We start from the raw sequence: 68,456 nt of genomic DNA, 5'->3' as shown, positions 1-68,456 counted from the left end.
ATCGTAACAGCCCCCCTCCCCTCCCCCCCCCCCCCCCCCCCAATCGGGTTCCCCCTTCGTTCTTGGCATCTCCCCCCGCCGGGTTCCCCCTTTGTTATCGGTGGCCCTCCTCGCTCTCCAATGGCCCCCATCGCTCTCCGCCGGTCCCCTTCTTATCAGACGTCCACATCGATCTCTGACGGCCCACCACGCCCACCTTGCTCTTGGCAGATGCTCGCGGGTCCCTCCTCGTTCTCGCGACGTGGGTCCCGTCGGTGTCCGTGGTGGGCGAGCCGGGCCTACGGGACCAATGGGTGGCTTGGCCCCGCTCTCCCCGCACACTGATCGACCTGGCTCACCACTCTGCACCAAGGTTTAACTCATGTGGGATAAGACTGGAGCACAGACTGTTCAGTCAGGAGTTTGCTCAAAGTTCTGCATTCACTCCCTTGGCTTCTCCTCCCAACAAGCCCTCTTTGAATGAAGGAAATGACAGCACGTATCACGCGTGGGGCAAGTAGTGGAAAGTGTGAGAGCTCTCTGTCACCTTTACCACAAGAAGAGATGCCAGGTATTTTCTGACAAGTACAGCTCATTTCATTGACGTGGTGATTTACTGATGATTAGCATGTGGTGGGGCCGGGCAGCCGATGGGAACACAAAGCCAAGTTGACATTTCCCTTCCTGCCTCTGCTGCACCCCTGTCTCGGCCTCCCTTCCTGCCTCTGCTGCACCCCTGTCTCGGCCTCCCTTCCCCAGCCTTTGAAGAACAGCTTCTCGTGATGGCAGGGCTGGGGCTTTGCAGCTGGACACACGCGTCCTTCCACTTGTCGTGGGCAGGCCTTGGAAGCCAAATAACAAATCAAAAGGAATTATCTTTGATTAGGGAGATACATTGATGGACTGTTCCTGGCAAATGGCCCACACTGAGTACAATGACATGCGCCTTCAAAAAAAGTAAGTTGCACGTCAAATAAAGCATTTAATGTGATTAAACCATAAAGATATAAATGTAGGATGACTTGCAGCTGGAGCTGGGACTTGGACAGGGCCTCGCCTTTCTTGTTGTGAATTGATCATAAGTAGGTCCAAATGCTTGATCACAGCATGAGGAGCAACACAATCCCACCCTACACAGCTTGCTTAGTTCATTAAACTTTTTAAATATATTGACTGAAATGCATAAATAAGCCTCCCTATTTCTGGCCTCCTTTCATTGCTGAAATGTCTCCATTTTATTCTTTAAACTGCTGTAGGTCTTCATTTGTACAACACCGTGCCACATGCCAACCTTTCCGGACATAATGCCGACTTCAATCATGGTGTTGGGTCAATCTTCACGATATTTTGTCTACGGCAGTTCACATTCTTCCTACATCCCTCTGGGATTTCACAGAACTGGAAAATGTGGATATTTAATTTTAAAACTAGGTTTGGGTGATATTCAACAAAAATATTTTAGACTTTAGAAATATATACAGCGTGGAAATAGGCTCTTTGGCCCACTGAGTCCGCGCCGACCAGTGATCCCCTGACAGTAACACGCACTAGCACGATTTACAATTTTACAGAAGCCAATTAACCTACAAACCTGTACGTCTTTGGAGTGTGGGAGGAAACCGGAGCACCCAGAGAAAACCCACGAGGTCACGGGGAGAACGCACAGACAGACAGACAGCACCTGTAGTCAGGATTGAACCCGGGTCTCTGGCGCTGAAAGGCAGCAACTCTACCATTGTGCCACCAAACATTTTGGTTCTGTTGTGGCCAGCTACCTGTCAGGAACGTGACATGTTTACTTTCTTCACCCAAGCCTGCCATGTGTTGATGAATGATCCCTGCACGATTGATAGCTGTGGAATGATGTGAATGGTACACTTGTCCATGTATTTTGTTACTCCAGCAAATCATGTTCTCACTTTCACAAAAGTCAATGTACTTGTAATAAAAATAACATCAGTGTTAGGTGCAAGAGAGACATGGCATCGATCCACTTGAGTGACTGTAGAACTGACCTTTCAGAATAAGGCTGTCTAAACAGGAGGGAGAATGTTCATGAAATAGGGCCAATTGCTCAGTGATAATAGCCCAAGGAAACAAACAAATCTTCACTCTTCAGTTTATGGTCAACCAAAATAAATTATTTCAATGTTAGATTGAGCAGTAATCCGTATGACTTGCCAACAAATGTTTTTTAGGAAAGTTACGTTCAAGAGTACAAGATTTCATCATATTCTCTCAAAAGTCAAAACACAACTGAGAAGAAGGGTGGTGCTTACCAATTATGTTTTAAACAGATTAAATTGTACTGCATTAAAAATCTTTTGTAAAAAGATGAAACTAACAAGCATGCAGCGTTCGAGGTGCAATGGTAGAGGTGCTGTCTTACAGCGCCAGAGATCCAGATTCGATCCTGACAATGGGTGCTATCAGGATAGTGTGTGTAGGATAGAGTTAGTGTGTAGGGGATCACTGGTCGGCACTGACTCAGTGGGCCGAAGGGCCTGTTTCCACACTGTATCTCTAAACTAAATAAATGTTGACATCCTAATGGAGAAGAGAATGGTTGGGTGATTGGAATCTGGAAGGCACTGCATGGTGGAGCCCAGTGTCACAACAGTTAATAAAAGCAATAATCTGTCGTGGAACAACCACACTGATGTAACAGCCAAGAAGGCACACCTAACTTCCTCAGAAGACCAAGGAGATTCGGCCTGTTTCCTCTAACTTACAAACTTGTGCAGATGTACCATAGAAAACATGCTGGTGGATTGCATCACAGCTGGGTTTGGAAAGAGCTCTGAACAAGACCACAAGAAATTGTAGAGTTGTGGATGTAGCCCAGTCCATCACCCAGACCAGACTTCCCACCATTGACTCCATCTACACTTCCCACTGCCCCGGAAACGCAGCCGACACAATCAATGACTTGTCCCACTGCAGTCGTTCCTTCTTCTCCCTGGTCCCATCCAGCAGAAGGTACAGAAGCTTGAAAGCGCGCACCACCTGACTCAGGAACAGCTTCTTCCCCTCCATTATTAGGCTGCTGAACGGCCCTACTGTAACCTGGGGTACCGTTATTCACCTCCACCTCACTGAGGACATTGGACTTTGGCTAAGGAACTGATGAGCCAAAATGCTGAGAAGTATATTCTGCACTCTGTATCCCTTTGCTCCAATATTGCACGAGTTTGAACTGATTGTATTATGTACGGGATATCTGATCTGTTTGGATAACGTGCAAAGCAAAGCTTTTCACTGTACCTCGGTACATGCAGCAATAATAAACACACAGTGTACCTCGTACATGCGACGATAATAAACCTACAGTGTTTGGATGGGCAGTTGAATCACGAAAGCACAGGTGCAATGGATCAAATGCTGGTACATGGAACTAGGATACATTGGTACCTGTTTCTCGGCAAAGATTTAGTCGGCTGTTGTAATGTAAGGGTTAAACAGACTGTGTCAGATAAATTGGATAACAGGCATATGCATGTCTTTCAGCTAAATGAACAGCCCCATAGGCCGAGCCTAGTGTAGGAAAACAAGTAGTTGTTTTGGAAAAATGCTTGGGCTAACTTAGAAGAACCAGTAAATCATGAAGCCACCGGCAAAGTCACCAAGATAAACGTTGCCTTTGCAGAGCCATCCGAGACTAGCTTATTATGACAAATAACTCGAGTTTTTGGCACAAAGGAGGATGGCCCATTTTAAAAGATAGTCAACAATTGTTCTTGGACGGGGGTAGAAATGCGAGTGTATTGATTGTATAAGAGCACGCCTCGACAGGGAGAGAGAGGGAGAGAGCCATGGGAAAGACCGTCATCTTTGGGGAAAGAGAGAGCTCGTGGACTGTAAAACGTGCCTGGGCTTGTGGGATCTCCAGACCAGTCGTCACTGACAGGAGCCTTTGATGTGCAGAAGGGCGTGAGATTTGTTGCTTTAATGGTCAGTGCGGTCTTGGTGGGCCAAAGGGCTTGTTTCCATGATGTATCTCGAAACCAAACAATAGACAATAGACAAACGAGCAGAGATTCCCCTTCCCAGCATTCCCACTTGTAAGATCCTGAGAGTGGCGAGGATATTTTCTTTTGTGTCACATCTTGAGCTCGAGGGTCTCTGTCTGAAAGTAAGAGGTTGCATGTTTAAGCCAGGGATGGAGCAATTGTTTGTTTTAATTATGGGTTGTTTGTGTTCGGAGTTCTCCTGCTCAAAAGGGCACCAGAAGCTGACTCTGACTATGTTTAAGGCTGAGGTAGACAGATGTTTGACAGTGGGTGGGAGGAATGAATGAGGTCTAAAAGGTTCCAGTAGCTGGATGGGAATGCAGAGCCGTGAACATAAATGCAGCAGGTTTGGGGACAGAGAGGCCTCTCCTGACCTGAACTTTATAGCCTGGATTTTGAAAAACTGCAAAAATTGGAAAGATTTAGGGTTCATTCTGCATTCCAATGGCAGGGTGAGAAGTGTGAGTTACTGCCTTCTCCACAACAGAAATGTGGTGCTTGGTCCAACATAATATAGTGAAATGTAGAACAGTTCCGCACAGGGGCGGCTGTTCAGCCCACAGTGTTTGTGCTGAACATGATGCTGAGTTAGACTGATCTCATCTGCCTGCAGGTGATCCATATCCCTCTGTTCCCCGCACTTCCATGGGCCAATCTAAAAGCCTATCTATAAACACCACTGTAGTATGTACCTCCACCCCCACCCATGGCAATGTGTTCCAAGCCCCACCTACACGATGTGTAACTAAAGCACTTGCCCCTCACACCTCCATTACACTTACCCCTCACCTTATAGCCACGCCATCTACTGTTGGACGATTCCACCCTGGGTAAAGGTTCTGACTGTCTACCCTATCGATGCCTCTCATAGTTTTATATATTCTATCAGGTCTCACCTCAACCTGCAACGTTCCAGAGGAAACATCCCAACAGTGGTCCAGCCTCTGCACCTGCTGTAATCCTCTAATCCAGGCAGCATTCTGGTAAATACAACGTTCTTTACTTCTTCTTGAGACTTTATGTAACTATTGCCCTGTTCTTACTTGCAACCAGTACTGTGTAACTGACTGGAGGCCATCATTTATCAACACAATTCAGGCAAGTATAAAATCTTTGCCCAGAACATTAAAACAGAATGATTGTGCAAATTTATTTTCATTTTTAGTTTTAGAGATACAGTGTGGGAACAGGCCCTTCGGCCCACACTGACCATTGACCACCTGTATACTGGTTCTATCCTACACACTGGGGATAATTTACAGACGCTAATTAACCTACAAACTTGCACATGTTTGTGACATGGGAGGAAACCGGAGCAGCGTACAAACTCCGTACAGACAGCACCCATGGTCAAGATTCAGCCTGGGTCTCTGGTGTTGTAAGGCAGCAACTCTACTGCTGCACCATTCTTTATCAGTGCTGGTAATCCACAAAAAATAACTAAAGTAGGCAAATACAGGCCTTCTAAAACTGTGATTAATATCCTACACTCATGTAATTAATGGAGTCAAGCAGACAGTGTACGTGCCAGTCCGGTTTTGAAGTAGTTCCCTTAGGATGTGAAATATAATACGTTCCCTCAAGCCACTGATGGTATATTTTACTCACTGCAGCAGGTATTGTCCCAGGAGTGGTGTAGATGCTGGAGAAGAGTTATGTTCTGGTATGTTTATTTAAGTCATACAGGAATCATTTACAAAGAACATTATGAATTATAGACCGACATCTTGGTACAAGCAGGGTATTATTTTCCATCCTGGGAAGCAAAATTAAGCAGGCCATCTATAAAATGGCATGACACTTTAAAAAAAAATCTGAAATACTCAACAATATTTAAACCATATTATGTGCTCTAGCTTTCTGCAATTCCATGCTTTGTGATGAGCCCTTACCATTTTTGGTTCCACCTCAAATCTATTATTAGTCAAATACTCTATTTTTAAATGAAGGATTGGTTCATTTATATTTCTGAAGTATCTTGCAGGTACAAAAGTAAGGTTAATAATAAATTTGGTGGAACAGGCCATTGTACTACCAGCTCAACTTATCCCAGAACATTTTTCATAAATCAGAGGCTTTGCAGGTGAAGGCTTTAAACTTTTCCTGCAAGATTCGTCACTACCATCAAGAAACATTAACCCCCGTCCCTTGACAAATTATAATTATGCAATTTACAAATCAATAACTCTTGGAAATGTTAGTCACTGCGAAGACTATTTCATGGAATAAAATTGTGACTTGTGACAAATTCATAACTTTGGCATTCAAAAGGTGACAAAAATGTTTACAGTTCAATATACACATGACAAGTAATGTATAGCCAGTATACATAATAAAAAATACCACAGTAACAGCCAGTACATTCCTCCCACCGTGATGTTTTGTTCTACATTCCACATTTGGTTCAATTTTACAACAGTAAGCTTCGATTTCAAAAGTGTAGCAGTAAATCTGACTTGCTCATGCTTCATCAGTGAGGTGCTTCATCACAATAAATGACGTCAAGCAACAATGGTACATAAAGTTAGACTTTTATGGTGCAATTTATGTCTAAATATGGACGAGTTATTTTGAAAATGCAAGCTTGTGCATGGGTTGGGATTATAAAAGGAACATTCCCTCTTCAGTATTATCTGTAAAAATATTACAGATTATTTTGAACAAGAAGGACCTCCATGTCTTATTCTCCATTTATTTATCTTTGGAGATGCAACTACTGTTACACCTAAACACAATTATTGGCTATTACGCAAACTATTCAAAAACATGTTTATAGACTGTGAAGTTCAGAACTTTCGGCCAAGACCTCCAAAATCAGAATTTCAACAAGTTGGCAAAAGACTTAAACAAAAAAACCGCCACAAGGTGCTGGATCGAGGAGGGACCACTGTTGGCAACGGATACGAGGAGTGGGCCGGTGGGAGAAGGACAGGGTGTTGCCTCCAGCGCCTGCAATGGTGGCCACTGGACATGCCCCACGGGACAGAGGCACTTGGCAGTGGAGAGCGATGTAGGGTCGAGCTCACCCAGACTAACCCAGACTACCCCAGACTGACCCAGACTAACCCAGACTGACCCAGACTAATCCAGACCTACCTAGACTGACCCAGACTGACCCAGACCTACCTAGACTGACCCAGACTAACTCAGACTGACCCAGACTAATCCAGACCTACCTAGACTGACCCAGACTAACCCAGACTGACCCAGACCTACCTAGACTGACCCAGACTAACCCAGACTGAACCAGACTGACCCAGACCTACCTAGACTAACCCAGACTGACCCAGACTAACCCAGACTGACCTAGACCTACCTAGACTGTGGATTTATAGGAGTTCCAACATATGGGCTGGACTTTGCACTTTAGACTATTTGTGTTTCCTGTATTTAAAAAAAAAATTTTTTTTAAATACAGCGCCAAAATTGTGGCGACTGTGCATTTGTGGTAGGGGAAAATAATTTCATTGTGCTGTGCATGTGTGACAATAAAGAACCGCTGACTCAGCGCGTCAGGCAGCATCTCTGGAGAACATGGATAGGTGACGTTTCACAGAGTGCTGGAGTAACTCAGCGGGTCAGGCAGCATCTGTGGAGAACATGGACTGGTGACGTTTCGGGTCGGGACCCTTCTTCAGACTGATTTAAACAACTTGCTACAACATTGCAGGTTTTCCTAGTAATTTAGATTGCAAGACAGTTGTGCAATAAATAATTTTAGAATTCATACTGGATTTCATAATTATGAATGTTTTTTTTTGCAATTGCTCTCAGCCGTAAGTAGATCAGCCAACAAAGCATTAGAGTTAAACCTTTTCTAACCCCATCCACCACCCCCTGTCACTGCAGTAATCCACAGGATGCAGTACATCTAACCCATCCTTGGAGGGTACAATGATATCCAACACACTCTAAGCAACACTCTCTGAGTCTCGTGTGAGAACGTTTTTGCGTAAGTGTTGACTCGAAACTTGCTACGTTCCCCCACCCAGCATTTTATGCACAAAATCTCCTGGCAGCAAGTCCTTGGTAAGTTTCATCGTTACCAACAATTGGAATGAAATGTAAACACTGCCAGGCAGGTAGAGATTCTCCTGCAGTCGGGCAATCCGCTCCATTAGATCATCGCCCAGAAACAAAGCCCACGTTTATTGTAGTCCTCTCCACCCACTTTCTCATCGTCAGTCAACACTTAACTTTCCCACCAAATGAACACATCAACATATTGAGAACGATCAAAACTGGTTATTTGAATGAAAATGTCCATTTTGGGGCTTTTCTCGCATCAGTCTATTTTTGTAAAGCTTTTGGTAAGACTTTCTTAAATAGGAAAAACCTGTTGAAGATTAAATCGCTTAGTGACGTGGGCAAAATGCAGAGGAAGATGTACATAATGATAATCTCCCTTCCAGCATAATATCTTGGCTTTGGGTTTGATGAGAGGATTGCGTCTGTGATGCTGTCGATCACAGGGCTAAAGTCCTCCTTGGCAGTGGTGTTGTACTTGAGGAACAAGTCCTTGGTTTCCAGAATGTACTCTTCCCCATAGTCCTGCAGCAGTTCTGTGGAAAGGTTCTTTATGAGGTGGTGGACCTGGTTTTCCCAGTATTCAGCGTTATAGGACGGAGCTGAAAGAAGGAACAACACAATGAAAGCTGAACCGTGTAACCAACAACAGAAGCAGTGTACACATTAACACTACACCAGATAGCACATGGAACCGTTTACCAGCACAGATAACGGAAGATGGGTCCTTGTCTGTATCACCATTAGTTATGATTTGCACTCACAGCAGAAGCCGGCCGTGTGGTCCACATCAAACATCAAACATCCACTTGCACTAATCCTGTTACTATTGTTCCCACAATTTCCCCTCAGCCCCCCCCCCCCCCCCCAGATGCGACTCATCTGCACAGCGGGGGCAATTAACCCACCAACCCATGCCTTTGGGCTGTGGACCAAACCGGAGCATCTGTACACAGTGAGTAGAGTCACACAGCGTGGACACAGGCCTTGCAGTCCAACTTGCCCACGCCGACCTACACGCCCCATCTACACTAGTCCCACCTGCTCATATCCCTCTAAACCTCTCCAAATGTTTTTTAAATGTTATAATAGTACCTGCCTCGACTATCTCCTCCAGCAGCTTATTCCATATCCGTACCACCCTTTGTGTCATGCATATATAAATGTTATATATCATATCATATCATATATATACAGCCGGAAACAGGCCTTTTCGGCCCACCAAGTCCATGCCGCCCAGCGATCCCCATACATTAACACTATCCTACACCCACTAGGGACAATTTTTACATTTACCCAGCCAATTAACCTACACACCTGTACGTCTTTGGAGTGTGGGAGGAAACCGAAGATCTCGGAGAAAACCCACGCAGGTCACGGGGAGAACGTACAAACTCCTTACAGTGCAGCATCCGTAGTCAGGATCGAACCTGAGTCTCCGGCGCTGCATTCGCTGTAAAGCAGCAACTCTACCGCTGCTATAGTTTTATATATTCTAATAATGCTAATAAATAACTATAGACAGTTATAATGTTACAACTGTCATAACAATGTAACTAATAATTAACTATTATAACAATGGATAATAGTTATCCCTACAGTAACTATTGTTATAATAGGGTTGACACTTCTAGTATTCCTGAATAATCAGGCATATTATTCAGGCTCCAGACACACAGCATCTGAGGTCAGGATTGGACCAGTGAGGCAGTAGTCCCACTAACTGCTCAGTTGCCAAAGTTCTGAGAGTTCTGAGAGAGTGATCTTGCTTGATGCCAGAATTGCCTCAGAATTTCAGTGGGGTCATTCCATTGGCTTGGTCTGTGGTGCCGTGGGGACCTGGCTCATGGTTGTTCTGCAACATTTCCAATAAATATTGTAGACAGGAAATACAAGTGAAATTAGAGATCTGTCATAATAGATGTTGGAGGCCGTGGTCGAGGCTTCGTCCATCCGTTTGTTTGCACCCCCACCACTGGTTTCACAGTCCACCCTCTCTGCTGCCAACGCGTTGTATTTCCAGTACATCATACTTTCAAGATCACTGCATCATCTCACCAAACCTTCACCGAGATCACCTGCCTTCCCTGAACCTCAACTAACAACACACACACACAAGCAGAGGTGAAGATACAAGGCAGTAGATGCTGGAATCTTGAGCAGAAAACAAAGTGCTGGGGGAACTCAGCAGGCCTTAAAGAAATGCCTCAACCTCAAACATCGTCTGTCTATTTCCGTCCACAGTCAAGTAGAAATGTTGTATGGACATTTTCACTGGAAAATTCCAACGATGATAGAATGGCCACAAAGACACTCAGCGGTGGAAACCGGCTCCGTGCCTTTCTTCCAATAACTTAATCAGTGGTCTTAGGTCATAAGTCATAAGGAATAGGAGTAGAATTAGGCCATTTGGCCCATCAAGTCTACTCCGCTATTCAGTCATGGCTGATCTATCTCTTCCTCCTAACCCCATTCTCCTGCCTTCTCCCCATAACCTCTGACACCCGCACTAATCAAGAATCTATCTATCTCTGCCTTAAATATATCTACTGCCTTGGCCTCTACAGCCTTCTGTGGCAAAGAATTCCACAGATTCACCACCCTCTGACTAAAGAAATTTCTCCTCATCTTCCTAAAACAACGTCCTTTAATTCTGAGGCTGTTACCTCTAGTCCTAGACTCTCCCTCTCATCCTCTCCACATCCAATGTCTTTTTTACCGTAAAATGAATCACTGCAGGTGCTCTGACAGCAGAAAGTTTAAAATATACCAACGTTTGGTTGGGTTACGAGGAGCGTTATCGGGTCCTTGTTCGGTTACAACCGATGCCCCAACATGGGGACTCCCTGAGTACCTCAGAGTAACACGAACGGATGTGAGGTAGGGTAAACAAAAGGGTTAAGTAGTATTTAGACACTGATTGCTTGGGAAATGTTGATGTACAAAGGGACCTGGGTATCCTTGTACCTAATCGCTGAAAGCAAACATGAAGGTGAAGCAAGAAAGCGCAGGAATGTTGGCCTTCATTACAAAAAGCTCCATGTGACAAGAGTAAGGAAGTCTTACTACAATACTGCAGTATCAAAAGCTGGAAACATTCAATGGGTCAGACTGCATTTGTGAGAAAAGGAACAGAGATCACATTTCAGGTCGAAGACCTTTCAGTGGGACTGCAATTATACTGGGATTAGTGCAATTGTACCTGGGGTGTTACAATAGACAATAGACAATAGGTGCAGGAGGAGGCCATTCGGCCCTTCGAGCCAGCATCGCCATTCAATGTGATCATGGCTGATCATTCTCAATCAGTACCCCGTTCCTGCCTTCTCCCCATACCCCCTGACTCCGCTATCCTTAAGAGCTCTATCTAGTTCTCTCTTGAATGCATTCAGAGAATTGACCTCCACTGCCTTCTGAGGCAGAGAATTCCACAGATTCACAACTCTCTGACTGAAAAAGTTTTTCCTCATCTCAGTTCCAAATGCCCTACCCCTTATTCTTAAACTGTGGCCCCTTGTTCTGGACTCCCCCAACATTGGGAACACGTTTCCTGCCTCTAACGTGTCCAACCCCTTAATAATCTTATATGTTTCGATAAGATCTCCTCTCATCCTTCTAAATTCCAGTTTATACAAGCCTAGTCGCTCCAGTCTTTCAACATATGATAGTCCCGCCATTCCGGGAATTAACCTAGTAAACCTACGCTGCACGCCCTCAATAGCAAGAATATCCTTCCTCAAATTTGGAGACACTGTTGTACACAGTGATGGTCTTCCAACTCAAGCAAGGACACACATGCCAGAGAAGGACTGTGGACCTCTTCTTGGGAACAATAGACAATAGACAATAGACAATAGTTGCAGGAGTAGGCCATTCAGCCCTTCGAGCCAGCACCGCCATTCAATGCGATCATGGCTGATCACTCTCAATCAGTACTCCGTTCCTGCCTTCTCCCCATACCCCCTCACTCCGCTATCCTTAAGAGCTCTATCCAGCTCTCTCTTGAAAGCATCCAACGAACTGGCCTCCACTGCCCTCTGAGGCAGAGAATTCCACACCTTCACCACTCTCTGACTGAAAAAGTTCTTCCTCATCTCCGTTCTAAATGGCCTACCCCTTATTCTTAAACTGTGGCCCCTTGTTCTGGACTCCCCCAACATTGGGAACATGTTTCCTGCCTCTACTGTGTCCAATCCCCTAATTATCTTATATGCTTCAATAAGATCCCCCCTCATCCTTCTAAATTCCAGTGTATACAAGCCTAATTGCTCCAGCCTTTCAACATACGACAGTCCCGCCATTCCGGGAATTAACCTAGTGAACCTACGCTGCACGCCCTCAATAGCAAGAATATCCTTCCTCAAATTTGGAGACCAAAACTGCACACAGTACTCCAGGTGCGGTCTCACCAGGGCCCGGTACAACTGTAGAAGGACCTCTTTGCTCCTATACTCAACTCCTCTTGTTATGAAGGCCAACATTCCATTGGCTTTCTTCACTGCCTGCTGTACCTGCATGCTTCCTTTCAGTGACTGATGCACTAGGACACCCAGATCTCGTTGAACATCCCCTCTTCCTAACTTGACACCATTCAGATAATAATCTGCCTTTCTATTCTTACTTCCAAAGTGAATAACCTCACACTTATCTACATTAAACTGCATCTGCCATGTATCCGCCCACTCACACAACCTGTCCAAGTCACCCTGCAGCCTTATTGCATCTTCCTCACAATTCACACTACCCCCCAGCTTAGTATCATCTGCAAATTTGCTAATGGTAATACAAGGTCATACAATGGGAGAATGAGTCGGCTTGGCCTGTTCTCAAAGGTTGTAAAAATGAGAGAAGATCTAATGGAAAAGTATAAAATTCCAACAGGGCTCAATAAGCTCTACACATAATGCTATATATATATTCTCTTGTCTAAGCCATATGCTACCACAATGAATTAGCAGAATCTTGAGATGAAACATCACAAGGATCTGACAGAACTCTGTCAGTGGTCAGAGTCACAAAGGAAATGGCACAGCCTCTGACCATAACTCTCATTCTCTTGAATAGTATATTAACTACGAGGCTGGAGGAAAGCCAAAAAATGTTTTTGTCAAGCAATGATAGAATAAGCCATTAACTGGGGGAAGGGTTTACCAGGAGCCTGAGGGACAACTCTTTATTTTTACAATAAGGGTAGTAAGTGTTGGAGTTGGACATTCCTGCCTCACCCTTTACCGACTGAGGAATACTCTGAAGTGAACAACAGTGGCCTCTTTGCCCACAACCAAGACTGGGATAACAAAACAGACACTTGTTTGCAACTTTATTTGAAGTTGCTAATCATCCAGGGCAGGAACGTTGCACAAATTAGTAAGAAGTCTCCATATCGCTTTGAATCTGAAGGAGAAGAGAACCTGGTACTCAGCGACTGGCCCTGAAATAAACGCACTGGAGGAGAAATTACTTGTAACCGTTTGCCTTGATGAAGAATTCTGTAAAATTTTGCATTCTTATTACAAGATGTGCCTGTGATTGACGAAAAAGCAATATTGGTGGCTCTTTTAATGATTTTTTTTCACATAGCTGTCTTTGGCGGTGATGTGTACAAAATCGTTATTACTTCTTAGAGCAACAGTACAATGAAATACATAGTAATAATCAATGATTTATTATCTGAAGAAGGGACCCGACCTGAAACATCACCTATCCATGTCCTTCACATTGAATGGCGGTGCGTACAGGCTCGAAGGGCCGAATGGCCTACTCCTGCACCTATTTTCAATGTTTCTATGTTTCTATGTTGTCAGAACACAAGGGCCGAGAGACTTTCTGACATGTTGTTTGCTCTATTGGCACATCTGGATCTTTGAACCCAACATGTCCATCCTAACATCTGCAATGCAATCTTGACAGATGTGGTGCCCACTGACAGTGTACAGCCAATAAACTACCTCTTTGTTGGCAGTTTTATATTATCAAAGTTATTTTTGCATTCTGCCTAAAAATTTAATGGCACATTGATTCTCCTTGTAGACTTACTTCATGTAACGCAATGTAAAGTTTTCTGTGTGTCTTAACAGTTTACAAGGATGTTGCCAGGACTCGAGGGTGGGAGCAACAGAGGTTGAGTAGGCTGGGACCTTGGAGGGCAGGAGGAATATAGAAGTATATAAAATTGTGAGAGGACTAGATCAGGTAGACGCACAGTCTCTGCACAGAGAAGGGGAACCGAGGACCAGAGGACATGTTTAAGGTGAAGGGGAAAAGATTTAATAGGAATCTGATGGGTAACTTTTTCACAAAAAAGGTCGTGGGTGTATGGAACATGCTGCCAGTGAAGGTAGTTGAGGCTGGGACTATTTCAACTTTTAAGAAACAATTAGACATGGATAGAACAGGTTTAGAGGATATGGGCCAAATGCAGGCAGAAGGAACTAGTGTGGCTGGGACATGCTGGCCGGTGTGGGCAAGTTGGGCCGAAGGGCCTGTTTCCGTGCTGTATGACTCTGACTCTCACAGTCCTTTCCCACAGACAAGCAGTAGTTGTGAATTACTGTGAGGCAGGCTGTCACAAGGCATCTCGAACATGACTTTATGAAATCAGCTCTTTGCAAATGAATGGTCTGTGGCCAAACAACAATTCCAAAGTTGTGATAAAAATCCTGAACTCCATGCAGTCAGAACAAAACACTTCCACTTGGATTCCCAGTGGCCAGCCTTCTGCATTGGTACAGAACGGAGTGGAACGCACAAGAGCAGTAACCTATTGATTTGCAAACAGTCAGGATCTTCAGTCTGGCTTCTAATTGATGTGGGGATCGTGGGCTGAAGGGCCTGTTTCCATCCTGTATCACAAGAGCTGATTCAACTGCAACACAGAGTCTCTACAGATCTGGGAAAGGAGGTCTGACCAGTGCCTGAGGGAACAGGGGTTACCAGTTACCAGTGGGTGGGTGGGGTGAGGGAGGGTCCTATGTGTTGTAAGGACGTTGGTTGCAAGGAATCACACACAACTGTGATGTTCTGGATGTATAAGAAGGAACTGCAGGTGCTGGTTTCAAACCGAAGATAGATACAAAAAGGCAGAGTAACTCACTGGGTCAGGCAGCATCTCTGGAGAAAAGGAATAGGTGATGTTTCGGGCCGAGACCCTTCTTCAGACTGAGATTCAGGGGAAAGGGAAACGAGAGATATAGATGGTGATATAGAAGTTGGGATGTAATGTTGAAATTGTACAGGGCATTGGTGAGGCCGAATCTGGAGTATGGTGTGCAGTTCTGGTCGCCAAATTATAGGAAGGATGTCGACAAAATGGAGAGGGTACAGAGGAGATTTACTAGAATGTTGCCTGGGTTTCAGCACTTAGGCCCAGAGAGAGGTTGAACAGGTTGGGTCTTTATTCTTTGGAGCGTAGAAGGTTGAGGGGGGACTTGATAGAGGTTTTTTAAATTTTGAGAGGGACGGACAGAGTTGACGTGGGTAGGCTTTTCCCTTTGAGAGTGGGGAAGATTCCAACAAGGGGACATAGCTTCAGAATTGAGGGACAAAGGTTTAGGGGTAACATGAGGGGGAACTTCTTTACTCAGAGGGTTGTGGCTGTATGGAATGGGCTTCCGGTGGAAGTGGTGGAGGCTGGCTCGATTTTATTATTTAAGAGTAAATTGGATAGGTATATGGATAGGAGGGGATTGGAGGGTTATGGTCTGAGTGCAGGTAGATGAGACTAGGTCAGGGAGAATGGTCGGCGTGGACTGGTAGGGCCGGACAGGCCTGTTTCCATGCTGTAGTTGTTATATGTTATATGTTATAGAGAAATAGAGAACAAATGAATGAAAGATATGTAAAAGGAATGATGATGAAGGAAAGGTGGAGCCCACAATGGTCCATTGTTGGTTGTGGGCTAGGTGATAACGAGTTAAACGGAAAATGAAACTCAACAGGACAACAGTGAAACTAGTACAACGACTAGGGTGGAGGAGGAACAAAGAGAGGAGGTGCAAGGGTTACTTGAAGTTGGAGAATCAATATTACTTGGATTGCTGATGAAATTGAAGGATTTATTCCAGAGCTTAACCCCCTCCCACAGAATTCACTGTGAGCTGCTCTGGGTTTTTAAAACACTTTCTTAGATGAAGGTAGTTGACAGGACCATTCACTAAAGTCTAGAGGGAGTCCATTCTCTCTCTGTGTCTTATGAAGAGGCCTCACCACCTCCTTCCTCCATCTACACAGCACAGCACAGTTTTGCTTTGTGGATTTATCTAGATCCCTTTTAAAAGTTACAGCTGAAATCAGGCAGTATATTCCAGACCTCAACGTTTACTGACCTGAAGAAATGTCCCCCATCCCTCCTGCTGTTTTTAACATTGGTTTATTTTGCCACTTGCCATCGATTCTCCTGCCAAACAAAACAAGGCTTGGCTGGCAGCTGGCAGGGAACTTGGCACAAAGGACATTCATTCAAACAGTTCGAGCAAGGGCTGCCAGTTGATTCTCAAGCACATCCTCCCATAGTCTCCACATCAAACTTTCACCAACTAAATATGACCCTAAACTTACGTTTCTTTGCCAACTTTGCAGTAGCTTTAGCAATATCAGAGTGTGTTTATCCATATTTATTCAATGCCTTTAACACTCTTTTTGATATGTTCTTTCTAAGTTCGTGTTCATAACTTCTAGGAGCAGAACAAAGGCCATTTGGCCCATCAAGTCTACTCCACCATTCAATCATGGCTGATCTATCTCTCCCTCTCAACCCCACTCTCCTGCCTTGTCCCCATAACCCCTGACACCCGCACTGATCACAAATCTGTCAATTTCCACTTTAAAAATATCCATTGACTTGGCCTCCACAGCTGTCTTTGGCAATGAATCCCACAGATTCACCGCCCTCTGACTAAAGAAACTCCTTCTCATCTCCTATCTAAAAGTACATCCCATATTCTGAGGCTGTGGTCTCTAGACTAGACTCCAGAACAAGGGGCCACAGTTTAAGAATAAGGGGTAGGCCATTTAGAACGGAGATGAGGAAGAACTTTTTCAGTCAGAGAGTGGTGAAGGTGTGGAATTCTCTGCCTCAGAAGGCAGTGGAGGCCAGTTCGTTGGATGCTTTCAAGAGAGAGCTGGATAGAGCTCTTAAGGATAGCGGAGTGAGGGGGTATGGGGAGAAGGCAGGAACGGGGTACTGATTGAGAGTGATCAGCCATGATCGCATTGAATGGCGGTGCTTGCTCGAAGGGCTGAATGGCCTACTCCTGCACCTATTGTCTATTGTCTATTGTCTATTGTCTCCCACAAGTGGAAATATCCTCCCCATATTCTCATAAAACAAAACTTGATCTTTCGGACAAAGACACAAAGTGCTGGAGTGACTCAGCAGGTTAGGCAGTATCTCTGGAGAACAAAATCTTGAGCAGGGTCCTGACCCGAAACATCACCCTTCCTTTTACTCCACAGATGCTGCCTGACCTGCTGAGTTACTCCAGCACTTTGTGTCCAATCTTGATGAATCGGCTTTTTGCAATAAGTAAGTGATGATGGAGAGATGTGGAGTTTTGGTTTATGTTTAGGTCTGAAGCTTCTTCAGACTGACATGCCGACCCAAAACGTCACCTATCCTTGATCTCCAGAGATGCTGCCTGATCCACTGAGTACTCCAGCACCTTGTGCTTTTTTTTGTAAACCAGCACCTGTAGTTCCTCAGGTCTACACTTGGTCTTTCAGATCATTGATGGTCCCAGAGCAGCAGTTGATGGATGTACAAACATGTCAAAGAATACAAAGAACCTTTCACTGCTTGAACCAAATGCTACCGACCTGTTTTATAGAAGGCTGGCAGGATGGTGCAAACTTTCACACCCCAGCTACTCAGTTCCAGACGCAGAATATTCGTGAATAAGGTGAGTGCGGCTTTCGAAGCTGCATACGCTGATAAATACGGTAACGGGAACTCTCCTACAGGTACAAGGACAGCACAAAGATTAGTTCAATCTTTATTAATAATTACATAGAATGGAATGCAACACATTGTATAAGGATAGACACAAAATGCTGGAGTAACTCAGCAGGTCAGGCAGCATCTCTGGAGAAAAGGAATAGGTGACATTTCAGGTCAAAACCCTTCATCAATCTGATGATGGGTCTCGACCCGAAACATCACCCATCCTTTTCTCCGGAGATGCTGCCTGACCCACTGAGTTACTCCAGCACTTTGTGTACTTCTGTGCAAACCAGCATCTGCAGTTCCTTCCGAAACTCTGCGGAAGGAGTTCTTGGGTAATACAATTTCACCGGACAGTGCGATTGGGCATTTTGGACAATTTTAGTATTTTATTTTCATGTGGAACAGGACAGCAGAGACTGTTGATTTTATACAGGGGCAGCTGTCTGCTTCATACCATGAAAGAGTGCACTGGAGGCTGTATTCAGGCCAGGACTGGTTGGGCAATATTTGAAGAATGCACACAACACCATCGTTGGATTAGCACACTGGCCCATGTAACACCAATTGCATGACCACTAGGCTTCCCTGAATCTTTCCAGCAGCACTGACATACCTTGGCAGAAACTCCATGAAACACGGGGAAAGGGGTTTTTGAAAAGTTGAAGTTACGCACCAAAGCTTTTCTAAGGATTCACCTTCCTAGTTAGTTTAATAATTTATTATTGTCACGTGTACTGAGGTACAGTGAAAAGTTTTCCAGTCAGCGGAAAGGTTATGCATGATTACAATGAAGCCAGAGACTGATAGATTCTTGACTAGTACTGATGTCAGCGATTATGGGGAGAAGGCAGGAGAATGGGGTTAGGAGGGAAAGATAGATCAGCCATGATTGAATGGCGGAGCAGACTTGATGGGCCGAATGGCTTAATTCTACTCATCACTTGTGACATAATGACTGTCCACACTGTAGAGACACAGGATGAGGGGAATAACATTTAGTGCAAGATTAAGTCCAGCGAAGTTCGATTAAAGATAGTCCAAATGTCTACAATGAGGTAGATGGTAGGTCAGGTGATGGGATGGTTCAGTTGACTGATCACAGCTGGGAAGAAACTGTCCCTGAATCTGGAGGTGTGCGTTTTCACACTTTTGTGCCTCTTGCCTGATGGAAGAAGTGAGAAGAGGGAGTGGCCGGGGTGAGACGGTCCTTGATGATGCTGCTGCTGGCCTTGCCGAAGCAGCGTGAGGTGTAGATGGAGTCAATGTAAGGGAGGTTGGTTTGTGTGATGGTCTGGGCTGCTGGCCTTGCCGAAGCAGCGTGAGGTGTAGATGGAGTCAATGTAAGGGAGGTTGGTTTGTGTGATGGTCAGGGCTGCTGGCCTTGCCGAAGCAGCGTGAGGTGTAGATGGAGTCAATGTAAGGGAGGTTGGTTTGTGTGATGGTCAGGGCTGCTGGCCTTGCCGAAGCAGCGTGAGGTGTAGATGGAGTCAATGTAAGGGAGGTTGGTTTGTGTGATGGTCTGGGCTGCTGGCCTTGCCGAAGCAGCGTGAGGTGTAGATGGAGTCAATGTAAGGGAGGTTGGTTTGTGTGATGGTCTGGGCTGCTGGCCTTGCCGAAGCAGCGTGAGGTGTAGATGGAGTCAATGTAAGGGAGGTTGGTTTGTGTGATGGTCTGGGCTGCTGGCCTTGCCGAAGCAGCGTGAGGTGTAGATGGAGTCAATGTAAGGGAGGTTGGTTTGTGTGATGGTCTGGGCTGCTGGCCTTGCCGAAGCAGCGTGAGGTGTAGATGGAGTCAATGTAAGGGAGGTTGGTTTGTGTGATGGTCTGGGCTTTGTCCACAACTCTCTGCAATTCCTTGCAGGTCTTGGATGGAGCTGCTCCCACACTCCGTATGTCTCTGCCCACAGATACACAGCAGTGAGTTTGAGAGAGCCCCAGGAAGTTCTCTTTCCTGGTGTGCAGCTTGGAGTCAGAGGTTGGTCGGATAGGGCTTGTAGATGGAACAAGAGGATGGATAGAACCACAGAAAACAAAGCCCTTTTTGCCCAACAAGTATTTTTATACAGAGACAGCAGGAATTGCAGATGCTTGAATCTTGAGCAAAACACAAGGTGCTGGAGTCAGTTTGAAGAAGAGTCCCAACCCAAAACATCGCCTGTCCATTCCATCCATTGAAGTGTAAGGAGGAACTGCAGATGCTGTTTCAAACCAAAGACAGACACAAGAAGCTGGAGTAACTCAGCGGGTCAGGCAGCATCTCTGGGGAAAAGGAATAGGTGATGTTTCAGGTCGTGACCCTTCATCAGACTGAGTCAGGGGAAAGGGGAACGAGGGATATACTTAGGACAAATTAATGGAAGATATGCAGAAAGCAACGATAATCAGGGAAATGTAGAGCCCACACTGATCCATTGTTGGTTGTGGGATAGGTGATAACGAGTTCATACAAATAGTGGAACTCTGTGCATCATAAATGTTTCCTGACTCGCTGAGTTATTCCAGCACTTTGTATTTCGCTCAAGTATTCTAAAAACATGCATTGTTGAGTGGATAATATGGCTTCCAGCTTGAGCTGATTTCAACATACCCACTGGACTGGAAACATTCACAATCCTTCCTTTGGTTTTGCGTATCAATGGAAGGAAGCCCTTGGTGATTGCCACTGCACCAAGGAAGTTAATCTGCATACAGTCCCTGTAGCTCGACATGGCAGACAGCTCCGCATCACTGACATTGAAGCATTTCCCAGCGTTGTTCACCAAACCCCATAAACCTGCAGCAAAAGACAAAGTGAAATCTCTTCAGTGAGGCTCTGTGGAACATACCATTACGAAGGAGACGAGGAGGATTGTCTTCAGTCAGAGGGTGATGAATCTGTGGAATTCATTGCCACAGAGGGCTAAGGAGGTCAATTCATTGGGTATTTTAAAACTGGAGATTAGCAGATACGTGTGTAGGAAGGAACTGCAGATATTAGTTTACACCAAAGATAGACACAAAATGCTGGAGTAACTCAGAGGGTCAGGCAGCATCTCTGAAGGAAAGGAATAGTGCCGTTTCTGGTCGAGACCCTAGTCCAGCATTTTGTGTCTATTGACAGATCCTTAATTAGTAAAGGTGTCAAAGGTAAAGTGCAGAAGGCTTGAGAATGGGGCTGAGAGGGAAAGATAGATCAGTCATGATTGGATGGCAGAGACTCATTGGGCTGAATGGCCTCATGCTGCTCCTATGACTAATGAACTTATGTTCCAAGTCAGACGCTGCAACTACCAATCACTTGAACATCCTCTTTGAAACTGGTGTGGGGATAATGATCAAAGTTCACAGGCTGTGCAAAACCAATTTCCCGAGATTATCATTAGTATTGTAACGCACTGAACCACAACAATAAACAAGCTGTGCCAACTGTCCGATTGTCTGGTGTTTATAATGCATCCCTAATAAGGTGCCAGTGACAGGCACACATCATTAAATGGGTGCACATGTTAATGTGCTGCACATTTCCCATTCTCACTTGTGCCAACTCTGTTGCTCTCTGCCGATTCTGAGCAGTGTGCCTTCACAGACAATAGACAATAGGTGCAGGAGGAGGCCATTCGGCCCTTCGAGCCAGCACTGTCATTCAATGTGATCATGGCTGATCATTCTCAATCAGTACCCCGTTCCTGCCTTCTCCCCATACCCCCTGACTCCGCTATCCTTAAGAGCTCTATCTAGCTCTCTCTTGAATGCATTCAGAGAATTGGCCTCCACTGCCTTCTGAGGCAGAGAATTCCACAGTGTGTGACATGGTTGAGATGCAAATCTGTGTGAAAGGGATTTTATAAATTTAACTGCAGACACGGTAGAGTTGCTGCCTCACAGCGCCAGAGACCCGGGTTCGATCCTGACTACGGGTGCTGTCTGTACGGAGTTTGTACGTTCTCCCTGTGATCTGCATGTATTTTCTCCGAGATCTTTGGTTTCCTCCCACACTCCAAAGACAAACAGGTTTGTTGGTTAATTGGCTTGGTATAATTGTATAAATGTAAAATTGTCCCTAGTGTGTGTAGGGCAGTGTTAAAGTGTGGGGATCGCTGGTCAGTGCGGACTCAGGCTGAAGGGCCTGTTTCCGCACTGTAACATATAACATATAACATATAACAACTACAGCATGGAAACAGGCCTGTCCGGCCCTACCAGTCCACGCCGACCATTGTCCCTGACCTAGTCTCATCTACCTACACTCAGACCATAACCCTCTAATCCCCTCCTATCCATATACCTATCCAATTTACTCTTAAATAATAAAATCGAGCCAGCCTCCACCACTTCCACCGGAAGCCCATTCCACACAGCCACCACCCTCTGAGTAAAGAAGTTACCCCTCATGTTACCCCTAAACTTTTGTCCCTCAATTCTGAAGCTATGTCCCCTTGTTAGAATCTTCCCCACTCTCAAAGGGAAAAGCCTACCCACGTCAACTCTGTCCGTCCCTCTCAAAATTTTAAAAACCTCTATCAAGTCACCCCTCAACCTTCTACGCTCCAAAGAATAAAGACCCAACCTGTTCAACCTCTCTCTGTAGCCTAAGTGCTGAAACCCAGGCAACATTCTAGTAAATCTCCTCTGTACCCTCTCCATTTTGTCGACATCCTTCCTATAATTTGGCGACCAGAACTGCACACCATACTCCAGATTCGGCCTCACCAATGCCCTGTACAACCTCAACATTACATCCCAACTTCTATACTCGATGCTCTGATTTATAAAGGCAAGCATACCAAACGCCTTCTTCACCACCCTATCCACATGAGATTCCACCTTCAGGGAACAATGCACAGTTATTCCCAGATCCCTCTGTTCCACTGCATTCCTCAATTCCCTACCATTTACCCTGTACGTCCTATTTTGATTTGTCCTACCAAAATGCAGCACCTCACACTTATCAGCATTAAACTCCATCTGCCATCTTTCAGCCCACCCTTCCAAAAGGCCCAAGTCTCTCTGTAGACTTTGAAACTCTACTTCATTATTAACTACACCACCTATCTTAGTATCATCTGCATATTTACTAATCCAATTTGCCACACCATCATCCAGATCATTAATGTAAATGACAAACAACAGTGGACCCAACACAGATCCTTGGGGTACTCCACTAGACACTGGCCTCCAACCTGACATACAATTGTCAACCATTACCCTCTGGTATCTCCCATTCAGCCATTGTTGAATCCATCTTGCAACCTCACTATTAATACCCAACGATTTAACCTTCTTAATCAACCTTCCATGTGGAACCTTGTCAAATGCCTTACTGAAGTCCATATAGACAACATCCACAGCCTTGCCCTTATCAATTTCCCTGGTAACCTCTTCAAAAAATTCAAGAAGATTAGTCAAACATGACCTTCCAGGCACAAATCCATGTTGACTGTTTCTAATCAGGCCTTGTTTATCCAAATAATTATATATATTGTCCCTAAGTATCTTTTCCATTAATTTTCCCACCACAGACGTCAAACTAATAGGTCTATAATTGCTAGGTTTACTTTTAGAACCTTTTTTAAACAAAGGCACAACATGCGCAATGCGCCAATCTTCCGGCACCATCCCCGTTTCTAATGACATTTGAAATATTTCCGTCATAGCCCCTGCTATTTCTGCACTAACTTCCCTCAATGTCCTAGGGAATATCCTATCAGGACCTGGAGACTTATCCACTTTTATATTTTTCAAAAGTGTCCGTACCTCCTCTTCTTTAATCCTCCTAATTTCCATCACTACTCTACTTGTTTCGCTTACCTCACATAATTCAATATCCTTCTCCTCGGTAAATACCGAAGAAAAGAAATTGTTTAATATCTCCCCCATTTCTTCCGGCTCAGCACATAGCTGTCCACTCTGACTCTCTAATGGACCAATTTTATCCCTCACTATCCTTTTGCTATTGACATATCTGTAGAACCCCTTGGGGTTTACTTTTACATTACTTGCCAAAGCAGCCTCATATCTTTTTTTCGCTTTTCTAATTTCCTTCTTAAGATTCCTTTTACATTCTTTATATTCCTCAAGAACCTCATTTACTCCCTGCCGCTTATATTTATTGTATATCTCCCTCTTTTTCCGAACCAAGTGTCCAATTTCCCTGGAAAACCACGGCTCTTTCAAATGATTATTCTTTCCTTTCCACCGAACAGGGACATAAAGACTCTGTACTCTCAAAATTTCACCTTTAAATATCCTCCATTTCTCTATTATATCCTTTTCATAAAACAAACATTTCCATTTCACTCCTTTTAAATCCTTTCTCATCTCCTCAAAATTAGCCTTTCTCCAATCCAAAATCTCAACCCTTGGTCCAGATTTGACCTTCTCCATAATGATATTGAAACTAATGGCATTGTGATCACTAGACCCAAAGTGCTCCTCAACACATACCTCCGTCACCTGACCCATCTCATTTCCTAACAGGAGGTCCAACACTGCCCCTTCTCTGGTAGGCACCTCTACGTATTGCTGCAAAAAACTATCCTGCACACATTTTACAAACTCCAAACCATCCAGCCCTTTAACAGAATGTGATTCCCAGTCTATATACGGAAAATTGAAATCACCCACAATCACTACTCTGTGCTTACTACTAATATCTGCTATCTCCTTACATATTTGCTCTTCCAATTCTCGTTCCCTATTTGGCGGTCTATAATACACCCCTATAAGTGTTGCTAAACCTTTCTCATTTCTGAGTTCCACCCAAACAGCCTCCCTAATCGAACCTTCTAGTCTGTCCTGCCAAAGCACTGCTGTGATATCCTCCCTGACAAGCAATGCAACACCCCCACCTCTTGCCCCTCCGATTCTATCACATCTGAAACAATGAAATCCTGGAATATTTAATTGCCAATCGCAACCCTCCTGCAACCATGTTTCACTAATCGCCACAACATCATACTTCCAGATGTCAATCCAGGCTCTAAGCTCATCCACCTTTCTTACAATGCTCCTAGCATTAAAATATACACATTTAAGGGACCCATCATTTCTTATTCTCAGTTTATTTCTTTTCCCTTCTTTCTCTCCTACATATTGGGTCTGAGTGTTTCCCTTTTCTGCCTCCTGCCTCACACACTGCCTATTAGCTATCTGTGTTTGAGTCCCTCCCCCCAACCGTACTAGTTTAAAGTCTCCGCAATTACCTTAGCAAATCTCCCCGCCAGGATATTGGTTCCCCTCAGGTTCAGATGCAACCCATCCTTTTTGTACAGGTCATACTTCCCCCAGAAGAGGTCCCAATGATCCAGAAACTTGAAACCCTGCTCCCTGCACCAGTTCCTCAGCCACGTATTTATCCTCCACCTCACTCCATTCCTATTCTCACTATCGCGTGGCACAGGCAGTAAGCCTGAGATTATTGCTTTGGAAGTCCTTTTTTTTAACTCTCGTCCTAGCCCCCTAAATTCTCCTTTCAGGACCTCTTCCCTTATCCTACCTATATTGTTGGTACCTATATGTACCACGACCTCTGGCTCCTCTCCCTCCCCTTTCAGGATATCCTGGACACGCTCAGACACATCCTGGACACCGGCACCAGGGAGGCAAACCACCATCCGGGTCTCCCGACTGCGTCCACAGAAACGCCTATCTGACCCCCTCACTATAGAGTCCCCTATTACTATCGCTCTCCTCTTCCTTTCCCTACCCTTCTGAGCAACAGGGCCGGACTCCTTGCCAGAGCCCCGGGCACCGTCGCTGCCCCCAGGTAGGCTGTCCCCCCCAACAGTACTTAAACAGGAGTACTTATTTCCAAGGGGTACAGCCACCGGGGTACTCCCTAGTCCCTGCCTCTGCTCCTTGCCCCCCCTAACCGTGACCCACTTATCTACCTCCCGTGGTCTTGGAGTGACCACCTCTCTGTAACTCCTATCTATAACCTCCTCACTCTCACTGATCAGACGGAGGTCATCAATCTGCCGCTCCAGGTTCCTAATACGGTCCCTTAGGAGCCCCATCTCGTCACACCTGGCGCAGATGTGGATGTCTGGAAGACTATCAGACTCCCAGATTCCCCACCTCCGACACCCAGAACAAAAGACTGCCCTGGCACTCATACTCCCCAAACAAAGCCCCGTGCTCGGTTACTAAACCTACCGCCCGGCCGCTGCTCCAACCGCTCCAACCATCCACCCAAAAGAACTGAGTGATCTCCTGGGAGAGGCGAAAAACCAGATTAAAAACCCAGGCCAATTTGGGAAGAAAAAAAATCCGGGAAATTCCTCTCCGACCCCAAGCTAGGCGATCGAAACTTGTCCGGGAGATCACACAGGTCTTACTCCTTACTATCCCCACACAATCCCCACACAATACTCCCCAAGCAACACAGCTTAGTGCTGCTGCTGCTGCTGCTGATTGCTGCTGCTGCTGCTGATTGCTGCTGCTGCTGCTGATTGCTGCTGCTGCTGCTGATTGCTGCTGATTGCTGCTGATTGCTGCTGCTGCTGCTGATTGCTGCTGCTGCTGCTGCTGATTGCTGCTGCTGCTGCTGCTGCTGATTGCTGCTGCTGCTGCTGATTGCTGCTGCTGCTGCTGATTGCTGCTGCTGCTGCTGATTGCTGCTGCTGCTGCTGATTGCTGCTGCTGCTGCTGATTGCTGCTGCTGCTGCTGATTGCTGCTGCTGCTGCTGATTGCTGCTGCTGCTGCTGATTGCTGCTGCTGCTGCTGCTGATTGCTGCTGCTGCTGATTGCTGCTGCTGCTGATTGCTGCTGCTGCTGATTGCTGCTGCTGCTGCTGATTGCTGCTGCTGCTGATTGCTGCTGCTGCTGATTGCTGCTGCTGATTGCTGCTGCTGCTGCTGATTGCTGCTGCTGCTGATTGCTGCTGCTGCTGCTGATTGCTGCTGCTGCTGCTGATTGCTGCTGCTGCTGCTGATTGCTGCTGCTGCTGATTGCTGCTGCCTGTGCTGATTGCTGCTGCTGCTGCTGATTGCTGCTGCTGCTACTGATTGCTGCTGCTGCTGCTGCTGATTGCTGCTGCTGCTGCTGATTGCTGCTGCTGCTGCTGATTGCTGCTGCTGCTGCTGATTGCTGCTGCTGCTGCTGATTGCTGCTGCTGCTGCTGATTGCTGCTGCTGCTGCTGATTGCTGCTGCTGCTGCTGATTGCTGCTGCTGCTGCTGATTGCTGCTGCTGCTGCTGATTGCTGCTGCTGCTGCTGCTGATTGCTGCTGCTGCTGATTGCTGCTGCTGCTGATTGCTGCTGCTGCTGATTGCTGCTGCTGCTGATTGCTGCTGCTGCTGATTACTGCTGCTGCTGCTGATTGCTGCTGCTGCTGCTGCTGATTGCTGCTGCTGCTGATTGCTGCTGCTGCTGCTGATTGCTGCTGCTGCTGCTGATTGCTGCTGCTGCTGATTGCTGCTACTGCTACTGCTACTGCTGCTGATTGCTGCTATGCTGCTGATTGCTGCTACTGCTGCTGATTGCTGCTACTGCTGCTGATTGCTGCTATGCTGCTGATTGCTGCTACTGCTGCTGATATCTCTAAACTAAACTAAAACTAAACACAAGGAACTACAGATGTAGGTGCTGATGGATCCTGACCCATCCACGTTCTCCACAGATGCTGCCTGACCCGCTGAGTTACTCCAGCACTCTGTGAAATGTCACCTATCCATGTTCTCCACAGATGCTGCCTGACCCACTGAGTTACTCCAGCACTCTGTGAAACGTCACCTATCCACGTTCTCCACAGATGCTGCCTGACCCGCTGAGTTACTCCAGCACTCTGTGAAACGTCACCTATCCACGTTCTCCACAGATGCTGCCTGACCCGCTGAGTTACTCCAGAACTGTGTGCGTCTTTTTTCTGCAAATGTAACTGATAGTTTTCAGTGCCTGGGAGAATGTTTGCTATTAGCACATCATTAAAAATGTAGTTACAATGGAACATACAATCCATGGTTTTCTCTGGCAAACAGCAAATACAATAAATAGTTTCAGGTGCAAATTCTCATGCACATCATGCTTCGTGCATTTAACTACACAACTGTGATTTGATGGATGTTGCCGTGTTATGTAAATTTTCCCCAATGCAAAAATATTGGTCTGAAGGGTCGGGACCAGGAACGTCACCTATCCACGTTCCACAGAGATGCTGCCTAACCCGCCCAGTTACTCCAGTGCTCTGCGGCTTTCTAAAATAAACCAGCATCTGCACTTCCTCATATCCAAAACTTTGTGCTGCTTTATTAAAAGAATGTTTTTGATATTGTCTTAATGTTGGTTGAACCCAATTGCTTTCATAATCAGAACAAACAACAGAATAGATTTTTTAGATTTTTTTTTAGATTTAGAGATACAGCGCGGAAACAGGCCCTTCGACCCACCGAGTCCGTGCCGCCCAGCGATCCCTGCACACTAACACTATCCTACACACACTATGTGTATGTAGGCAGCTGTAAGACAGCAACTCTACCGCTGCGCCACCGTGCCGCCCAATACTTGGACTAATTAATGTCCTCTCACCTTTCTCGCCGAGCTTGTCCTTTGTGATTTGTACGGCATTGTCAATGTCTTCGTGTTTAGTGAGGTCCATCTGAATCAGGGTCAGCTGTTCTGAACAACCCTGCAGCAGTTGCTTTGCCCCTGGTCCTTCCTTATTCAGCACCGTAGCAAAAACCTGAAGGCCCAGCGAGTCAAAGTGTTGAGCCATGATCTTCCCAAATCCTGAATCACATCCTGAAAAGAATCAGGATTTGTATAAATGGTCAGCAAGTTGTTTGCATTCTCACAACCAATAAACAGAAGCTTTTACCATGTGTCCTGTGGTTTATCAGCCACAGTTATTGACTATGCCCAAGTATTTTAGGTCAGCAGGACATATTTCCAAGTTGCTCTTTAATGAAAGTATTTTGAATGAATGAATGAATGAATGAATATGAATGATTGATACTTTATAACCACATGACACGTCACAGTGAAATATATGTTGTACAAACCATCAGCAAAGCATGGACAGGCGCTCCACGACTTACGATGCTTTTACTTACAATATTCCCACGTTACGATGGTGCAAACACTGGGCCACAACTCGCTTACGGCCACGTGATCACGTGTATTAAATGCATTTCGACTTACGGTATTTTGGGTTTACAATGGGTTTATCGGAGGGTAACCCCATCGTAAGTTGAGGAGCACCTGTATAGGGCACCGACAAATGTTCAATGTAGTCCCAATAGTCCCTCTTCATTCTCGGTGGGCCCTGCACGCCAGGTCCCTCTACATTGTCACCCCCCATGACGGGCCCCTCTCTGTTCTCTCGGCAGCCCCCAACACTGGGCCTCTCTGTTCTCTGGGCGGCCCCAACACCATGTCCCTCTTTGATCTCGGCGGCCCCCAACACTGGGCCCCTCTCTGTTCTCTGGGCGGCCCCCAACACTGGGCCCCTCTCTGTTCTCTGGGCGGCCCCCAACACTGGGCCCCTCTCTGTTCTCTGGGCGGCCCCCAACACTGGGCCCCTCTCTGTTCTCTGGGCGGCCCCAACACCAGGTCCCTCTTTGATCTCTCGGCGGCCCCCAACACCAGGTCTCTCTTTGATCTGGGGGCCCCCAACACTGGGCCCCTCTCTGTTCTTTCGGCGGCCCCCATGATAGGCCCCTCTTTGATCTGGGGGCCCCCATGATAGGCCCCTCTTTGATCTCGGCGGTGCATTCTAGACCAAACTCCAGCACCAACCACGTGCCTGTCAGATGTTTCAAGTAGGGACCTGTTTCAGACGTGAGAGGGGACGAATGTTGGTATTTTTAAAACATGTCTAATTCTGGATGATATGTGCAAGGATTTTTTTTTTTAAACATTTTTTTCTTATTTGGAGATACAGCATGGAAACAGGCCCTTCGGCCCACCGAGCCCATGCCAACCAGCGATCACCGATACACTCGTACTATCCTGGACACTAGGGACAATTTACAGTCGCCAATTAACCTACAAGCCTGCATGTCTTTGGAGTGCAGGAGGAAACTGGAGATCCTGGAGAAAACCCATGCGGTCACGGGGAGAAGGTACAAACTCTACAGACAGCACCCGTAGTCAGGATCGAACCGGGGTCTCTGGCGCTGTGAGGCAGCAACTCTACCGCTGCGCCACCGCGCCACATTAGTGGAAGGATAACAGTGGATGAAGCCTGATAACAGGGGAATAGACAATAGGTGCAGGAGTAGGCCATTCGGCCCTTCGAGCCAGCACCGCATGTTCCTGAGTCTGGTGGTACGCACTTTCAAGCTTCTGTATCTTCTGCTCGCTGGGAGTTGGGAGAAGAAGGAATGACCGGGGAGGGACAAGTCTTTGATTACATTGGCTGCTTTTTCACAGCAGCGTGAAGTGTAGATGGAGTCAGTGGTGTGGTGTCTGGTCTGTGCGATCGAGTGGTCTACTTCTACAACTCTCCAAAATCTCTTACGATCTTGAACATAGCTGTTCCCAAACCAAGCCATGAAGCAACTGAACAGAACGCTTTGTATGAAACTACTGGTAGATTGTTATTACATATTGCACATATGGAGTTGATACGTCTCTTTCAAGCGACACGTAATTTGGCAATAGATGCATTATATAAAACTATACAGGAAAGATCTGAAGCCAGCCAGGCAGATATGCTTGCTGCTCCGTTTATTATTCTCAACAGGAACAGATGTTATCTTATGAAAAAGATTGAAAAAACAGCAAACAATTACATGTCCAAATAAACGTGATAATGTAGGCTCTTTACATTGCTTTGATCTTTTACCAAGTTATTTTTAAATTGGGGAGACCAAGTGATGGGAAAGATCTTTTTTTGTGTTGCAATTTAGTTTTTAAAAAGGGAAGCATTGTTAAAGAGGATGTATTACTTTTGAACTGTGCAGTTTAAACTTGAAAGAAGCCAGCAGGCAGAGGTCCTCTAATAATATTTCCAGTTAAGCATTTTGGTTTAATACTTTAATGTCTATATTTGGTCAACAGAGTCTAATTTTACTCAGCAGCAAAAAAGTAATAAACAAGTCTGACCTACTCTGCCCCGGCTCTCTTCAGCTTTGTGGGCTTTCATCACCAGTGAGTTATTGTTTGTGATTGTTGTCGCTCAGTGTGATGTTAATCCAGGTTTGTACAACTGGCTGCTGGGGTGGTTGGGTGGAACTTTGAAGCCAGCTACTCATGGTGTTAATAGCTGGCTCACACCCATTCACAGATTTACTACCTATTCAAGAGTCCAGTGAACGTTACATTTGTTGCCCGGCCTGCTGCGTGTCACAGAAGGGCCCGGCAAGCCTCGGCCTTGCCCTCCACAGTAGGCCTGGCCGGGAGAGCGAAGCCACCGAACCCCGGCCCCTGCTCGCCCTCGAAGGTCAGGAACCGGAGAGTCAGCGACGGCCGCGGTGGCGGCAAACGCTGGACAAGAGTCGTTAGGAAGAATGTACCTTCCGTGCCTTCAAGGTCAGCTCTGGGTCGCGGAGATTGAAGGTGGGCCGCTCAAGAACGACGGTCTGCGGGGCAATGGCTGCCACGGGCCTTGATGGCCAGCTGCAGTTGGAGCGGTGAAATGGCGGCACAACCTGGCGACTACTGCACGTACACTCAGTGCAAGGTTTCTTTGCCTGATGGTCTAACCGGGGATTATATTGATGTGTGGCAATAGTCTCACTGATCCGTCTGCAATCAAAGAATCTCGCTGTAGCTTGGCACACATGACGATGAGGAACCATTGAATCATTATAACACGAGTCACACAGCGGGTTGCTTTGAACTTTAGAATCTGAAGGAAAGCAGCGCATACAACCCAAAACATAATTGTTGCTGGTATATTATTGTCACGAGCACCAAGATGCTTTGAAAAGGCTTTGTTTGCGTGCTACCACATCAGCTAACACTATTGAACCATACACAAATACAACAGGTAGGGTGAGATTTCAGCGACACAGTCTAAGTTGTCCAAGTATCTACAGTATCAGGACAGGTAAGATCAATGGTTCATCTTTGTCCCAGGAGAGGTTGGGGTGGGGCGGAGGGGAGGTGTCTAAAATTAGAGAACAAGAGGTTCAAGTTGAGAGGGGAAGGATTTAAGAAGTGGTCAGAGGTTGAGCTTTGCACACAGAGGGTGGTGTGTACACGGAGTGAGCTGCCCGAGGAGGCAGCAGAGCTGGGTACAATTACATCCACACGGGTACTTGGCGAGGAGAGGTTCAGAGGGATATGGGCCAAACGCAAGCAAATGGGACCAGCTCAGGTAGACAAAGTGATCGGCGTGGACAAGATAAGCTGAAGGCTCTGCTTCCGTACAACTCTGTGACTCTATTAATCCAAAAGCACAAATAGAAACAATAGACAATAGACAATAGGTGCAGGAGGAGGCCATTCGGCCCTTCGAGCCAGCACTGCCATTCAATGTGATCATGGCTGATCATTCTCAATCAGTACCCCGTTCCTGCCTTCTCCCCATACCCCCTGACTCTGCTACCCTTGAGAGCTCTATCTAACTCTCTCTTGAATGCATTCAGGGAATTGGCCTCCACTGCCTTCTGAGGCAGAGAATTCCACAGATTCACAACTCTCTGACTGAAAAAGTTTTTCCTCATCTCAGTTCTAAATGGCCTACCTCTTATTCTTAAACTGTGGCCCCTTGTTCTGGACTCCCCCAACATTGGGAACATGTTTCCTGTCTCTAATGTGTCCAATCCCTTAATAATCTTATACGTTTCGATAAGATCCCCTCTCATCCTTCTAAACATTGCAAAGATGAGGTTCATCCTGAGGTGGTCCTAGATGTAGGAATGTTTTTGGTTAGAGTAGTGCTATTCCAATGACCCATGCAATGTCCATGCAGGGCACCTGTGGGCCACATGTTTCTCACATTTGGTCACTTCATTCCCAATGAAGCATGAAGGCAGCGTTGCCTTAAGTCTGGTGCTGTGCAAATAACAGCCATTAGCGTAAGAGTCATACAGCACGGACGCACGTCCACGCTGGCCAACATGCCCCATCTACGCTAGTTCCAAACCCTCTAGACCTTTCCTTGCCATGTTCCCGTACAAATATCTTTTAAATGCTGTTTCAATACCTGCCACAACTACCTCCTCTGTAGGGGTGCCAACTCTCTCGCTCCCAAATATGGGACAGGGTGATGTCACCGCCCCGCGCCCCACGTGACCTCACCCAGCCAGCGGCCACGTGCTCCCGTTCCACCAATGGTGGCCGCCCGGGCCGGGAGGCGGGTTGCTACGCAACCTCCGTTATTGTCGGAAACATACAGTGTCGGGACCTGTAGCGTCCGGGCCTACAGCGTCCGGGCCTGCAGTGTCTGGGCCTACAGTGTCCGGGCCTACAGTGTCTGGGCCTGCAGTGTCCAGGCCTACAGCGTCCGGGCTTGCAGTGTCTGGGCCTACAATGTCCGGGCCTACAGTGTCTGGGCCTGCAGTGTCCAGGCCTACAGCGTCCGGGCCTACAGTGTCCGGGCCTACAGTGTCTGGGCCTACAGTGTCCGGGCCTACAGTGTCCGGGCCTACAGCGTCTGGGCCTACAGTGTCTGGGCCTACAGTGTCAGGGCCTACAGCGTCTGGGCCTACAGTGTCCGGGCCTACAGTGTCTGGGCCTACAGTGTCCGGGCCTACAGTGTCCGGGCCTACAGTGTCCGGGCCTACAGTGTCTGGGCCTACAGTGTCCGGGCCTACAGTGTCCGGGCCTACAGCGTCTGGGCCTACAGCGTCTGGGCCTACAGTGTCAGGGCCTACAGCGTCCGGGCCTACAGCGTCCGGGCCTACAGTGTCAGGGCCTGCAGCGTCTGGGCCTACAGTGTCCGGGCCTGCAGCGTCTGGGCCTACAGCGTCTGGGCCTACAGTGTCCGGGCCTACAGTGTCTGGGCCTACAGAGCCCCCGGGCCCAATACGGAACATTTCTTGTGAGGCTGAGCTACAGGGAGAGGTTGGGCAGGGCTCGGACTATATTCCTTGGAGAACAGGAGGATGATTAGTGTGTGACATCTTAGAGGTGTACAAGATGTTGAGAGGAATAATCAGGGTAAATGCACGGGGTCCTTAACTCAGAATAGGGGTAATCGGGAAACAGAATTAGGGCACAGCACTGTGGCACAGAGGTCGAGTCGCTGCCTTATAGTGCCAGTGATGCAGGTTTGATCCAGACTACTGCCTGGGTACTGTCTGTATGGAGTTTGTACGTTCTCCCTGTGTCCAGGGGGTCCAGTTTGCTCCCACACTCCATGGATGTACAGGTTTGTAGGTTATTTGGCTTTTGTGAAACTAAATTGTCCCGAGCGTTTAGGGTAGGGTGGGTTTAAGGTGAGAAGGAAATGAATTAATAGGAAGCCGAGGGCCACCATTTTCCCACACAGGGGGCGGGTGTATGGAACAAGGTGCCAGGGAGGGAGTTGAGGCAGTTTCTAGAACATTATTTAAAAGACATTTGGACAGATACATGGATAGGGTTATGGGCTGTTGAGTTCCTGATGTTTATTGACCAGCCTCACTCCCCAGTTCCAGCAGTGACTACACTTCACAACAGTGACTACACTTGGGCACGGAGGCGCAGCAGTAGAGATGCTGCCTCACAACGACAGAAGCCCAGGTTCCATCCTGACTGTGGGTGCAGTCTGTACAGAGCTTGTACGTTCTCTCTGCGACTGCGTGGATTTCTTCCAACCTTCCAAAGATTTGTAAGTTAATTGGTTTCTGTAAATTGCCTCAAGTGTGTCGGATGCAAAAGGGGTCTAACATAGAACTTGTGTACGTGTGATCGATGGCCAACATGGACTTGGTGGGCCGAAGGGCCTGTTTCCAGGCTTCATCTCTAAACTGAACTAAAAGTATTGCAGGGGCTGGAAACAGATTTCATTGATCCATTGAAAGAAACTTTGCAAATATATATTCAATCCTAAAAACATATATAATTCAAATAACCCTCTATTTTTTACACTTAGCAGAATTTTACAAAAGTAATGATGCAGGAAATCATTTGAACATTTGACAAAGACAGTTAGGAAGTTTGATATTTGAACAGACATTGCCAAGTGTACTCCACACCTAAAAGTTATTAGTTCCACTCTGAAAAGCTACGAAGATGGAGAACCACTTTGATTTAACTGTTGCAGGAACAGGCCGAGTTGAAAAGAAAAAAACCCAATTTAGAATATTTCTGCCACTGAAAAGTTGCTGGACAAGCTTTAAGTGACTTCTACTAACACTCCCCTCTCCACTTCATCCACCCCAGCCCTTTAACCAGGTCCACAGTTTGCAACAATGGACTTAAGATCACTCTGTCCCTGGCCAGGAAACCATCCCGCCCGTGGTCATCTCGTGCCGACCCTGATTGTCCTGGTCTTTTCTTGTCTCCAGTTCTTCCCTGACCACCTACTTACTTTCAGTCTGAAGAAGGGTCCCGAACCGAAACGTCACCTATCCATGTTCTCTACAGATGCTGCCTGACCCGCTGAGTTACTCCAGCACTCTGTGAAACGTCACCTATCCATGTTCTCCAAAGATGCTGCCTGACCCGTAGAGATACTCGAGCTCGATGTGTCTGTCAGCTTGCAGACTTGCCTTGTCAATTAATTGATCTTTATCCACTGCTTTCTCCAGAGGGAGCAATTCATTGTCGGAAACCCTTGTTCCACAGCATCAGCTGTGCTGCTGCCTGCCAGGACAATAGCCTAACGCCACCTTCAACACGAGACTGAATACCAAACACGACACAAGGCTGGCATGGGGCACAGCACAGGCATTTAAAACTGGCTACTTTTTCTGTGCAAATTAAGGACAGGTATGTGTTTACTGTGCCTATTTAGTTTAGTTTAGTTTAGAGATACAGCTTGGAAACAGGCCCTTCGGCCCACCGAGTCCGGGCCGACCAGCGATCACCCCTACGCTAATTCTATCCTACACACACCAGGGACAATCTACAGAAGCCAATTAACCTACAACCTGCATGTCTTTGGAATGTGTGAGGAAACCGGGACACCCAGAGAAAACCCACGCGGTCACGGGGAGAACGTACAAACTCCACACAGACAGCACCCGCAGTCAGGATGGAAGCCGGGTCGCTGGCGCCGTGACTCTATGCAGCGCCACTAACGCTCTACTTTCTGAGCCCAATCCTTTCATTGGCCGAGCTGCAATGGTGGGACCTCTCCACTAAAGCTCATAACCGAGCAACAGCTTTGAACTTGTTTTTCTTCCACATCCCCCGTCCTCCACATTTCCCTTGCTCAGGGATACAGGGTAGGGTAGGTTTTACTGCTGGCAGTGAAGCAGTGGGGACTGAGAGCTAAGTATTCTTCACTGTGTTGTGAACTGAACGAGATGGTGGTGGCTCAGTTACAGAGAGACCGACGGACATGCTGGAGGGCTGGAGGACAGCTGTGTTGTTTTCCACTGATCGCCCAGTTGGACTACACAGCAAACAGCTGTATCAGGCAGGCCAGAAGGTGAGGGGATTAATTCTTCATACACACTGTTAGCTGACCTTGTTAAAGCATCTGTTCTTCATGGACAAGCATGTAAAGTGAATGTGAGCAATGACATCAGCTCCAGGGAGAGTCACAGCCAAGTCTAATCTTGGCTCAGTACGTATGCACAACACAAGATAGGACTTGTACATGGTATTCCTCTCCCCACTGTAGGAGTTATCAACTGCAGTGCTCAATGGTTATGGCTCAGGTCAGCTCCAGTCACCAGAGACAGAAAATGATTCTAGGATCGTCAATCTTGTCCAATTACCTTCCCAGAAACGCAATTGCTTGGCATGCTGTGGTATACAAACATGAGCAGAAATGCCAGGCAGTCACTTGCCAAAATAATATAACATAATAATGTAGCATCTTTACAACTGCAATTTTGTCTTTGTTATTTAGAGTATTGTGTTCAGTTCAGGGCACAATATTACAGGAAAAACGTTGTTAAGTTGGAAAGAATGCAGAGAAGATTTATAGGGATGTTGCCAAGACTCGAGGGTCTGAGCTACAGGGAGAGGTGAGCAGGCTCGGACTATTCCCTAGAGCGCAGGAGGATGAGAGGTGATCTTATAGAAGTGTATAAAATCATGAGAGGAATAGATCGGGTGGACACAGAGTCTCTTGCCCAGAGTAAGGGAAATCGAGAACTAAAGGACATATGTTTAAGGTGAAGGGGGAAAGATTTTATAGGAATCTGAAGATTAATTTTTTCACGCAAAGTGTGGTGAATGTGTGGAATGAGCTGACGGAGGAGGTAGTTGAGGCAGGGACTATCGCAACGTTTAAGAAACAATTAGACAGGTACATGGATAGGACAGGTTTAGAGGGCTATGGGCCAACTGCAGGCAAGTGGGGCTAGTATAGATGGGACATGTTGGCCGGTGTGGGCAAGTTAGGCCATAGGGCCTGTTTCCATGCTGTATGACTCTATGATTCTATCATACTTTTCATAAATGCTCTGTTATGCTTTCCACCCAGTTATAATGGATGATAGAGGAGGTGACAATGGCTTGGCAAAGAGGGAGTGTTACTGGGTAAGTATCTCAAAAACAGGGCAGCACAGTGGCACAGCGGGTAGAGCTGCTGCCTCACAGCACCAGAGACCCGGGTTCCATCCTGACCTTGGGTGCTGTCTGTGTGGAGTTTGCACCTTCTCCCTGTGACCATGTGGGTTTCCTCCGGGTGCTCCGGTTTCCTCCCACATCCCAAAGACGAGTGGGTTTGTAGGTTGATTGGCCTCTTTAAATTGCCCCTGGTGTGCAGGGAGTGGATGTGAATGGAGGAAACATAGAACTGGTGTGAATGGGCGATTGACGGTTGGCATGAACTCAGTGGGCCGACAGGCCTGTTCCATGCTGTATCACCAAACCAAACTACACAGCAATGGATGACAGATGGAGGGTGAGAGAAGGAACGCTGGAGCCCAGGGCTTTATTGGCCGTTGGCATAACCACTCTCCATGCACCCATTATTCAGGGATACTCGAGGGTCTGGAGTTGGAGGAATGCACTGTAAAATGGAAAACATCGCGTCAGGTCATTTATATGTCATACAGATGCAAACGTGGAGACTGGCCAGTGTCAATAGACAATAGACAATAGACAATAGGTGCAGGAGTAGGCCATTCAGCCCTTCGAGCCAGCACCGCCATTCAATGCGATCATGGCTGATCACTCTCAATCAGTACCCCGTTCCTGCCTTCTCCCCATAACCCCTCACTCCGCTATCCTTAAGAGCTCTATCCAGCTCTCTCTTGAAAGCATCCAACGAACTGGCCTCCACTGCCTTCTGAGGCAGAGAATTCCACACCTTCACCACCCTCTGACTGAAAAAGTTCTTCCTCATCTCCGTTCTAAATGGCCTACCCCTTATTCTCAAACTGTGGCCCCTTGTTCTGGACTCCCCCAACATTGGGAACATGTTATCTGCCTCTAATGTGTCCAATCCCCTAATTATCTTATATGTTTCAATAAGATCCCCCCTCATCCTTCTAAATTCCAGTGTATACAAGCCCAATCGCTCCAGCCTTTCAACATACGACAGTCCCGCCATTCCGGGAATTAACCTAGTGAACCTACGCTGCACGCCCTCCATAGCAAGAATATCCTTCCTCAAATTTGGAGACCAAAACTGCACACAGTACTCCAGGTGCGGTCTCACCAGGGCCCGGTACAACTGTAGAAGGACCTCTTTGCTCCTATACTCAACTCCTCTTGTTACGAAGGCCAACATTCCATTGGCTTTCTTCACTGCCTGCTGAACCTGCATGCTTCCTTTCATTGACTGATGCACTAGGACACCCAGATCTCGTTGAACTCCCCCTCCTCCTAACTTGACACCATTCAGATAATAATCTGCCTTTCTATTCTTACTTCCAAAGTGAATAACCTCACACTTACCTACATTAAACTGCATCTGCCATGTATCCGCCCACTCACACAACCTGTCCAAGTCACCCTGCAGCGTTATTGCATCTTCCTCACAATTCACACTACCCCCCAACTTAGTATCATCTGCAAATTTGCTAATGGTACTTTTAATCCCTTCGTCTAAGTCATTAGTCATTTGTCCTGGGCAGCACAAAACTAGACTTGCTGCTTTACAGCGCCAGAGACCCAGATTCCATCCTGTCTGTACGTAGTTTGTAAGTTCTCACTAAGACCACGTGGGTATTCCCCAGGAGCTCTGGTTTCCTCCTGCGCTGCAAAGACACGCAGGTTTGTAGGTTAATTGGCTTCAATAAAATTGTAAATTGTCCCTAGAGTGCTGGATAATGTTAGTGTACGGGGTGATTGCTAGTCAGCATGGACTCGATGGGCCGAAGGGCCTGTTTCTGCGCTGTATCTCTAAAGCCTTAAGTGTATCAAAGTACAGATCAAACCATGGTCTGGACAGTATATTGGAGAAGTGTGAATAAATCAACCACTTTTGATCACCTTTTTTGGCAAACATTACTATTATTCGGACACTGCAAACATAAAACTGGCAGATCTCAAAGGCAGCTATGAAATAACTGAAGAAAGATCCTGACCCGAAACATCAGCCGTCCATTCCCTCCACAGATGCTGCCTGACCCACTGAGTACCTCCTGGACTTTGTGCTTGTTTAAGATTCCAGCGTCTGCAGTCCATTGTGCCTCCATGAAATGTTTTATGTTCATTGAAGAGGGCAAAAGAAGAGGTTCTTGATTGAAGTGCTGATAACAAAGGGGTGAATACCTCCTTCAGTATTCTCTGCACTAAGTTTAGATCAGTGATCAAGTTGCTTACAAATGACTTGAACAAACAACCTTTTTAGTGGCGAGGCAGTTAGAGTCAGAGTGATACAGTGTGGAAACAGGCCCTTCGGCCCAACTCGCCCACACCGGCCAGCAATGTCCCAGCTACACTAGTCCCACCTGCCTGCGCTTGGTCCATATCCCTCCAAACCTGTCCTATCCATGTACCCGTCTAACTGTCCCTTAATCGTTGAGATAGTCCCAGCCTCAACTTCCTCCTCTGGCAGCTTGTTCCATACACCCACCACCCTTTGTGTGAAAAAGTTACCCCTCGGATTCCTATTAAATCTTTTCCCCTTCACCTTGAACCCATGTCCTCCGTCCTCGGTTCCCCTACTCTGGGCGAGACTCTGTGCATCTTCCCGATCTATTCCTCTCATGATTTTGTACACCTCTATAAGATCACCCCTCATCCTCCTGTGCTCCATGGAATAGAGACCCAGCCTACTCGACCTCTCCCTATAGCTCACACCCTCTAGTCCTGGCAACATCCTCGTAAATCTTTTCTGAACCCTTTCAAGCTTGACAATATCTTTCCTATAACATGGTGCCCAGAACTGAACACAATATTCTAAATGCGGTCTCACCAACATCTTATACAACTGCATCATGACCTCCCAACGTCTATACTCATTGATCTATAGAAAAGACACCATACAGAGAGTGTCAGTGGCAGTGTGGGGCAGTAGCCAAGAGGGTTGGCGCAGCAGTATAGTTGCTACCGTACAGCACCAGGGACTCGGGTTCGATCCTGACTACGGGCGCTGTCCGTACGGAGTTTGTATGTTCTCTGTGTGACCACGTGGGTTTTCTCCGGGTGCTCCGGTTTCCTCCCACACTCCTACAACGTGCAGATTTCTCGGTTAATTGGCTTCTGTGCAAATTGTCCCTAGTGCGTGTAGGATAGAACGAGTGTATGGGTGGTCAGAGGTCAGGACATGGTGGGCTGAAGGGCACAGCGTCACGCTGCATCTCTAAAACGAAAGAACTCAAGGATTTTGGAGCATTTGTTTCGTCTCATATGGGTCTGAAATTTAATTCTTAATCGTTCCTCGTGAAAATCTTCAGTGGAGTTTTGTTCCTATTTGGCGGCAGGATGGTGGGCTGGGGAATGCAGCGTTTGTTTCAGCTTTCGATGAAGGCTGAAGTAAGAAACCCCGGGCAATCTCCACGTCCCCCATCCAAAGAAAACGCCCGAACAGCACAGCCCTGCTGCACAAGAACAATATTTCTGTTTCTTGCTCTCGCTACTGTTGTGGCCTCCGAGTGAAAGGGCCAGTTCTCTATCAATTAGTGCAAAATGACGGGCAGCTTTGTAGCGTGGACTGGTGCCACTTGGAACGAGGTGGAGATTACACAACTTTGCTGCATTACAGAGCCCACACAGCTGCTGGGAGTGACGAGCAGCAATACTTAACACACGGCTAACTGCAAATGTCTCAGCAATGAAAGACGTTTGCTGTGACCACTGTGTCAGGCATTGCTCTTCTGCTGGCTTGTGCCTCACTCAGTGCAAAGTATGTTTCCAAATGCTTGTCGCATCTGCAACTTGCAAAGCTAAAGCTGCACGTTATAATGTAGATGATTATCCATTGCTCAATTTCACAAAGACAGTGAGCCTATATTTTATTTTACTTGCCTCAATTAAGTTCAGGTGATCACCAAGTTTCACTCTCTCAACATTCAATCCCCCCCCCCCCCCCCCCCCCCAAAATGTAACAAAAAAATCCTTTATTAAAAAGCATCATTTTTAAGTGCTTATTCTTTCAGAATTTGATGCAGCTTTATAGGATTTTGGATAGGTTGCATATGGAGTATTGCATCCAGCTCTGATCGCCCCATTCAGAAGCACGCCTGGATTAGGGGATGAGTTAATGGGACAGATTGGACTGACTCGGATTATTCTCATTGGAACGCCAGAGGTTGCAGAGAGACCTGGCAGAAGTGTATCAAATTATGAGAAAGACAGATCGGATTAACAACCAGAACCTTTATCCCAGGATGGAAGATCAAATACTAGAGGGCAGAGCGTTCAGGTGAGAGGGGCAAAGTTTAAAGGAGATGTGTGGGGCAAGTCTCTTTTAAAACACAGAGGGTAGTTAGTAGGGTTGCCAACTTCCTCACTCCGAAATAAGGGACAAAGGGTGACGTCATCGCCCCGCGCCCCACGTGACCTCGCCCAGCCAGTGGCCACGTGCTTCCGCTCCACCAATGGTGGCCACCCGGGCCGGGAGGCGGGTTTATACACAACCTCCGTTAGGCGACGCCCGGGCCTACACTGTCCGGGACTACAGCGGCCCCTGGGCTACAGTGTCTGGGCCTACAGCGCTGTCTGGGCCTACAGTGTCCGGGCCTACACTGTCCAGGACTACAGTGGCCCCCGGGCTACAGTGTCTGGGCCTACAGTTTCCGGGCCTACAACGCCGTCCGGGCCTACAGTGTCCAGGCCTACACTGTCTGGGACTACAGTGTCCGGGCCTACAGTGTCCAGACCTACACTGTCTGGGACTACAGTATCCTGGCCTACAGTGTCCAGGCCTACAATGCCCGGGCCTACACTGTCCGGCACTACAGCGGTCCCCGGGCTACAGTGTCCAGGCCTACAGTGTCCGGGCCTGCAACGCCATCCGGGCCTAATACGCGACAAGGGCGGTCCCATACAGGACAAATCAATTTAGCCCAAAATCCGGGATGTCCCGGCTAATACGGGACAGTTGGCAGCCCGAGTGGTGAATGTGCTGTCGGGGGTGATGGTTGAAGCAGGCATGATGGTGGTATTTAGGGGACGTTTGGGTGTGCAGGGAGTGGAGGGAATGGATCATGTGCACGCAGATAAAAGCTGGTCTTGGCATCGTTCCACACTGGCATTGTGGGCCGAAGGGCCTGGCCTGAGCTGTACTTGTCCATGTAACGTTGGCTCGGCAGGTTCTCAACCTGCAGTTTAATTTACATCATGTTGAAAAGATCAATTTTGTTCATTTTTGGGGCACAATTAACTGCCATAAAATATAGTTTTAAATTTTATATGAAAAAAAAATTGAAATGGTGTTGCAGCCACGATCCTGAAAAAATATCTTGCCATAGCGAGAATGTTTGACCACATTCGAACAATAATGCCGCGCTACGTTTGGCCTGTCGTTTGGAGCAGAAGCTTCATCTTAGCTTCTCTTTCCACAGATGCTGTTTGACCGTTGACAAATTTGGAACATATTCCACTGGGTACAAGTTGAAGACTTACAGCCGAAGAAAGAAGTCATCTGCGGTTTGTAAAACCGGGAAGCACAGAGTATTGGAATATTTGTATCAGTGTTCATTGTTGGATTGTCTTTTCCACCATTATATGAAAACTGCACCAGATAGTTCACAATTGCCTCTTGCTTCAAAGAATATAAACTCAAACAATGGCATTTTCTTTCAAAGTGGCATGGTGTTTATTTATCGATGTGTTTATTTATCTAAGATTATGAATGTAAAAAGCACGAGCTTGCATTCTGCATTTCACCCACAGATGCCACAGGGGTGACCAACCAATCTACCTTTAATGGCCTTGGTTAAGGGAACATTCCAGCAACATCGCGGGTTTGATGGGGAACCCCGCGAGTCGAGGAAGCCCGCGCGCGGACACTGGCCCAGGGGTCAGCAGAGCCTGGCTCTGGGTCAGCACCACAGAGGCTCCAGCAGCGGCAGTGGAGAGGTCGATGATGGCCCCGACCAGCCAATGAGGAAGGACATGTGGAATAGACAATAGACAATAGGTGCAGGAGTAGGCCATTCGGCCCTTCGAGCCAGCACCGCCATTCAATGTGATCATGGCTGATCATTCTCAATCAGTACCCCGTTCCTGCCTTCTCCCCATACCCCCTGACTCCGCTATCCTTAAGAGCTCTATCTAGCTCTCTCTTGAATGCATTCAGAGAATTGGCCTCCACTGCCTTCTGAGGCAGAGAATTCCAGAAGTGAGGACGCCGCTGCCATGGGAAGGAATAAAGGAGGAGCCGGAGTGGGGGAAACACCGTGAGTGAGGGGGAAGAACAAAGGGGGTACTTTATAAGCGCCCTTTATGAGCGACTATTTGCATACCTTGGGTATGCAAGCAAAGAATTTCACCGTGACTTGTTGCATGCGACTAAGCATTCATTCATTCAGCAGGTCTGAGGGAACCACCTGCTGTGTTTTTGTTCACCTCTTGACAAATGCATTGGCCAGACTTCATTCCCACAACCCCCCACTGCAGCAGTGTTCAAGTGTGGGCTTATGCCAGCTCCACCAACACGAGGAGTGGCGCGGGGACAAGATGTTTTGCCCACCCACTACAACAGCAACTGAAGAGAGAAGAAAAACTTGGAAGCCATCTGTTTGGCTCGGTGGAGCGAGTTATTCTTTCATTGCAGATGATGGCACAACTTGGAAATCCCCAGAAAAATATGCTGTTGAGATAATTATAGAGAGGCACTTCAAAAACCAAGGTATTGCACAGCATATTTGACTGTAACCAGACCCCTATTAATATGGTGACAGCTAAACTCGATGGTGCGATCAGCAACAGGCACTTCATGATATAATTACAGCTGTGCACTGCAGATGTTGGGAGGGGAATGCAATGGGTCATTTACAGAAAGCCATGGTCATATCGGGCAGCACGGTGGTGCAGCGGTAGAGTTGCTGCTTTACAGCACCAGAGACCCAGGTTTGATCCTTACTACGGGCGCTGTCTGTATGGAGTTTGTACGTTCTTCCTGTGACCGCGTGGGTCTTCTCCGGGTGCTCCGGTTTTCCTCCCACACTCTAAAGATGTGCAGGTTTGTAGGTTACTTGGCTTTGGTAAAGGTTGTAAATTGTCTCTCATGTGTAGCATATTGTTAGTGTACAGAGGATCGCTGGTCAGCATGGACTTGGTGGGCCGAATGGTCTCTCAAATAAACTAACTGTATTGAATTCTGTTTACAACTTTGTCGGCACCCTGTACAAGGTGATTCTTTGTGTATGAATGTACTGTATGCGAAACAAAGAATTTCACTGTTCCAACTAGGCAATAGATAATAGGTGCAGGAGTAGGCCATTCAGCCCTTCGAGCCAGCACCGCCATTCAATGCGATCATGGCTGATCACTCTCAATCAGTACCCCGTTCCTGCCTTCTCCCCATACCCCCTCACTCCGCTATCCTTAAGAGCTCTATCCAGCTCTTTCTTGAAAGCATCCAACGAACTGGCCTCCACTGCCTTCTGAGGCAGAGAATTCCACACCTTCACCACTCTCTGACTGAAAAAGTTCTTCCTCATCTCCGTTCTAAATGGCCTACCCCTTATTCTTAAACTGTGGCCCCTTGTTCTGGACTCCCCCAACATTGGGAACATGTTTCCTGCCTCTAATGTGTCCAATCCCCTAATTATCTTATATGTTTCAATAAGATCCCCCCTCATCCTTCTAAACTACATGTGACAATAAAGTTTCAATCCATCGGTCCTTGCTGATGTAGACAGACTGCCTGCTGGACGTACTACGATCCAATGACTGGTCTTTAACTCTCAGATGCTGCCTGAGCCATGGAACATTTGCATCATTCTCCTTGGTGAATGCAAGACTATGGAAGCTGTTTTACACTTGGATGAAGTTCTGGTTGGAGATCTAAAGTCCAGCCCTCGACACTCCAAGGTACATGAGCCGGCCTTCAAATGCAGTAACAACGCAGCAGAATTATATTGAGGCCGAAAGGTTTCATTACAAGGACAGCTTCGTTTTTTAGTTGAGTTTATTGTCACGTGTACCGAAGTACAGTGAAAAACTTTTGTTGCGTGCTAACTAGTCAGCAGAAAGACAATGCATGATTGAAATCGAGCCATTCACAGTGTATAGATACATGATAAATGCAGGATAGTCCGAGAGTCATGAAAGAGGTAGATAGTAGTCCAACACTGCTCTCTGGTTGTGGCAGCATGGTCCAGTTGCCTGATAACAGCTGGCATTCAGAAACATTCTTTGCATGACTTTGTCTAAAAGAAAATGAAGAAGTTATCCGATGATGAAAGTATTGACAGAGGGAAACTATTTGTGGAGAGGTTATGAAATGCAGAATGAAGTAAGAAGCAGGGCAATCAGAGGTGATGCCAGGGAGTATCTCTAATGCTCATACCACTTCCCAATAAAACCAATAAAGCAATCCAAACCCTTCACAATCAAACGATAGATTATTGTGAAGCCACATATCAGCCTTGAATTGAAACTGGCTCAAATGGCAGATGCGTTTTCTCACACCACATACCACAGTTATATTTTGCGTGACAGAGCCTGGAACTAACATTAACTCTTAACGGAAAATTTGCCAATGACAATGACAAATGGGAAGGAGTGGCTGGAATAACGTTCCCTGCAAAAACTGGCTTTCATTAAACTCCGCTCTCACTGAATGGATGGTGTTGTGTCCTGCAGCGTCTCAGTGACCGGAGCTGGAATATTTTAAAACGCAAAACGTAAACAGCAAAATCACTGCAGCCCCGCGGTTCCTTGTTAAATGAGTGTATCGGAGCCAATGTCCCCTGCTGGCATTGATGGGGGTGAACGGAAGAGAAAGTGGACACGGTCATGGTCACGTCCCGTGTTGAAAGGATGAGTGGGTGCTCGGGTTAATCTGCCCACCGCTCCAGAAAAAACATCAGCCCTTTCATTCATTTCAAAGTGAAATTTCAGACCCACACAACACAAACCGGACAACATTCATTCTCTTAAAGTTGCTTTGAAATGGCAGCCACACGATGTTTCCGTAGCAGACTGCAAGCAGACGCAGCAGATCAATCTGCAAAGCAACTCTCTACTAATTCCACAGTTACTCCACCTACCATTGGCAGCTTTGCCTTCAGCTGCCTTGGCACCAGGCTGTGAAATGCCTTCCCTACCCCTGCCTCTCATCTCCGCAAAGAAAACCCGCACACCGCATCTTCAACCAAAGTTTTATAAGTCCCTTTTTGGCTCTAGTCTTTCAACCTCGCGCCAATCTTCATTCAAATCCTCCCTTGCAATATGGAACAGTATAGCACAAGAACAGGCCATTCGGCTCACAGTGTCCGAGCATGATGCCAAGACTGCCATCCCTCCATTCCTTGCAGATCCATGTGCCCAGTCACAGGTCTCTTAGATACCATTATAGTATCTGCTTCATCCACCCCCCCTAGCTGTGTGTTCCAGGTATTTACCACCCACTGTGTAAATAAAACTTGCCCCACATGTATCACAAAATGCTGGAGTAACTCAGCAGGTCAGGCAGCATCTAGGAGAGAGGGAATGGGTAATGTTTTGGTTGAGACCCTTCTTCAGTCTGAAGAAGTAACTCGTTTTCCTACAGAAACTGCCACTCAGTAAGTTCATCTCCGGTCGAGCGGACAAAGCTGAAATGTGGAGCATCCAATGAGCCAGGGCTGGAATATTTAAAAATAACAAAAACTACAACCCCAAGAGTCACAGTCGGAACTCCACAACATTGAAGTTGGTCGCCGCTGACTAACAGGTCGGTGCCAGTTTCACTGCTGGCTTTGAATGGAGAAGTGAACGGTCCAGTCCATGACAAATGGGTGCTAAGATTTGCTTTCCCGCCGACCAGGCAAACTGGTCAACCCATTCATTCATTTCTTTGTGAAGTCCTCGGATTTCAAAGGGACAGAACACAAACTAAATTGCACTCGTTTTATTTCAGCGCGGTTTATTTTGAAAGAACGATCACGTCCATTCATTACTGCGAGCAGACGGGCTCGGTTCACTCCGTGCCGTCCAAGATCAATTCTCCAGGTTGACCTTTTGCAGAGTTCCGTTTAAAACTGTAAATAAGCGCTTTCATAAATCATTCTTCTAAAAGAAAAATGAATTTTGGATAGTTTGATACGGAGAACAGAGAAGAGAGCTGGGACTGGCAGGGGTTAATCTGCCGGACCTCCAGAATGTGGTGAATGTTTGCAACTTAGCCACAACAGTCCCAATCACAAGCCAGTCCCTAACCAAACACACCAGGTTATTTTGCCACTGTAGATCCGACGTAAAAACAAAAGCACACGTAAAAACAGCAGGACATGTGTTATATTATCTCAGACAGATGTTTAATTCTGAAAATCAAAACAATCCATTCATGATTGAACATATATTCACTGCCTGCAGGACATTGTGCTTTTTAAGAAGTGGTTATAAATTATGTTTTGGACTGTATTTATTTCAAACAAAATTCCATTTAAACAACACAAAGAAAACCCAGACACGTTGTCACGAGTGCAGCTTCCTGCAGCTTTCCAGGACAAGCCTTACCTGTAATGAACACGGCCTTCCCTTGCACAGGTAACTTGGGAGAGGACAGTGACTGGAACACTAGGACACATGCAGCTGTGAAGATCAGAATCCCAGAGAAACCCGCCAGGAAAACGCAGCAAATCCTCTCCAGGGCGATAAGGAGTATCACATAAATAACCAGGCGATGGTTCCACTGTATCTCAACCATGGCTAGTCTCAGGAAAGCGACTGTGCCGACCACGCTGAGAACACACACATAAACTAAGGAGGATGTGGGATAAGCTTCCATGAGTTCTGGCAGAGGAAGACTTGTGGCCGGTCCAAGACGGGACTGGTTCACAGACGGTATTTATATACTGTACTATTCCAAACTAGCCACAAAAGGGGCGGGATTATGACAATGTGCGCCGGATTCAATAGTTACAGGGGGTTTAATTCGCCAGTGTGGTTATGAAGTTGGATATTTGATGCAGCGTGATTTCACATCCCAGCCCTGGAGCTCTGGCCTCTGGGCACTGGCCTCTGGGCACTGGGCTCTGGGCACTGGGCTCTGGGCACTGGGCTCGAGCTCTGGGCACTGGGCTCTGGGCATTGGGCTCTGGGCATTGGGCTCTGGAGCTCTGGGCACTGGGCTCTGGGCATTGGGATCTGGAGCTCTGGGCACTGGGCTCTGGGCACTGGGCTCTGGAGCTCTGGGCACTGGGCTCTGGAGCTCTGGGCACTGGGCTCTGGAGCTCTGGGCTGGGCTCTGGAGCTCTTGGCACTGGGCAGCAGTGATTAATGCCCCCGTCTTGCTGTCACCTTTCAATAACAAGGTCTGGGAGAACAAGCTGCCATTAGTTGACGTTGGGAAGATGCCAAGCGCCTGCACTTTAACCTGGAGAGGTGAACTCGCCCCCCCCCCCCCCCCCCCCCCCCCACGGCCCGGGGCTTGGGTGGATGTTAGTCAATGTGAGCGCTCGCTGCCCTCAGATGCAAGTTGCGACCTTCATGCTTTGTTTCAGCGGAGGCAACAACGGCATTTCTCCACAGATCGCGGGCGGGTAACATTGTGCAGACTGGGGTGTGGGTGATCACAGGAGAGACTCGGCTCCCTCCATCCCTCCCTCCTGCCCCAACTCTAGTGTGAAGGGCCACCCGCAGTGGACTGAATGGTCCGAGTGCGGCTTTCAACGTTTAAAGCCAACGTTGCTCCTACACGCAGCCCAGTGGTGCACGGAACCCATAAGGGATCTGTCTCTGACCCCATGCTGAACACACATACATATATATATATATATATATATATACACACGCTGGTTAGCGGGAAGCCCTCTGGCATTAACAACCCGCAACATGAGTTCCAGCGCCTTCACATCTCAATGCTTTTCTTTGTGACTTCAGTCGACGAGTTCAAAGCGCCGCTGAGCTGAGCTGAGAACTCACCAAATGCTGGAGTAACTCAGCGGGTCAGGCAGCATCTCAGGAGAGAAGGAATGGGTGACGTTTCGGGTCGAGACCCTTCTTCAGACTGAAGAAACGTCGCCCATTCCTTCTCTCCTGAGATGCTGCCTGACCCGCTGAGTTACTCCAGCATTTTGTGATACCATCGATTTGTACCAGCATCTGCAGTTATTTTCGTATACTATATGACAACTCACCAGCACTTCAACCAAGGCATCATCACTAAAATATGAACAGCACCTGATATTTCGCCTGGGCAGCTTATAGGCCAGCGGTATGAACATTGACTCCTCTAACTTTGGATAGTTCCTCTGTCCCTCTCTTCCCTTCCCCCTTCCCAATTCTCCCTCTGTCCTCCTGTCTCCAACTGTATCTTATCTTAGTCCCGCCCCCCACATCAGTCTGAAGAAGGGTCTCGACCCGAAACGTCGCCCATTCCTTCTCTCCACAGAAGCTGCCTGATCTGCTGAGTTACTCCAGCAGTTTGTGATGCCTTCCATTTGTACCAGCATCTGACAGCACTTCAACCAAACCTGTTGCATTGGTTGGTTGCCGGTACCGTCCTGCAGGCTCTGCGTTATTCTGCCTCATGCTGGTCTGTTACAACAGGCCCTTCGGCCCACCCACGCTTGCCAGCCCTCCCCCATGTCCCTGGGGCCAGGTAGACGGGGGATGGTCTCTCTGTCACCACGGGGTTGAGATGCAGCCGGCTCTTGTCCAAGTGGACAGGCACATAGACAGGAAAGGTTTAGTCTAGAGATGCGGCGTGGAAACAGGCCCTTCGGCCCACCCAGCCCGTGCCGACCAGCGACCTGTTCCATGAGTGCTCGGTACACTAGCACTATCCGACACACACGAGGGACAATTTACAATTTTTACCAAAGCCAGTTACCCTGCAAACCTCTACGTCTCTGGAGTGTGGGAGGAAACCGGAGCACCCGGAGAAAACCCACGCGGCCATGGGGAGAACGTGCAAACTCCGTACAGACAGCACACACCGAGCCAGGATCCAACCCGGGTCTCTGGTGCTGTGAGGCAGCAACTCTACTGCTGTGCCACCGAGACGTCCAGAGGCAGTGGGATGTGGGTGAACCTGGTGCAGGTGGGACTGGTGTAGATGGGGCATCTTGGTGGCGTGGGCAGGTGGGGTTGTAGGGCCAATATGACGGTGTTCCTGTAACAATGTTTACTGTGAAAAGTCTCTGAGTGTCTCTGAAAGTCTCTGAGTCCCTCAGTGGAGAAAGCAACTGAACAAAACACTGTCTGGACACTGGCATTTTTCTTTATTTAATAACATGCCTTGATGTTAGTTTAAATCACTTACTATTTTCCAGGATCTTAGAAAGATGTCAGGTCAGATATGTATTCTGTTGAAGCTGTGCCCATTTTCGAGATCACAAGACATTTTGAATTACTTCAGTCAAATTTATGTCCCTAATCATAACTGTGATGATGCTGCACTTTCTGTTAACTGAAGCTTTCTGCAGCCATTCGATGTGGATAACCGCAATCATCCATATATAATCTATGTCTAAAACCATGAGATGGGGTAGACAGTCAGCACCCTTTTCGCCACGGTGGAAATGTCAAAGATTAGAGGGCACAGCTTGAAGGTGAGAGGGGCAAGGTTGAGGGGAGATGAGCGGGCAGAGAGTGGCGGGTGTCTGGAATGTGCCACCAGGAGTGGTGATGGAGATTTAGGGTTATTTAAGAAGCTTCAGTGGCATTTAAGAAGCTTCTAGATAGGCATGTGGGCATGCAGGAAGGGAGGCTTGTGGATCATGTGCAGGAAGATGGCAGTTAGTCTTGGCATCATATTCGACACAGATGTTATGAGCATGTCCCCATGCTGTACAGATCTGTAGAAGATAGGCACAAAGTGCTGGAGTAACTCAGTGGGTCAGGCAGCATCTCTGGAGACAAAGGATGGGTGATGTTTTGGGTCGGGACCCTTCTTCAGACTAGGGTCCCGACCGAAATAGTCTACACAGTCACAAAGAGAGTGTGCAAACTCCACACATCCAGCACCGAGGTCAGGATGGAGCCCGTGTCTCTGGTGCTGTGGTGCAGCGGTAGCTGGTGCTCTGGTCTCTGGTAGGTGGTGCTCTGGGAGCTGGTGCTCTGGGAGCTGGTGCTCTGGTAGGTGGTGCTCTGGTAGCTGGTACAAAATGGACAACATCAAGTTAAAACAATCACATGTGAGCATCGTCCATTCTTTGCACCAGTGGAAGCATCATCCTCAATTCTGGGGAAGTGGAAGAGCTTATAAATATTTGTGTCAAGTCCTTTACACTGATGTTTCTGAAACCTACTTTCAGACATTTTTCTTGATCTTTCATTTTCTTTATTTTTGACTATCCTGTAAATGCTCAGTTTTTGACTTTTTTCCACAGTGACAGTAAATTATACTTTGTAGGAAACCCATTTTATGTCTCAGCTAATCATCTTGTTCATCCTGTTGGGTTGGCTTCATCTTCATCGGCAAAATGGCGGCGCTGCCCTAGCAGCTGCGGCTACACCTGCGGTCCATTTGTCTTGTGTTTTTGTTGTTTTTTTTGTCTTAATTGTAGTTGTGATGTGGTGTTTTTGTGTTTGTGTATTGTGTGTGTATGTGGGGGGGAGGGGGGGAACTGTAACATTGTAAATAGGTGTCCCTTCCGAACGGAGACCCGACCTTTGTTTTCTGGGCCGTGTCTCCGTTCCTGCTGCGGCCTACCATCGGCCCAACTCCTGGAGCTGTCGGCCTCCAGGGCTCTGGTTCGCAGAGCCCGCGGATCGGACTTACCATCACCGGAGCCGGCCGTCTTCGGAGGCTGCGGGAGCGGCTGCGACTCGCCTTAGGCTCAGGCATCGTGGATGCCGACATCAGGAGCTCCGGCAGCGGCAGCGGGTTCGCCCGCCCCGGATCACGGGGCTTGGGTCGAGGACATTTCACCGTCCGGCGCGGCCTAAGATATGCCGCGGGATATTTCTCTGCTGGGCGGGGGCTTCAATGTCGGGAGCCACGACCGCCCCGACGTGCAGCAACAGTGGCAGCAGCAGCGTGTTCGCCCGCCCCGGATCGGACTTATCATCGGCGGAGCCGGCCGTCTTCGGAGGCTGCGGGAGCGGCTGCGACATGACTCGCCTTGGGCTTGGCCCGCTGTGGACCGTCCGGTGCGGCCTGCAACCACAACAACCTGACTGCGGGCGAGGACAGCAGGAGAAGGGAAAGACATTGTGGCCTTCCATCACAGTGAGGAGAGAGAGGACTGGAGGAGGAGACTCACTGTGATGGATGTTTCTTTTTTTGTGTGTTTTTGGGGTTGGGTAATTTTAATGCCTATTTAATGCTTTTATTGTTGGACTGTGTTTTGGGGGTTTTGGGGTTGTGTAATTTGAATGCCTATTTAATGCTTTTATTGTTGGACTGTGGGTGACCGAATTTCGTCCAATATTGGATGACAAATAAAGCTATCTTGATCTTGATCTTGATCTTGATAACGTCTGTCTCATGTTTAAATATTTGTCAGTGCTTGCTCATCAGCCAAGGGTCGAGAGTGTTTACCCCCCCCCTCCCCCTACCCCCCCTCCCCGCCACCTTTCTTCCCTCCTCCTTCCCTGACCTCTGGCTATCTTAAAGCGATCTCTCCATTCTCTTCCCCCTCCACACATCCCTTCCCAATGCTACACAATTCACATCTCGTTAATCTTCTGGGTTCACAATTCGCAACTCTCTAATCCTTTTGTTTCACACCTTTTGTGTGTTCACCTCTGGTGATTCTGACTGTATGTTATCTGCCACCTTGGATAATTGACAGGGGAATGTTGTTGAGCTGACCACTTTGTCTTCAATGTGTGGCTCTCTGGTAAAATGGTAAGTTTAATGGACATTCATGGTGATCTACAGTTAGAACTACTGGTAAACATCCTGAATTAGTATAATCTCAGTATTTCCCCAGATCGCTATGATTCTTTGCAGATTTATAGTTTAAAGACACTATAAAATGACAGCCATCTGTTGGAAATGGGATACCCAGTCACTCAATGATCTTGCCATAGGTTTTTGCAGCACAGGGATTGCCCAAAGCACTTCTCTGTCAACCGAGAAGGAAGCAAGTATCACACTGTTATGCTTTGCATTCAAGGTAAAACTATCTCAATTCATCCTGAAGACAGTCAATTGAATACATATGGGATACTTGAATTGCTTGAATGACAGACTGGATAACAGGAAGTGCAACCTTGGATAGACACAAATAGCTGGAGTCACCCAGACAATTTCAAGTCAAGTCAAGTCAAGTTTATTTGTCACATACACATACACGATGTGCAGTGTATAAATTTACATTTATACCAAGCCAATTAACCTACAGACCTGCACGTCTTTGGAGTGCGGGAGGAAACCGGAGCGCCCGGAGAAAACCCACGCAGGTCATGGGGAGAATTTACAAAAGCCGTGCAGACAGCACCCGTAGTCGGGATCGAACCCGGGTCTCTGGCGCTGCAAGGCAGCAACTTTACCGCTGTGCCACCGTGCCGCAAAAATGTACGGGGATCGTAGGTCGGCGCGGAGTCGGTGGGCTGAAGAGCCTGTTTCCGCACTGAATCTCTAAATTAAACTAAACTAAAACTGTTGGGATTGCCCTTGATTATGCCGATGAACTGTGAAGCTGATCTCAAATTTTACACTAACAATCAGCGATTGTGATCATTGAGGGTCGCAGGTCACATTTGGTTAAGATTTGACTTTAATTAGTTTGATCGTAAATTAGTCAGAATGAGTCCGTTGTGTTGATGATTCAGTAAAGTCAAAGTCGTCTGGCTTGAGTTTTGTTCAGACAATCTGTTATCAGAAAACGAGATATTTTCCTCAATGTAGCATGCCAGCCATTATTCGGTCCTCATTTCCTTTGTGGGTGGACCAGTGATATTGCAGAAGAAACTGTAACCAGTCAAGAAATGAATGCTCTGCTGTGCCAGTTATTCCATCTGGTAGCTTTTTGGCCAAATAGATGGGAAACTTTTGAATCCAAAGATTAAATCACATCAGTTGATCCACTTTCAAGTAATAGTCAATTTTTTTAAAGCTGATATGTCTTTAGATAAGAAATGCTCTTTCTTTATGTTTGGTTAAAATGGATTTGTTATGCCAATCTATTTACCTCATCATTGTTTAAAATGTGCTTCACCGCCAAGTTTCACATTTGGCAGACAAGCTCAGAATTTTCTGTACAAACACATTTTTACAAATCCTGTTCTCTCAGGGTACAGAACAACAAGTACAACTTTCCAGGAAAGATTGGCAACCAAAGTAAATGTCTGCCTAATTTTCTTGCACATTCATTACTTGCCTGACTAGCGGAGATCCACAATTACCGAGAAAGAGGCTTCGAATGGAATTCTGAAAACCTGCTTTGGCGGCACTGTGATTATAATTTGAGAGGTCGATGAAAATCACAATGCCACGGAGATTTATTGTAGGCTTCATCACACGCAGAAACCAGCAATCCTTCATTTAATGTTCTGACCCCAGAAATCCATGAACTATGAACCGTCTACCCCACTGAATCACGGGAGGTCGGTGAGGGCAACTAATGGGCATCTTCAATGTACCTCTGCTTGGTCCTGTCAAGAAATTTGGCAGCCCTTGAGATTTAGACTTTAGACTTTAGAGATACAGAGTGGAAACAGGCTCTTCGGCCCACCAAGTCCACGCCAATCATACACTAACCGACACACTTTTAAAATTAATTTTTAATTAAAATAATTGAAAACGTTAGCGACGCAGTGCTGCGGGTTTCCGATGGCCAAGGTAACTGACACACCAGACATCTCTGTCCTCCGTACAACTGGCAAGCTCCTCTTTCATCTCCACATATGTGTCTTCCATCGACATCTTCACCATGGTCTTGTTTGGTCGTCCCGGGTTCCGTCTTCCATGGGTGGGTTCCCACAGCACAACCTTGTTTGCTGGTGTTTCTGGATGGCGGTGGCAATGACTAGCGAGCCTCATCCTTCTCCACCTGATCTTCTCGGTCAGAGGTGGAATCTCCCCAGAGAGCTGGGCGTTGGTGATTGTGTAAGGGGTAAACATTGGGTAAGCAGCTATGTGGGTGCTATTGCAGGAGTGTAAAATGTTCCAGCTTGGTTATATTGATGGGGCATCCTGTTTGTCATCATGTACCACGGTTTATGGCTGATCCATCCTCTGATATCAGCAACCGGCGTTGAAAGCTTTGATGTGGTGAGAAGAACATCCTGCCACATGGACTGCCCTTTGTTCCCAAGAATGAAGAGGACACGTGGGTCACGACGGACACATAAAGATTCATAGGACATTGTAAACTTGCCGTATAAGGCAGCGATGGAAAAGTACTGGCACATGTATTACGGGTATAAAGTGTGTGTGAATGTGAGTTTTCGGAGAGAGAGAGACTACACTAGCTGCCTGAGTGTTTCTGAACGCTCCGGTGCCTAGGCTCTCTCCCACCTGGGCGAGTAAAATAAAGAGGTTAAACAAACTCAGTTGTCTGACTGTTTCTGTTAATAGGCCACAAACTACACCAATGGCGTCCCTCCAACTGACATTTTGAACTTTTCTGATCCTTCAGGTGTACACACTAGGGACAATTTTACAATTTACCAATTAACCTACAAACCTGTGCGTCTTTGGAATGTGGGAGGAAACCGGAGAACCTGGAGAAAACCCTCGTGGTCACAGGGAGAACATACAAACTCCGTACAGACAGCACCCGTAGTCTGAATCGAACCTGGGTCTCTGGTGCTGTAAGGCAGCAACTCTACTGATGTGCCACTGTGCCGCCCAGCACAGTTTTGCTCTCATGAGCAGATACTGCTCTCACAAGCAGAACCATCTGCACATGTGGCTGCACATCAACATCATCAACCATCATCAACGAACCATCAGCCGGTGGCTGCACATCAACATCATCAACCATCATCAACGAACCATCAGCCGGTGGCTGCACATCAACATCATCAACCATCATCAATGAACCATCAGCCGGTGGCTGCACATCAACATCATCAACCATCATCAACGAACCATCAGCCGGTGGCTGCACATCAACCTTGCAATGAGCGAATGGTGGGCCTTTGGAATGAAAATTACCACGCGTACTTACCACTCATTCCCGCTCTTTATTTCAGTTTCACATCATTTACAATTACCATGCATAATTGGCGAGGTCTTATTTGTCATAGACGTAAAGACAATGGCCCCATTATAATCACAGTGCCGCCAAAGCAGGTTTTCAGAATTCCATTCGAAGCCTCTTTCTCGGTAATTGTGGATCTCCGCTAGTCAGGCAAGTAATGAATGTGCAAGAAAATTAGGCAGACATTTACTTTGGTTGCCAATCTTTCCTGGAAAGTTGTACTTGTTGTTCTGTACCCTGAGAGAACAGGATTTGTAAAAATGTGTTTGTACAGAAAATTCTGAGCTTGTCTGCCAAATGTACTTGTCCGAATCCCACAACAGCCGCCCGAACTGTTCCAGGCCCGTCTCATGGTAAAGCAAATAGGTGTTTTATTTTGATGGTCACGTTTGGGTGGCACGGTGGCACAGCTGCAAAGTTGCTGCCGAACAGTGCCAGGAACCCAGGTTTGATCCTGACTACGGGCGCTGTCTGTACGGAGTTTGCACGTTCTCCCTGTGACTGCGTGGGTTTTCTCCAGGCGCTCCGGTTTCCTCCCAATCTCCAAAGATGTGCACGTTTGTAGGTTAATTGGCTTTGGTAAAAATTGGAAATTGTACCTAGTGTGTAGGATGATGCTAGTGTACGTGGTGATCGCTGGTCGGCACGGACTTGGTGGGCCGAGGGGCCTCGTTCCATCCAGTATCTCTAAAGTCTAAAGTCCAAAGTCAGTGTCTAACGCAATGGCCACTTGTGTTGTGCTTGTGTGGGCCAGAGCTCGTGGGATCCTCACCCTGAACCTGAAGGTCCTCCGGGCAATCACTAAGCAAAGGGGTTGAAAGTGATGATGGACTGGCCAGGATTCACAGGATTCCTTGAAGCCATGGGATTTCAATGCTTATTTGCAAGTTTTCTCATCGAGCTTCAACGCCACTTTGCTGGAATGAGTTCCAGGAAGTTCAGCACACATTCAAAGTTCGATACCTCTGCGTTGCCCTCACTGAGCTATTCACTTATTGCGTTTGGCCACCAGCCTGTTGCAAAGGTCCGCATTCAATCAGATGCACTCAGGTCCGATGTCTGTCAATGGGTTGGGCACACCTTACTGTTTTACTGCCACACTCAGTATGTTTAATCTCCCACATAATGCTCAAGTAAGTAGCAGCCTTCTCTGCCAATTCTCTGTCCCTTTCTGTAGTGAATGAAGCATGGCTCTGCTTGGCCAGGCCCACGCTACAACGCTGCCAGGACAACGTGCCTTCATGGTCAGGTTACCAACCATGCACTTACATCAACTGGGACTTCCCAATGGATCCAACAACAGGCCACTCTGTATACTGACTCAGTGTACTGCTGTAAGACACTGGTACTGTGTCCAAGATTCTTATCTACGAATAGTGATACTTGTACTGAACTGTACACAAAAATGTATTTCACTGTACCTCAGTACAGGTGTCAAATAAAATAGGATTGAACCATTAAACCAGCAACAACCATTAAACCATTAAACCCGTGATAAAGTACCATCAAAGACAGTTAATAAGGGATGATTCAAGAGAAACATGTGGTGAGTGGTCACTTGAACTGTGCTTGTGTGGGCCAGAGCTCGTCAGATCCTCACCCTGAACCTGAAGGTCCTCCTGCAATCACAGAGCAAAGGGGTTGAAAGTGATGATGGACTGGCCAGGATTCACAGGATTCCTCATAACCATGGGGTTTCAATGCTTATCTGCAAGGCTCTTCGGCCCACCGAGTCCGTGCTGACCAGCGATCACCGCGTACACAAGCACTAGCCTCAAAAACTTACCATGGAGCAGATGACTATAAATTGTGTAGCCTTGGGGTGGATGTACAAACTCCGCACAGGCACCCACCTGTAGTCAGGTTCCAACCCAGGTCTCTGGCAGGAAACTAAAGGCATGAAAAGACTCAGAACAAATCAGAGATGGCACCGATGACCAAAGATTTGTTCTGAGCCTTTTCATACCTCTTGTTTCCCTTTCCCCTGACTCTCAGTCTGCAGAAGGGTCTCGACCCGAAACGTCACCTTTTCCTTTTCTCCAGAGATGCTGCCTGACCCACTGAGTTACTCCAGCATTTTGTGTCTTCCTTCGGTGTAAATCAGCATCTGCAGTTCCGTCCGACACGTTGGAGAAAGAATGAGTAGTTTGATGCCATATAGTATATCCAGAGTGGGGGGCTGGGGCGGGCGATGAGCTCACATGGCCATCTTTCCACTCAATCATCTCATGTTTCTGTGATTAATATGTGGACCAATTCATTCACTTTCTCAGGTTGCGGTTGGAAAGGAAGTCCTTGATCTTGACTCCATTTCTCGAATGCACCAGCGACACGTTGTATATTTTGCAATGATCTTACAGGGCAAGGTGATCCAGAATAGTTGCCTCTACAAAACCAACATCTCCTGTAAAATATCGGACCTCTTTACAACACCAACCAGCCAGAAACAAAAACAACGTCAGCCGACACATTCATGGGTTACATAATTTTGCTTTAAATGTCAGAGGGAGGAGAATTTCATGTTTCTGAAGACTTAGAAATCAATTTCTAGTTATTCAACTTTAGCAGCAGCCGATATAACAATCAAAATGTTCATCTACCCCAGTAACTCTTGAAATGAGGCTCACTGTTCAACACTGTAACTCCTTGAAATGAGGTTTACTATTCAACAGTCATTAACTGCTTGAAATGAGGCTCACTGTTCAACACTCTGTAACTCATTGAAATGAGGCTCACTGTTCAACACTGTAACTCATTGAATTGAGGCTCACCATTCAACAGTAACAAGCAGCCTCCACTTGGCCCAGAAATAAATGTTTCCGAATGTATAAACCTGAATCTGACTCCAGAAAGTCTCTCTCCATTTTGCTTGATTGTAGCCAGGCACGAGTTCTGCATTCAAACTGCCTTCAGATGATAAATGGAGCATAAACCCATAGATCCATAAGTAAATATTTCATTGCAATCAGGAGAATTTAATTTAGGGCGGTGCGGTGGAGTTGCTGCCTTACACTGCCAGAGGCCCGGGTTCGATCCTGACCACGGGTGCTGTCTGTACGGAGTTTGCACGTTCTCCCCATGACCGCATGGGTTTTTTACAGGAGCGGCCGCTGTTAAATTCCCCGTTGTTTATTTTGGTCTTGTTTTTAACAGAGGTGCCGGAGTGTCGCTCCGGTGAGCTCCGGCAGCACCGCCCCCTGACAAAGACATACAAGCTTGTCAGTTAATTGGCTTCGGTACAAGTTGTAGATTGTCCCTGGTGTCTAGAACAGTGTTAGTGTACGGGGGATCGCTGGCCAGTGCGGACTAGGTGGGCCGAAGGGCCTGTTTCCACGCTGTATTTCTAAACTAAACTAAACAAATTAAAATCTTGGTACTGCAGACCATTACCTGGAAAGGTCTGAAAAGTGATGCAAAAAGCAACGATCCCACACTGCTGCCTCGGGACTGCCAGAAACTGCTATCATTTTGAAATGTTCGAAGATGTGTCCTGGCAATAATTAGCTCGGAGTACACACAGCAGCAGTGTGGCAGAAAGGAAAGCTCTACAGCGGGTAGTCCATAGAGCTCAGAGGGCCATCGGAACACAGCTACCAGACTTGGAGGGCATCTACAACACACGATGCCTCAGAAAAGCCACCAGCATCCACAAAGACTCTTCACACCCCTGCAACAGTCTGTTCGAACTCCTTCCATCGGGCAGACGATACAAGGCCTTCTATGCCCGCACCTCCAGACTCAGGAACAGCTTCATCCCCAGGGCCATAGCTGCTATGAACCGGTCCTGCTGAGCCGGATGGCCACAACGCATAGATCAACTTGCACTTTACCCTGTCCAAAACTGTTACAACTGTTCGTTTCGTTGGGTTGCTGCTGTCTAAATTACCTAAATTATTGCATCGTATGGGAGGCGCATTCCCAATCTCGTTGTACCCCTGGGTACAATGACAATAAAGATATATTGTATTGTATTGTATTGTATTTCCATTTGGTCAGTATATGGGAATCTAACACTTTCATTAAACACTATGTGCATTTTAAGTCTGGCTATCTAGGTATTGAGGGAGTGCAGCATAGGTTTACAAGGTTACTTACCGAAATGGCGGGACTGTCATATGTTGAAAGACTGGAGCGACTAGGCTTGTATACACTGGAATTTAGAAGGATGAGAGGGGATCTTATCGAAATGTATAAGATTATTAAGGGGTTGGACATGTTAGAGGCAGGAAACATGTTCCCAATGTTGGGGGAGTCCAGAACCAGGGGCCACAGTTTAAGAATAAGGGGTCGGCCATTTAGAACTGAGATGAGGAAAAACTTTTTCAGTCAGAGAGTTGTAAATCTGTGGAATTCTCTGCCTCAGAAGGCAGTGGAGGCCAATTCTCTGAATGCATTCAAGAGAGAGCTAGATAGAGCTCTTATGGATAGCGGAGTCAGGGGGTATGGGGAGAAGGCAGGATCGGGGTACTGATTGAGAATGATCAGCCATGATCACATTGAATGGCGGTGCTGGCTCGAAGGGCCGAATGGCCTCCTCCTGCACCTATTGTCTGTTGTCTATCATCTATCTTCCAACGTTTTCTCCTCCCCCCCTGAACGAAATTGGTTGAAAGACCAAACAGAGGACATAGGTTGAAGGTGAGGGGGTGGAAAGATTTAATAGGTACCTGAGGGACAACGCTTTTACACAATGGACAGTAGGCAGATGGAACAAGAGGTAGTTGAGGCAAGTACTGTCACAACGTTTAAGAAACATTTAGACAGGTTTAGGGGAATATGGGCTAGTGTGGGACTGGTGTAGATGGGACATGTTGGTCAGAATGGGCAGGTTGGCCCAAAGGGCCTGTTTCCACTAAAGTGTAAAGTTTAAAGACGTAACTAGAACATTAAGTCTGCCCCTCTCTCCATCAATACCATTTGCTGAGTTCTTCCCAAGATTTTATCTGTCTTCTTCCTCAATAGATTTTCACTTTTTACCACCCACCCCTCCCTCCTCTACATCTTAAAACACACATCTCCCTCCACAGATGCTGCCTGACCCGCTGGGTTCCTCCAGCACTTTGTGTTTTGCTCCAGATTCCAACATCTGCAGTTCCTTATGCCCCCTTTAGTTCTCACTTCACTTAGTTCTCACTCTGCTGAAGAGGCATTGTCTGCTCCTCGCTCCACAGATGCTGCCTGACCTGTTGCGTGCTGTCACCATTCTCTGTTTTAGTTCAGCATCTACAGTCATTTTTTTCAAATCTACATTCAGGAAAAATGTTCCCAATGTTGGGGGAGTCCCAACAATGTTCCCTGTGTTGGGGGCCACAGTCTAAAAATAAAGGGGAGGCCATTTAAAACTGAGGTGAGGAGAAACGTTTTCACCCAGAGAGTTGTGAATTTGTGGAATTCTCTGCCACAGAGGGCAGTGGAGGCCAAATCACTGGATGAATTTAAAAGAGAGTTAAATAGAGCTCTAGGGGCTAGCGGAATCAAGGGATATGGGGAGAAGGCAGGCACAGGCTACTGATTGTCAGCCATGATCACAATGAATGGCGGTGCTGGCTCGAAGGGCCAAATGGCCTCCTGCACCTATTTTCTATGTTTCTATGTTTCTATCACACTTTTTTGCTAGGAAAATAACTGCAGATGCTGGTACAAATCGAAGGTATCACAAAATGCTGGAGTAACTCAGCAGGTCAGGCAGCATCTAGGAGAGAGGGAATGGGTGACGTTTTGGGTCTGAAGAAGGGTCTCGACCCGAAAAGTCACCCTCTCTCCTAGATACTGCCTGACCTGGTGAGTTACTCCAGCATTTTGTGACACTTTTGTGCTATTTCAGTCAATTTACTTTTGCCATCTCATCAGCTGCAAAATATTTCCTAAGGTATAGAATGGCTTTGGAAAGAATTCAGTTTTCCATATGCCAAAGGCAGCTAAACACACAGTCCAACACGTCTCTGGAACAAACTGCGCTGAGGAGTTCCATTCAACAACGAGTACAAATTCCCAAAGGGGAGAATCGAGTTCCTTGGTGAAGTAACACATCCTACTTGAGTTAAAATAAACAGCTGTACATCTTCAACACATGGACGTTAGCAAGATGTTTTACCTCCATAGAGATTATTAAACTAATTAGGCCACAACTGACACAGAAAGTTAATCCTCTGCACGATCTCTTTCAGGAAAAAAAGACACAAATCGAACTGAACCTTTTCGTACGCTAGCATCGAATTAACTCCCAACAGCAAACCCTTCATTTTATAGTGTGGGGAGGAACTGCAGATGCTGGTTTTACACTGGAATATAGTCACAAAATGCTGGAGCAACTCAGCGGGGCAGGCAGCATCTCTGGAGAAACGGAAAAGGTGACGTTTCGTGTCGAGACCCTTCATCTTCTCTCCAGAGATGCTGCCTGTACCTCTGAGTTTCTCCAGCATTTTGTGTCCATAGTGCATAAAATAGTCAGTAGTATACTCAAGGTTTCAAAGGAACTTTGTTGCACAGAAAATAATTTTTCAACCAGAAATTATACACGGATAGGATAGGTTTAGAGGGATAGGGGCCAAACGCAGGCAGGTGGGACTAGTGTGGTTGAGAAGTGTTGGCCTGTGTTGGACAGGTTGGGCCCATGGGCCTGTTTTCACGCTGTATGACTCTAAGCTCTAGGTTTGGTAGGAGTGGTGGATTTTGCGAAGCATCCAAAAGGAAGAATGGGAATAGAGAGGTAGAGAGGAATGAGGAGTTGGGTTAAGATTTTATGATCAAGAGGATCGTTAGATTAGAGGAACCAAATACGTTGGAAGGAAACACTGGGAAGGTAACAGCAGCTCAGTGAACACGAGCCTTCCTGAGATGCCATGTTGTGGTGGACCGTTCCTATCCTCAGTTACAGGCACTGAAGGCAACGGCCAGTAGGTGGAGTACTACATTAACAGTAAGATCGACCACTCAGAAACGTTGGGGCCAACGCAGAGAAATTGGTGAAAAGCCTTTGCGGCCTTTGAGTGATCCTGTTGGCAAAGCATTCCACCGCTGCAATATCATCATCATATCATATATATACAGCCGGAAACAGGCCTTTTCGGCCCTCCAAGTCCGTGCCACCCAGTGATCCCCGTACATTAACACTATCCTACACCCACTAGGGACAATTTTTACATTTACCCAGCCAATTAACCTACATACAATGATGTGAAGTTTAATTTGCAACTCCTCTTCAAGGGTAGAACGAGCTGTTATTTCAATTGTTACATAAACCTGTTCCATTGGAAAGAGGTGCACTTTCACTCTTTGGTAACTGCTGCAGTTGGATTGGTGAATTATTAGCAAGGGATTGGACTGTGCGCAAGTCCGAGAACCACAGACTGGGTGGTATGTTTTCCTTTTTGGCTGTGGAGAGGAACCCTCCCCCTGCCTGGTACTGGCCCCTGATGGGGAACAAAGTACAAAGCCACAGCCCATCATGTGGAATGTGATGACTTATGCCAGCTATTCGTCTGTCAGTGCACTGCATTTACTGAAGCTTGTTTTTCCCAGATGACAACTGGAGCCCAAATTACAGATTCTGGCAACAACAGGCTAATTCAAGTAAACCAAACCTCCTCAGATACTGAAATATAAAACATGAACACAACATGCTGAATGCACTCAGTAGGTGAGGCAGATAGAAGTCAGACGTTCTGATGAAGGATCTTCTATCTAAAATGTAACACTGGATTTTTCTTTCCTTGGAGCTGCTGGACCTTTTGAGCGTTTCCAGTTCTCCAGGGGTTTTTTTTGCTAAAATAATCCCTGATTATTATTATTTTTTTCTTTTTTTTTTGTAGTTTTAATATTTCCAATTGTAGTGAACGCACAATCCCATGATAGCAGGTTCATCTACTCAGGTTATCTTCAGAAATGAAAGGTGACATCGGAACAATAATCAAGATTAGCGTAAGATTCAGTCCCTTAAGGGGTTGGACAGGCTAGATGCAGGAAGATTGTTCCCGATGTTGGGGAAGTCCAGAACAAGGGGTCACAGTTTAAGGATAAGGGGGAAGTCTTTTAGGACCGAGATGAGAAAGTTTTTTTTCACACAGAGAGTGGTGAATCTGTGGAATTCTCTGCCACAGAAGGTAGTTGAGGCCAGTTCATTGGCTATATTTAAGAGGGAGTTAGATGTGGCCCTTGTGGCTAAAGGGATCAGGGGGTATGGAGAGAAGGCAGGTACGGGATACTGAGTTGGATTATCAGCCATGATCATATTGAATGGCGGTGCAGGCTCGAAGGGCTGAATGGCCTACTCCTGCACCTATTTTCTATGTTTCTATGTTTCTATGTTTGCCTGAGGACAGGGGATTAAAGCCTACCGAAAAAGGACAACAAATCGGACCAGGCAGCGAATGTATCACGAGTTCCTTACAAGGTATGTGCGAGCAGTGTTGAGGAATGGGCCTGAGTGCTTTTTACACGGCACTAACCTGGACACTGCAGAACTAAAGGCATCCATGTATGGCCACGCCCCACAGAAGACCCTGTCAATGTCAACAGAAATATGTTGTGTTCTATAGTTTCAGCTCGTTGACAACATGCACAGGATTTTAACTGCAAACTCCCAGAGTTAATCTGTAATGTCCAAACAGCTGAGCATTCTAAAACGACTTGACATTACTCTGGGATTGCAAGGGGGAGATCAAGGATTCAGCATCTGTAATGAAGCCAAGTCGAGAGGGCCAAAGAACATTCAGTTCTGTACTAAACCATACTGGCAAAATAGGATGTATTATCAAGGGAGGTAACGATTAATAAACTGAAGAGAGACTCTCTGGGGTTCAAAGTCTGCACTTTATCTGTAGTTACTACTTACTTTTTATAGTTGAATGTAAAAGTATATATTTATTTTTTAATATTCCTTAAACGTTCCATGTGTACTCTATAAATCAAGCTAAAGAATTCATTAAGTCAATGAGCAGTCTCAAACGAATCCTTATAATTCCATCATTCTGTATTTTACAGAATCACCAACACACTTTCACTCTGACGGGTTTAAGCCAAGGTGTCTGATTACTGAACAAATCCTCGTTGAGGGCCTGGAGTAAATTTGACAGCATGATCACAGTGGGCCAGAAAAGGTCACGTAGGGATAAATGACCAAATGTTTACACTGAGGTGACCGGGGAGGAGGGGTATGGGGAGGGAATTGTGGAGTTTGGGGCAAAGAGACCAGAGACATGGTCAATGGTCTGATGAGGAAAGCATCTAAGTGTTGCCAGGATTGCAGATTGTGGACGGTTTGCAGGATTTAGGAAGTTTGATGAGTGGGAGGAGCAAGAGGCAAGTGGGGTTTGAACACAAGGTTGACGATTTTAAAATGGGGGTGTTGAGCAATGTTGCCACTAGGTCTGTGGATCCAGGGAAGGATGCGTGAACGGAACGTGCCAATTTAAGATGAGCACAAGCTTATGAGGGAGACGATGGAACAGCTGAGAAGCTATTTAATAAGTGGTTGCCTACTGCCATGATATAGGACGTTTATTTAATGCCTGTTAAACACTAGTTTCATGTCAAATTCCTCACTGCGAATCTCCCAAACATCCACCAGATGAGTGAGGCAAGTCCACCTGAACCGTCCTCTCACCGACTAGACAGTGGTCTGGACCGGAGGTCTTCAAGGGTCTCGACCCGAAATGTCGCCTATTCCTTTTCTCCAGAGATGCTGCCTGTCCCATTGAGTTACTCCAGCATTTTGTGTCTATCTTAGAAAAAGGTCCAGTTCTCCCATCTACCTCATTGGAGACCTTTGAACTACCTTTAATCAGACTTTACTAAACTTTATCTTGCACAAAATGTTATACCCTTTATCCTGCATCTGTCCACCATAATTGTAACTGGACACCTGATTGTAATCATGCATAGTCTGTTCGCTGAATGGTTAGCACGCAACAAAAAGCTTTTCACTGTACCTCGGTACATGTGGCAATAATAAACTAAGCTATACCTTGTAAATGATGGCAATCTATGCTTTCTAATTCTGTGCTCTTTACACATCAACAGTATTCGTCTAATGCCCTTACCTACTCTCTGTGTTGAAACTGCCACCAGCCAGTTAATGCCTTACTGATCTGCAAGCCCTAGGCAGTGCTATTATCAGTGCTACCTGATCCCATGTGGTTTTGAGTGCACTCATGTGATCATAAGGCTCCAAATAGTAAACTGAACTTGACGATGAACTGGAGAACTTTCACGCTCCTCAGCACAAAACGTTTCTGGATGGTGAATGCTGTTTCCAGGAACTAGGCATGGCTCCTTTTTGAAGGAATCTCCAGCGTTTGAGCTCCCAGAGGAATCTTCTGCCATGAGCAGGGATCCTGGGAGATTAACGTGTTGCTTTGTGCACTTGCACAAAGTAGATGCAGCAGCTGCGTCTACACTAAAATTCCTGAAAAATAGATCTTGAGAATGCTTCAAAATGGCATTCGGCTGCCTTTAATACTCTGGGGACACCATGCAATATGTGCCCAGCAGACACAGGAAATGGAGAGATGTAGATCACGTGCTGGCAGATGAGATGAGTTTATATTGGCTTCGTGTTCGGCACTTCGTGGGCCAAAGAACATGTTCCTGTGCTCGACTTTTCTATGTTGTGTGTGGAAAGTGTGTTGAAGTGTGAATTGAAGAGAGCAGCCAGTGTTAGTGGAAGAGCAGCCAGTGTTAGTGGAAGAGCAGCCAGTGTTAGTGGAAGAGCAGCCAGTGCTGGAGGTTGGAACAACAAGGAAGATTCTCACCCCAGTAAAAGAGAGGAGTGGTATTCACATTGGCTCAAAGAGACCTCCAGGGAGAGATCACAGTGTTGGAGTAACTCAGCGGGTCAGGCAGCATCTCAGCAGAGAAGGAATGGGTGACGTTTCGGGTCGAGACCCTTTTTCAGACTTAGAGGGAGAGAGGTACTTCTCTCAGCATCCTATAAAAAATATACAATGCATTTGATCCTTTCCACAGTTTATTCCTTACAACCAACACACACCAAAGATCAGGTTTTAGTTTAGTTTACAGATGTAGTGAGGAAGCAGGCCCTTCAGCCCACCATCTCCGTGCCAGCCAACGATCGCCCGTACTCTAGTTCTATCCTCACTAGGGACAATTTACAGAAAGCCAATTAACCCTCAAACCTGCACGTCTTTGGAGTGTGGGGGGAAACCGGAGCACCCGGAGGAAACCCACTTGGTCACAGGGAGAACGTACAAACTCCACACAGACAGCACCCATAGTCTGGAGTAATCCCAGGTCTCTGGCGCTGTAAGGCAGCAACTCTACCGCTGCACCACCGTGAAGTGTCGTGTAGCCCAGATGCAGCTTAATAAACCCTCCCAGGTACCTTCACAAGAGTTCAACCTGCAGTGGTTATAAGAAATTGATAACTGAATCCCTGATCCAAATACTGGAATGATTGGGAAATTATTATTGCTAGGCTGCATCTCAGCCTGACAGATCTTGTGAAAACCTTGCATTTATTATTGCGTTGTTTCAGCACAGACCACTTTCTCCTTTACTACACAGTAAAGCCTCAGAAGCTGTATTCAATTGGGCTTGATCCCTCTGGAAAACCGACCAGTTCAATTTTAGCACGCTGAGCATAAAATACTCGTATGCTGTTCCATATTTAATTTGTGCTTTTTCCACTGTTTTTTCAGGAGCACCCAGAATGGGCTTTGTGTTAAATTCAATAACGGGTCAGTGTAGCAAACGTGGCAGCATGGCCACGCACCCACAACTGCATCATCACCTCAAGCTGGGAATCGTGTCATCTCCAACCGAAGACCCAGACATGCACAAACCAGAGCAAAGCCACACGCAAGATGGACGAACAGCACGTCATATTTTGCTTGGGTAGCTTGCAACTTTTAATTCTCTAACTTT

At 46.7% G+C, this 68,456-nt stretch overlaps 1 protein-coding gene across 1 annotated transcript; it reads right to left on the bottom strand.

Moving 5' to 3' along the window:
* Positions 1 to 7,874: 7,874 nt before the first annotated feature.
* hsd11b2 (hydroxysteroid (11-beta) dehydrogenase 2) lies at positions 7,875 to 48,259 on the bottom strand. Its single transcript, XM_078400325.1, has 5 exons — positions 47,989 to 48,259; positions 28,459 to 28,671; positions 20,542 to 20,727; positions 17,829 to 17,966; positions 7,875 to 8,617 (listed from the first exon to the last, which is right to left on the bottom strand). The coding sequence occupies exons 1-5, from the start codon at positions 48,257 to 48,259 to the stop codon at positions 8,280 to 8,282; spliced, it is 1,146 nt and encodes a 381-aa protein (XP_078256451.1). The 3' UTR covers positions 7,875 to 8,279.
* Between the last annotated feature and the right edge of the window lie 20,197 nt (positions 48,260 to 68,456).

The sequence above is a fragment of the Rhinoraja longicauda genome, chromosome 6 (genome assembly GCF_053455715.1).
Source record: "Rhinoraja longicauda isolate Sanriku21f chromosome 6, sRhiLon1.1, whole genome shotgun sequence".
Lineage (NCBI taxonomy): Eukaryota > Metazoa > Chordata > Chondrichthyes > Rajiformes > Arhynchobatidae > Rhinoraja > Rhinoraja longicauda.
This window is presented reverse-complemented; position numbering and strand designations above follow the sequence as displayed.

What these genes read in the sequence shown, in the direction of transcription:
- hsd11b2 (XM_078400325.1), bottom strand. Translation starts at nt 48,259, where the DNA reads ATGGAAGCTTATCCCACATCCTCCTTAGTTTATGTGTGTGTTCTCAGC. An exon ending in GAAGGCCGTGTTCATTACAG is followed by an intron (nt 28,672 to 47,988) that starts GTAAGGCTTGTC and finishes GATTCTTTTCAG; the next exon opens with GATGTGATTCAGGATTTGGG. An exon ending in GCCAGCCTTCTATAAAACAG is followed by an intron (nt 8,618 to 17,828) that starts GTCGGTAGCATT and finishes TCCTTCTTTCAG; the next exon opens with CTCCGTCCTATAACGCTGAA.